The sequence below is a fragment of the Pocillopora verrucosa genome, chromosome 14 (genome assembly GCF_036669915.1).
Source record: "Pocillopora verrucosa isolate sample1 chromosome 14, ASM3666991v2, whole genome shotgun sequence".
NCBI classification, from domain to species: domain Eukaryota; kingdom Metazoa; phylum Cnidaria; class Anthozoa; order Scleractinia; family Pocilloporidae; genus Pocillopora; species Pocillopora verrucosa.
Window position 1 is genome coordinate 160,465 of NC_089325.1, and position 72,089 is coordinate 232,553.

At 37.5% G+C, this 72,089-nt stretch overlaps 1 protein-coding gene and 1 pseudogene across 1 annotated transcript; one reads left to right on the forward strand and one right to left on the reverse strand.

The window, feature by feature from the left end:
* The first annotated feature begins 17,510 nt into the window (after positions 1-17,510).
* Positions 17,511-59,702, forward strand: LOC131785705 (von Willebrand factor D and EGF domain-containing protein). Its single transcript, XM_066161014.1, has 31 exons — positions 17,511-18,025; positions 18,506-18,556; positions 21,900-22,186; positions 26,476-26,568; positions 28,010-28,360; positions 37,642-37,727; positions 37,800-37,863; positions 38,425-38,649; positions 39,104-39,258; positions 39,664-40,060; positions 41,096-41,370; positions 41,620-41,734; positions 42,755-43,018; positions 43,401-43,515; positions 44,462-44,866; positions 47,825-47,935; positions 48,178-48,288; positions 48,758-48,868; positions 48,972-49,082; positions 49,628-49,822; positions 51,505-51,618; positions 51,902-52,015; positions 53,090-53,203; positions 53,459-53,572; positions 53,835-53,948; positions 54,357-54,470; positions 55,928-56,284; positions 56,501-56,601; positions 58,019-58,077; positions 58,204-58,358; positions 58,770-59,702. Exons 1-31 carry the CDS (start codon positions 17,536-17,538, stop codon positions 59,153-59,155), a joined length of 5,754 nt encoding a protein of 1,917 aa, XP_066017111.1. The 5' UTR covers positions 17,511-17,535; the 3' UTR covers positions 59,156-59,702.
* On the reverse strand, positions 32,771-37,321 carry LOC136277956 (uncharacterized; annotated as a pseudogene).
* Positions 59,703-72,089: the final 12,387 nt, after the last annotated feature.

Sequence of the window (72,089 nt, forward strand, 5' to 3'; positions counted from 1 at the left end):
CACAACAGAGATTGTTGATCCTATGTAGTGTACTTGTATCAGTTGTAATGCGTCTTCATATTAACGCGACATAAGTCTGCGAGCGTCTAAAGAGCCCTCAATTCAACCTAAAACTCGAATTGAGTGACTCAAGACACCGCAATTGTCTTGTTCATTTGCAACTTACTGTAGAACCAAATGTCATTTTTCTCGCGCTGTCCAGAACGCCAATGGCTCATACCTCGAAATTCATGGGTGAATAGCATAAAAGAACATTTAGGAGACGAGACGTCAATGTATCCCAAAAATTCGTTTCGTCCGAGAAGAAGCTTATTCTAGCTCGTATTGGCTTATTTAAAAACAACAAAAGCCGTGATTTTACGATGTGCCTCAAATATCGCGCGCAACTTGGATCAGACTCAGACCTTCTGGTCCGTAGATGCCAGTATCCTCCTCATAAAAATCGGAGACATAAAGTTGAGAGAGAGGTAAATCTGAAGATGGCAGAGGAAATCAAAGCTGATGGGGAGTCTTCCTGGTGGCAAGGTGACTGTAAACCTAATAGAACGCGTGCTGTAACTGTTGTCCGCTTAGCCTGAGTAGATGAATAAGGACGAAGTGCAAGAGTTAGAGCACCTCAAGGCCTCACTAGGGTCATCACATTACAAACCTTCAGCAAAACAATCGTAGAAGCGGGTGTTTATCAGCAACGTGCGCAGATCTTTGAACCTAGACCATCGCAAGAACTACCCAATACGTCACAGACAGAACAAGAAATCGAGATATTATTTTCAACAGCAAGGATGTATCAAGATGTTGCAGATATTCGCTGCCTTCCAAAGGCACCTTAACATATGCAAACACAAAGTGAAGCTGATAAAAGAATCCACCTTTGATGAGAACAAGAGGAAATGGACGGAGCCTTACCAATCTGTAGGGTGGTGGCTACGTACAAGGTCGGACCTTAGGCAAAAATTTTGACAAAGAATCCCTTATTAGCCAGGTGGACTTCGGATGGGCCCTTTAGAAAACACAAAAAGCAGTTGCTTTTTCTCAGAAAGCAAAGAGGCATCTCTAAGATGTGTCTTGAACAGGGGAGAAAACTAGTAAGAAGTCAACCGCATCTGATGTGGCTTTTCAAATAGAGAGTTTAAGAGACGACACCGACCAGAAATGCTGTTTAAGACAGACTGGTTGATAGAGCAGCAGATCTCTAAATACTTTAGTCGACTATCTACCCCAACAAAAATTGATTTATTGAAGAGTTCCCCCTCTGGGGGTATGAATGAGGACGAAGAGAACGACGCCGATGATTTAGTTTCAGAAGTCGAAACTGACTGAACAAGGAAGGAGACAAGAAGAGACCCTGAAATATTTAGAGGAAGACTGCTGGGGAAGGTACATCTGCCATAAGCTACGAAAAATACAGACCTTCGCATCTCACTTTTCTTTCAAATTTATAATCATCACCGACCAAAAAGGTCTCATGGATTTTTTCGTCAAGAGAAATTTGTGTAAGTACGTCATGTATGGGGAATTATTACCCTATGTATGTACAGTACAGGAATACTATAATTCGAGAACATAATAATACATAATAATTCCTCGTACATGACGTATCTTCTGAAGTTTGCAGTCACGCAATTCAACGCCGGCAACACTCGATCGAGAGAGATGTAGATTTACATGTCCATATAGAATGCTTAAAAAAATGCACATATTTTACGATCGAAGCAAGAAAATACACATAGAGATCTGGATAATATTCGGAAAGTGTTATTTAACATACAGCATGAACAACGTGCTTGAATAATTCCCACGAAATGTCTTCGAGTCACGCAGCAGGTGTTAGTTTTGCGTGTTCTTCATGGAAATATTTGATGGCGGTAATTGACAGCACAACACCATTTTATTTTTATTTTCGGAATAGTAGTACAGTTTTTTAAATGAGCTATTGATATTTCCTCACAAGCGAATTTCGGCAGAAATTCGCTTCTGTAAAAGCCGAAGTTGTCGTACACGTCACGGGAGCAACACGCAGCATGTGACTTAAAAGTAATCTTAGTGAGCGATAATGATAAGCAACAATCAAATCATAGATTAATAACCGTTTTTTACCGTAAAAAAAGCCACATTTGCTGATATTAGCAAATCTACAAAGTAATAAACGACATATGAAAGAAACACTACGATTTTCCATCAACATTTCGCCTACATGCATCTATCTTAACATTAGATTTTTCCATTCCCACAAGAAATCTCGAAAGTTGTTCACATTTCTTAGCTTCCTCAACCATCATGTATAAGGAGTTATAAATTATAGGTTTATTTTCTCAAGTGACAACTTAGAGCCAAAATTGAGTGAAAGGTGTAGTTAATAGTAGCTTATCAGTCGCAGATTTTAAAAGGCATCCCAGACAAAAATACGGCTGTGCCCAAATATTTTTTTGATGGCTTTCGGAGAAGAAATGATTGAATAGAAAGGGAAATTAACATTTGTACTTTAACTTTCTGGTAAGGAGAGATATTTGACTTGAAAGTTATCAAATATTTTGATGAATCGAACACATTCATTTATTTGCCTCTGTTGATTGAGAAGCCGTCAATCCAATTGACTGATACTTGCGTCGTACATTCATTAAGATTGTAACAATATGTATGCAAACTCTCAGAGTAATCGGTTGAATACCATTGCAGTGAGAGCTCCATAGTCATTTTACCTATTTTGAAGCAATTTCCTTGGTGAAAACCAATAAAAAGCAGGGGTGGTCTCTCTCCCCACCTCCCAAAATAACCAAAACAGAAACCAATTTGTCTGTTCGCGATTTGGGGTAGACTCTTTAAAGTTCCATTGAAATCAGTGATATGGCATGTAGCACAACTGACTGGTGTTCTCATGGATGCACTCCTCAGGAAGTATGGGAGGGGGCATTTGGGGTTTATCAGAAACTACAAAGCTGTAGAAAAAATACTCCAAAACTCCAAAACCAAAGAAAAAATATGTCCACAATGCGTACATGTGTGGCTTACGAAATTGAGCTGCTTTTTATTGTCTGGTGTCTTATTAAGTTTCTATTAGAAGAGCTAATATCTGATTACGGTTTTGACATTAAAGGTTGCACGTGTAACATGAGGATTAAAGGAACTAAAACAGACGTCAGCATCATCTCCCATAGTGGCCTGATAGATTCAGTAATAATTTTGTTTACGTAACGAAGCTGAATTGATTTCTGAGGTTTGTAGGTTGATTGTCTTTTCCAAGGCAAGTGATGTGAACTTAACGCTAGGGAAGCATTTCATATGAATATTTTTGGCATTTTGTATACCAGTACACAAGGACAAAACTTTGCAGAAGGGCCGGGACATTCAGGAGATGATGTAATCTACACTAGAAGCCATTAGCCATGTTTTGCTAATGTTCGACAATACATACATGTGAAGTAACACAATGCTAGCATAGGTTTCTAATGTCCATTAGGGCACAAAGTTCTATTTTCAGTTGGTTGAGAACAAAAAGTTTACTATAATTATTGTATGTAGGACTGTATTTTCAAGATAAAGGAGACAGAAAAATTTAGTTGAGGTAGGTGGATATGGGGTTGCGAATGGAAGAATCTAAGGAAAAAAAGACAGGCCGGTGGATAACAAGATCAGAACACAAGCAATATTTTAATGAATCATATGTTGAGTAATACTCTGAAGTAACATTACATTAACGTTGCTTATAATTTTTAACCCAGTAAGATTTACAATTTGACCTGGAGGTTTTATATAACAGAGAGTTCAATGAAGATAGAGTGTCACCATAATAGATTTCAGGAACAGTAATCAGAGACAGAACTTAAACACAGCAGGGTTCAATGTAAGGCAGGTGCAAGATGGTATCATATGATTTAAAGTACCAGAATCTTTCAAATTTTCTTATTATTCAAATTGTAATTTCACGCCAGTGTGTTTACCAAATTCAAGCTATGTGGAGACATTAAATGAAGGGTTATCTAATCCACATCGAGTAGCTCTAACTATAAACGTGACAAATGCCAGTTCCATTGAACTGTCTTCATATGAACTCAATAAAGTCTAAGCTAACTTAAGTTAAGTGTTCTTTGGTATTCTAAATATTGACTAAATATTGACTAAATGATGTGTATGCTATCAAAATTTGTCCCTCAGCTGAATTCTTACTCAGGAATGCAATTTTGTCAGTGTTTATCGATTTACGTAAAAATATCCAAGTTTTTGTTTGAGCATTAGTTGGAAAACATAATATCGAGTACATTTCAGTTGCAAAATTAAACTACTAGGCTCCTATTCGTATTTTAAGCAAAAGCGAAACCACTTTGTTACTGATTTTCAATGCATTACTTCCCCAGAGTTTGCGATCAATCGAAATTGCAATTAAGCACCAAGGTTTTCATGTTAACGACAAACCGTAGTTTCAGGTTAGGCAAACCAAATCTCTACTTCATTCCACAGTTCGTGTTGTCCAACAACTTGTTTCCATGTTGCCAATCAAAAGACATTCATCTAAAACATCTTTAGCATTATATTCCAAAAACGATACGCAGCAAAGCATCTTTTCTTCAAAGAAAATTGTCATGAGAGCCAATTTTTGATCGGTGATTTTCAACAGAGATTCCCATATTACGTACTTCAGACGAAATCGTGGGCTAGCAGACTCTTGTCAACTGCGTATGAATGGTTCGTCTAATTTACTTCAACAGCAACAACAGCAAGGAAAACACAAGCACTGCAGGAGAATCTCTTTTGCTTTCAAATAATTTCAGAGGCTTTTAAATACTTGCCGGTAGTTGGTCTAGTACAGGTCTGCTGAATAGATCCAAGACGTTAAATGTCGGTTTGCGAGAGTCAATAATGACTCCTAAGTTTCGATGTGATGCAACCTGCATCGAAGGTCCAGACCGTGATGTGTTGGCTTGCGAGAGCACAACTCCTCGCTGTAATCCGCACTTAGAAGACAAGCCGACTGTAGGAAAGCCGGCGTATTAAATCAGAGCAACAAAGATGAACGAATAACTAGATAAAAAACGATCTTCGACAACGTGTCAGACGACATTTCGTATTTATGGCGCCTTAAATACGAAATGGCCGCTTTCTGAAACTTTAAAGCTTACGTAACTTAGCCGAACGTAGACTGGAACCTATCCTCGACGATAGTAAACCACGTGACAAGCGCTCTTTTCACCGTGGCAGCCAGGAATAAATATCTTGGATCATGACATTACGTGGTTTACACTTCGTGAAAGCCACACAAGAAACCAAAGGAAAAAAGAAAACTCAAATCGATAAATTTTCACATCCCAGTCATCTAAACTCTGATCGATGTGGAGCCGCGCAAGCAAATAGTTTACAACCCGCGTTTTGAGCGGGAAATCAAACTGATGAGATTGTTGTTGAACACTAATTCTCAATATTTTGCAATTGTTAGTCAACTCGCAAAGCAAAAATACCGGCAGAGCCAAAGCTTTGTCAACCGGAGGAAATTGTTATAATTCAAGTTCGTGGAGAATGGGTTTTGAGTGTAAATGGGCTGGAAAGAAAGAGACAGAGCGACCAAAGAAAGCAAGTACAACTCTATGTGTGTCAGCCAATTATTAAGATCACAGCGAATAGATATGCCATAGTTTAGCATTTTTTATAAAATTCCATCTTTTAAGTTTTTGGCATGTGCTATTTTAAAATCTTTAAATGGCATTGCTTTTGCAACCTTGTAAAGAGGTGTTACATATTTCTATAACTAAATCTGAATCATGAAATCAACTTTTCTTCAATGAGTTTGAAATTCAGTCTACACAAGAACACTTTAGTGGAGTATACTGTTATTTTTATTTGCTTCAAACGTAAAAAAATATGTGACGAAAATCTGAGGCCTACTCTGGGACCTTACGTCGCCGTAACTTTAGGTGACTTAAGGCGACTTTAGCAAAATTGGCACAAAAAATATTGCGACTTTAGGCGATTTAAGGCGACTTAAGGCGACTTAAGGCGACTTAAGGTCTCAGAGTAGGCCTTTACATTTTCTAATCGCAATGACATTTTCAGCGATGTTTTACCACGAGGAAAATGCCTACCATCCATAATGTGAACTTTATATTGGCATTCTGTAATGGTTTAATTGTAGGGACTAATCTTTCTCCTTTATCTCATATGCACAGCCAGTGGTTATTCAGTTCTTCGCAATCAACCTTAGCACCTCGCGTTTGAATAACAAATCGATATGAACGATATCCTAAACTCGAAGAAGCTTATTGGCAACTCCGCAGAGAACATGTTCCTAAGTTAGTGCAAACATTAATAGAACCTCTCTTTAAACAACTAGTCTATTTGAATACAGAAGTGACTTCATAAAACTACTTCCTATCCAGTCTTTCCAACTACTTTTCCAGCTGCAGAAAACTATGATTGAAGTGGAGTGGATAAGGTCAATTGGGAAGGGTCATTGCGTGACCGATAGCAACCTAAGGAAACTTAAAGCGACTTAAGGTGACTTTAGGCGACTTAAGGCGACTTAAGGCGACTTAAGGTCTCAGAGTAGGCCTAATCTGATCCTATGAAACACTTACACGTACAATGGAAAAACCTGTTGCTGGTTAGCCATCTTATGTGCTTAATGTTTAAATTTTCATGGGAAATACCTTTCTTTGAAAGGGGAGATACAGAGTTTCCAAAGCTGTCAGAAATAAGCCGTTTGCTAGTAATGAAAAGCAAATTGACTGTCATTCTTCAATGCTTGAAATTTTTCACTCATACATGTCAGTAGCGCATACCATTGTTGGGGTGTTTTTAAAACGATTGTTTGGTATTACTTTTGTTCTTTGCTGATCTTTGTAGCCGAAAAAAAGTACTAAAGGTACTGAACTTTTGTAAACAAGGCACCCTCCAAGGTGGAAGAACAGAAGACCATAGAATGATGTTTCCTAGGCACTTGCACTTACTGTAATGTTATATTCAAGCAATACTCTACCCTTATAATACTGATTAAATGACGTCTTTAATCACATTACACCTTTTATATGCCCCCACATTTGTTGCCAACAATAGTTAAGCTCGTTAGGAAAGAAAACAAACAAATCAACTGAAGACAGTGAAATGAGGGAAACTGTAAACTTTTTCATATGATAGAAAAGAGACCACAGAATACTTAAGAAGGGAAAGTTGAATTGTGCTAGCTAGATTCTTCCATTGCCTTTCATGATTTGATCAACTTTATTCAGTGGTAGGTTTTACCTACATTGCGTCAAATTACCAGTGTGGAATTGATTCTTCCTAGATGTCAGCTGGTAATCGATAGATACTAAAAATAGATGACCATAAGAGAAGGTACACATCCTCGAAAAAAGCACAGAAGTGGTGGCGTGATTGATGTGTGATATTTAAATGATAGAAGCAGGAATAAACACTTTGAAGTTTTTCCTATTCACCTGAAAGTTAATTACATTTAGGATTCTACATTCAAACTAAGTGAGATTAGATTGATTCATTACATGCTTCATTATGGTTGTTTACATGGAAAGGTAATTATTACTATAACTTCACAGACGTTTTCGTTGCTTTTGCAATTAACGTTTCGTAACGAAGTTTCATTTAACATAGAATGTTTCAAGAACGTTCTACTTTTTCTTCAAAATCATTTACTATTTCTGGAGCACAATTAAAGGAAGCAGATTATTAAAAATATAATTATAACTTTTGATTCAGGCAATTATTTGAATACGTGAATATGTAACAGGATGGTCAAGCTGAAGAAGCCTCAAAAAGGAGTGAACTTGACTGTAACAATTTGGAAACTTGAGCACTCGGTAAATACACTTTGGCTTGCAGTTCTGACGATTATAGTTTGCTAAGGTAATTGAGATGTCAGTCCCCATGCAGGAACCTTTCACATGACCTGTACAGTTATATACTGGGAGATAACTGAAAAAAAGTGCACTGTTTTGGAAGACGGAACTACTTAGTGTTGCAAGTACTGACAGTACCACCTAGTGACAAAAATCAATGTAGATTTCCTGTAAGCATGAATGTTTAAGAGAAATTTTGGTGTTATTTTTGCTGGAATGCATTGGGTTTTATGATTGTAACATATATCTGTAAGCATTCAAACTTTCAACTTTGTATTGCAATTGTTTTCCATACCAATTTGTCTCTACCTAGAGCCCCTAAAAGTTGAGGCAGATGAGTATAAAATGTGATATCTTTTGTTTGGAATTGTGTGATTATATAATTTTGCTGTGTAAGCTACCACATTGTAACATGTAATATTATTTGGATTGCATTAAATATTCTTGTTCAAACTTTCAATAGTGCAAGTTGTTTCTTGCCAATGATCATATCCAAACTAAACATTGATGATATGTGAGTCGTAAGATATGTGAGTTTTAAAGGGTGGGAATCTGGAAAAGGAAGGATCCCCTTTAATGTTTACGGCACGTAGATGAAGAGAAAATTTTTTTTTGTATTTTGAAGGGTGAAAGTTAAATTAATTGCCGTCCATGCAATGCGCAAGGGCAATAATGTAATGCCTTAGCTTTATTGGTTAAAAAATTAGAATAAGAGAGTTGTGCAGACTATATCCTACTTTTTATCCTTCTCAGGATATCATCTTACTCAAATAACAGTCATTCTTTGTCTAATTCACCCTCACTGTCCACTGAGCTTGTGGAAAGATGATAACCTATGTTTATTTATTTATTTAATTAATTAGGAAAGGATAGCCTGCCCTCCTACCACAAATTGTTCTTTTGTGCATGAGAAAATTGATATTTGAAATTGAAAATTGAAAATTGATTTCAAAGCACTCTCAGATACCTAGGGCTGTGGTTTGCTACCAATTCTTGATCATTATTTTCTTTTAAAACAGTGATTTTCCCATTATTAGTATAAACCTGGTCTATTGTGTACATGAGGGTTATTGTTCCAGGTAAGCTATTACATTATAAATTAGTTGTGAAAATTTCTCAATCCTGTTGCTGTACGAAAGTTTGACTTAATTTTACCTGAGCAACCTAAAGTGAATAAATAGAAACTTGAAATTTATTTGTTCTCTTGCTGTTGAGGTGTGCATCAAAATTTTGAATTCATAGCAGGGTTGAACTACAAGTTTATAGGAAATCTGCATGTGCATGGGTTTTCAACTTTAAAACCGGGATTGTGACTACTTCGAATGACTTTACTATGTGCCCTACAGGTACAGGCAGGTGTTGTAAAAAAGTTTGCTTACCTTTTTCATCAATACACATTTCTTTTTCTAAGAATCTTGTTTATACAGCCTACACTGTATTCTGAATTCTAATTTTTCAACCGAATTTTATATTCTTTTCAACACTCTTAGATCTTCTATAATCAGTTCATATCCCTGTAATTAAAATAATCATATGAAATCTATCAATTGTATGGCAAATTAATTTTCCTTTGACCCTACTAACATTTTAGTATATGTAAGGATTGGTATTGGCTGTAAAAGGATGGTCAAATTAAAGTTCCGTGCACAGCCTGTGCATCAAAGTTATGAAATGGAATATTGTATCCTTCGTAAAACTAGTTTATCGGAATAAAAATTAGTTACCAGGCACATGTAAAGCTTCTTATGGTGATATTTTTCAGGTTTACAAAAAGTCGCTCTGCCCGCTGAAATCCTTAGTTCCTTTGCTTTGGCAGCCCAACCTCATCAAAACATTGGCAACAGGAACAATTAGCAAATAAATGATACAAGTAAGAGAGCCTATTCCCACGTCTAATATTGATTATTTCCTCATTGATTATTTCATAATGTTGTTAGTAAGTTGTGAAAAATGGTTGGGTTGAAGTATAATACAAAGACTTGCCAGTGGAAAGTCAAATGAAAACTTTTTGCATATCAACAAAATTTATTGTTGTGTTTCCTGTTAACATGTTGCAACAACTCCACCTTCCTGCAGTAAATTCAGTTATTTGTCAACATGAGAGAAACCATTGAAACTTCTCGGCCTCTTTAATATGACCGGTAGTAACACCAATTCAACTTTAATACTAAAGAGAAAACTTGATTGATATTTGGAATTGATTTCTGTGATGTACAAATGAGATCCAGGTTTTATCTCAAGTTTTCTACAAACGTCTTTATGGTCGAATCTGAAGACTTTCTTCGTCATCAAGTTTTTATTATGATATTCTAGTTCTAGCTTGTCTTCCTTAACTCAAACTTTCGCAGCGCAAGAAACATGGTAGACAAATTTCGTATTTCAGTACCTAGAGTTGCCAAGATCATGGACAGTTGGCTTAAGGACACCTACATTATGCATTACAGCAGAGATTTCCGAATTAAATAACAGTTTTGCATAATAATTGTTTTCTTTTGTCACATTATCACAGGTTGCAAGGAACTGCACCTCACAATAGAACACGTAAACTACACGTACAGAGCTGTGAATTCAGAGGGTACATAAACGTATACATGTATACTGCGACGTAAAAAGAATATCGATAACCTCGTTCAGCCCTGAATCTCCCTACTGTGAAGAAGTTCGATTTCTAATTAAATAAAAAGGAAAAATTCTGACTAATTTGCAGAGTAAACGAACCAAAATGCAGATTGAATCAATCGCACTATGGCTTGCATCATTAACAACGGAAGTTTTACGTACACGTATTAACGGAAAATGGCTCGCCACAGTACTGTCCGAAAGTAACGAGCTCAAACATCGTCGAATATTACAGCAACAAAACACGATTAGTAACCCCGTGTTTAACTGAATGGAAATCAGGAACAGAGAAATGAAAAACTGAATTTCCCAAAGGGTTCAGGTAGTCATTTACTAATTTTTTTCCAAAATGCTATATTTTGAAGTCGAAAAATATCGATTTAAGCAGCTTCGATGAAGACAACATCTATAGACCGTGCTTAACAACACAGCTTTTATTAACAAATAGAGAAGAGTTGACTGTGCTCTTTTCTGTTATAAAGCAAGCAGGAAGCGGCTACAGCACGAAAGAAGTGTAGGGAGGAACACGAGTGCTTGAGTGCTTTAGCCGCTTCCTAAGTGCTTTACAACAGAACAGAGCACAGTCAAGGCTTCTCTATTTGTTTAATAATAAAGAATCCGTTAAATTACCCACGCTTTACTTTCAATTTCAAAACAGACTTTATTTGCAAAGGAAACAACAGTGTCGTCAGCATACTCTATACTTTCATAAAGCACACTACGATAAGCCAATCAGAATCCCTGTTAGAATAGTTAAAATATTCTAATTGGCTGTACAAGACTAAAACTGTCAAAAATGTCAAGCCATCAAAGTTCACATTCTGCTATAGTTTACAAACTTGAATGGTTCGGACGGTCAAATTTGACACTTTTGCCGGAAGGTTTTTAGTCTCAGATACAGAATCTGAAAGTGAAATGTTCAGTGAACTTCAGCCGAAGTGTGGCTGATAAAACATGCAAGTTTTTTCACATGACAAGTCGAAAACAAACTTTTTCAACCGAATTCACCGGAAACATGAAGATCGCTCGGGATGACAGCGCCCTAAAACTCGGCTGCAATGACTGGTGTGGCCTTCCTCTCAACTCATCGGAAAGGATATCAGAGCAAGCTCATATTTTTTCACTCGAAGGGCGGCCGATGTAGTTTCTGCGGCTTGCTTCACTGCGATGGCGGAGATCGCCATGATAAGCTAGCCGCGACGGACCTCAGCATGATCGCAGTCGCTCTGATACCGTCGTGATTAGTATGACTTTTGACAGCTAGGCCAGTTTGGTTATATCTTTTATCATTCCTATTTTGTTCTCTTTTGTTTTTGAACACAAAACTTTATATACTGTTCGAGTGTGGGCTGTGTTTGATTTTTTGTTACCGTACAACCACACCGATTTATACCTAAAACATTTTAAAAGGCCAAAATTTTGACAAATCTTATTATCTCGTGACGAAAGACGTCAACAACAACGTATCGAATATCATAATTTGATTAGCGCTCACAAACCCCTTTTTAAAAATTTGGCTTCTGTTATTTCATATTTGAGTTCTGACAGCTTACGCTATTGAAACCTGTATGAACATTTCAAAACCGAACTACAGGATTCTATTTAGTATAACCGGCGATAACAGCACACACTGAAATACACCGTGACCAGTGACACTGTCATGTAATTCCATCGTGTAATTGTCCTGAATACTTCTCACGTCTAAATAAAGCAGCGATTGCTCGGATTTCTAGCTGAAAGGGAAAAAATTATATTTGGTCGTCACACCTGTCTGCATAACAGTCTCTGTTCATAAGTTTGAAGAGTTCTTGTGAAAAAGGATATCGCATTCGTATAACGGGTGGAAGTCATAACTACATTGCATAACAATTGCATTCAGAAATCATTTCCTCCATTTTTGCAAGAGGTGCTGCATTTGTATCTTGCATTCTGAATGCGAGCTCAAAATGTTTGCACATGTCTCTTAGCATCTTGACTTTGAGACTAGGAAACCTTGCTTCTCTTGCCAACGAGCACACATCATAGATATCAAACATGATTGGATTTTTCAATCCTATCTCACCATTACTGTGTTCCTTGCCTCTCTCAAACACCCTTCGTCTACATCAAACGCGGATGCTTCTATCAAGTGGTCGTCTGCGTCGGTGGCATCATCCGATTCTTGTTGTATTTTAGATCGCTGTTTAAGGCACAATCTCGAGAAGAAACCCTGAATCTGTATGTTGGATAACCACTCTGTTCTATCGAACATTCTCTCTCCATCTATTGTGCCAGCAGTTCGCATACCCTATGCTACTTTCTCTGGGTTTGGTTTCTACCAGTGGCTCATCCGATATTAAATTTCTGTGTCAAGTACTGCCTGACGTTTTGCGAAAGCCATTCACTTGCACCTCTCTTATGAAGAGCCCATCCCATGGGAAGCTTTGATGTATTTGTCAAGGGTTCTGTGGCCACTGCAACCAGTTCAGTCGAACTTTCACCCTCTAATGACAATGACTGAAAGTGATGAACCCACTACCTCTTCACTTTTTCATAAAGACTCCAAGTCATGCTCGCAGGCACAAGACGTACATGATGAACAAGCTAGTTCATATGGAAGTCAAGGTCGGCCTGGGTCTTAAAATCTTCATCGCAACCAGGTTCAGGGCATTGATAGGAACTACCGTCGTTGCCATCATTGCTTTCTCCTGCTGATGCAGTTCGTCGAGCAGTAGTGGGGAAAAATGGAATCTCCTCCACCAGGTCCGTCTTTTTTCTGTGGAAAAATTGCAATTTTAATTTTACCGAATAAACTTTCCAGGCCCAACATTAAACGCTCTCCAAAAGCGCAGGCCCTCTTGTGTAAGTTGCTGAAAGTGGCAATCTTGATATCCGAGCCCTCTTAGAGATGATACCAGCTTACTGTTGTGATAGCAACCTGCTTCATCCGATCTTAGAAAGGCCTTTTTTTATTCCTGAATTTCGTAACTTTATGGTGACAAAGAGATTTTCTAGAACTGACAGCACTGAAAACCAGTCTTGTTTACAGCTGTTAAGAAGGTGTACGTATCAGGTTACTTCCAGGCTTTCCTCCTGTCTTACAACAACGCTACTCAATTGTCAATTGGTTTCTCTCTTGCGAAACCATTCTGCTTGCTTTTCCCGGAACTTCATCGCTATGAACTTCATTGTCCAGTCAACTATTATAAATGCTTCATCTCCCTTCAAAGTATCGACAATTTGCCGCTCGTACTGATCCTGGTTTCTGCTCTCAGGATATGCCCTCTCCATTCAAAGATCTTAGCGGCAGCATTTTTTGCTTCATACAGATAGTCTTCCGCTTGAAACCTACCCAATTGCATTATGTACTCAGAAATAGCGCCTTTTACTTCTTCAAGAACACTCTTCAGCTTCTCACAATCCTCACACTTCACTTGGTGACTGTGACTGCATACTTTCTGAACGTCAGTGTCACCAGCATGGCTCAGTGCAAAGACCCAACAGTGATCGGCACATTTGCTATCGTCCTATTCGCAGCGATTACGGTATGTAGTCTTCAAATACAACTTGCTCCCCTGAAGCCTCTTCCGAACTTCTTTACACTAGTCCTTTTCTGCTCCCACGCTTTCCAATTCGTCTATAATTTGGAGAAAATCCTTGAAACCATCCGCTCCCTCAGCTGCAGTATTGTCTTAACCTCTATAGAACGCCATACATCATAGAGATGGCCTTTGACATTTGCAAATTGACAGAATACCGGCTCTTTACCCCTTTGGAATCGCTACCAGGGTGTGTCGGGTACTGGCACGCTGAACTTTGGCGCCAGAACTTCCCATAAGTGTGCCTATGCTTTGCGCAGACCCATATTTTGCTATAACTGAGTCTTCTACATCGAACAGGCCAGCCCTTGCAAAGATAAGCTCTCCTTCTGTGAAACTCCCTTTGACAAATGGATTAAGCAGAGATGACCCTTTATTGGGTCAGTACTCTGAGGCAAGTTAAACAAACCGGAAACTCCTTTTGAGTCTCCGAACGAAGTTTTTGAGGAACGCGACTGAAAACAGGACTTCATATGGCGAATACCGCTTCAAGTGTTAGTGTTATTAGTCCTAAGCAAACCAGTACCGAAAGAGACAAATGAATTACAGCTAATAACATTACGCACTTTACAATATTGATATAGCTAATTGTTGGAAAAATGAGGTGACACGTAACGTAATAATTCATTTCCTCAAAACTCGCGGGGTCCTTTTCCCCAAGAACTCCCTGGAGTTCTGAATAGAAACTTCCATAAAGACAGGTGTGCAAACAAAATTTTTTCTTATTCCTGCCGACCAGAATTCTGACCCAAAAGGCGATGTTATCGCTGCTTTGTTACGAAGGGAGAAGCAATTCAGGATAATTACACAATTGAATTATGTGACAGTGGTCACGGTGTATTTCTGTGTGTGCGGTTATCGCTGGTTACACTAAATAGAATCCTGTAGTTTGGTTTTGAAATGTTTATACAGGTTTGAATAGCGTAAGCTGTCAGAACTCAAATATGAAATAACAGAAGCCAAATTTTTAAAAAGGGGTTTGTGAGCGCTAATCAAATTATGATATTCGATACGTTGTTGTTGACGTCTTTCGTCACGAGATAATAAAATTTGACAAAATTTTGGCCTTTTAAAATGTTTAAGGTATTAATCGGTGTGGTCTTAAAGATCTGTCCACTATGTTTTCTACTATATTTTTTACTTAAAATGGTTAAAATCTAAGATTTATTGAGCTACTCGCATAAAACGGTCGGAGTTTGCTCAATGAACTAATTGGCAAAATCGGCCGTCACGCTAGCAATATCGCTAAAAGTTCGAAGCCACCTCGGCGAAGAAAATCAATAAGTGCAAGATGTTTTTATATTTTTCTGCAGCCAAACATCTTATTAGTGAAATCAAGCGGAGTTTTTAATGGTCTGGTCTGGACTTGAGCAATATCAACCAAGAAAGAAAGAGTACTTTTAACCAATTTCAGAAAGCTGTCCAACGAGTGTTTTTAATTAAATTATGACTAGCCTCTAAACAAACGAATATCAAAATTTAAATGCATTTTATACACCTTATATATCACACACTTTAAGAAAACAAAATATTTTTTGCTGCATGCGGTGTGATACGAGGACCAGGCTATTCAACTTTTGAAATTTTCGATGTCGCAAGAGGTCAAAAAAGGGCCTTTTGCAGCTTTGACTTTTGAGAGCTCTAAAAATTTTATTTTAACGTGTTTCCAGAAACTAATGTAGTTTTATTCACTTGTTACTAAAGATAGTTTATTAGGCAAAGTTTGAGGGAAAAATGTTTTTCTCTTTAAGGATTATCGTCTCTGCTCACGTTTTCATAACGTAAATTACAGCGCCTAGGATGTTTACAAGCCTTTGTTTGGTTCTTCTGTTGCTACTTGCCGGCTCGCTTGTTCCAAAATTTCACTTTCAATTATCGAAAAAAAGCTAGAGAGAAGTACCGGAAAATGTCGGAATATTACAATTAGGCTAATGGCGTGACAGCTTTAGCTCACTCTATGCTCTATGCTCTATGCTCTATACTCTCATAGAGCACGCTCTTTCAACCAATGACAGCGCGCGTTGTATCCAAACTTTATTATAAGACTTGTTAAGCGTTGATGTGTGTTCTGTTAGAATGAGACTCAAAACAGATCTTTCGATGGTGTCCCACAAATAATTTAAATTTGATTATATATTTCACTCGATCTGCATTGTAATGAAAACGTTACATTAGACTTAATGAGTCGGAAAACAGCGCTTAAGCGATCTGAGAGCTTCCATTTTTAAAACTAATAGCTACCAGTGCATGAGAAATATAGTGAAAGCCACGTAGTTAATCATTTCAGTTCTCTGTGCGAAAAGGTGCGACTAAAAGTCACAGAGCAGTATATCCATTAACACTAATAGCAAACAAACTTACTTCTTGAATTATAAACAGATTAACCTACACAAAACGGTGATTATTCCGAAATCTCAAGAAACCTATCAACGTTTCAGTGAAACCGATTACATTAGGCAAGGTAATTATCAGGTATCAGACAAAGCCATGAACAGAGTCTCCACTTTGAACTATGTCCAAGTTGGATTTTGGTGAAAAGTGATCTGAAGTACTGCCTTAGTAACGCACTACTAAGCAAGGTTTTTGTTTCTAAGGAATACGCCGTTGAATAGCATTCCTATTGGGATATCGTTTACTTGACGCGTTTAAACGGAAATGGGTTTCGTGTCATAGCTGTAATTAATACTAGCTAGAAAATGCTAGTTTAGCGTTATGTTTACGGTACTGCTGGAGACAACTGATACGAGTTGAAAGGTGACAAACACAATTGGCACCGTACCCATATTCCTTTTTGCGGTTTCTATAACGGAACATCCCGGAAGAAATGAGTTTAAAATCAGTAACTGTTCAGTATTGACACATAGCTCGTCTGAGTGATCCAAGTGAAAGAGTGCTATGCTTTACAACCAGGACATACTCTATTTTGCACAAGGATAGATCTTTGTGTAAGATAGAGTAAAGAACGCTTGATTAATTCGTTGAGCATGGCCAAGTAAGGCCAAGCGGTGATGAAGTGAAGGGTTCGCTTTACTTCCCTGTCTTTAGCAAAGCAATTTACTTTTCTTTAAAGGTAAACGCGATCAATCTCCTCTATCGCTTCGATGGATCTGTCATTTCATCCGGAAACAAAGCAAATTCTCAGACGAACAACCAAGTCGCCTTTGACCCTATTACAGCTTCACTTCGTTTTTAAAATAGGTAGAAGTAACGGATTCCAAACAAATAGATACCACGAGAAAGGATATTTAAAACATAGTAAATGGATACAACTGTGAAATGTTGTTATTCACGCATGAATTTCAAGAGAATTTTCCCTTTCCCCCCAAAAAAGAGTTAGAATTGGTGGGTTATGTTGAGCGAGAGCGGTTGCGTGAGTTTCAGTGCACGTTTGGCACATTCCTTGATCATGTGAAATGCATAGGATTACGAATTCCAAAAAAAAAAAATCAAACAGACAAGATCCAACATATAGATATCAGATGAGTGTTTAGAAAGTGAAAATGAGTTTGAATACCTCGTTGGTTTTCTTGTTGATCCTCACCGCGAGTATTTTCCTTTCCCTCGACAAGACTGCTGCTCAGCACGACAAGTGTAGTAACAACAAATGTTGTTCAAAAGGAGGTGGAGGGGGATACAAGGAAATTAACGACGCTCGTCGCAGTGTCAAGAATCATTTCAAAGCAGGTCAAAACGCTATCTGCGACATTGCGCTCCCTTGGGGATGGTATCGATTCACAAGTTATGTTGGAGGCAAAATGCCCATACAAATGGTACCGCGAATGAGATGTGGAACAGTACATCCAGTGTGGATGAATGGTTCCCTTCCTACAAGAACTGATGGAGTTGTCGACCACAAGGCATGCATCAATTTCTTCGGCATAGGCTGCTTTGTCAGTTTACGAATAAAGGTTAAATTCTGCGTAGGAAGCCCCGATTTCTTTGTGTACTATCTCGGACCAACGTATTCTTGCTCATTAGCGTACTGTGCCGGTAAGTGAGTGATGGCTTCGGTCTATACCTCTTAAAAACAATTTTTTTTAAAGAGGAACTAGATTGTAGGATCTCGCGCCTACGATTTTGTGCGAGCCCGTAATACCCAAAAACATTAGCATAAAACTCGGAAATAAGCCATAGACACATTAAGTCTAATTTCTAAAGATTGAGTCTCTTTCGAGTGCATACGAATCACTAGATCACTTTCAGGCTTGAGTGGTAAGAAAATCTGAAAATGTTTGTTGTCTCCGCGCGTTAACTGACGGTTATTTGTAGTTAAATTCTAGTCTTAAGGTTTCCAGCCGGGTCCTGAAATTTCCTTTAAGAGGCAACATCACTCCCATACGAAACTGAAACCATGACACTATCGGCCGATTAAGTCCAATCTATCGTAACAAGGTACTGTATGCCTATTATGTCTACCTCTTACTACATAGTCGATTGCTGCATCTGACATTTCATTGCTATTCCTGTCAGGCTTCAGGAAACCGTGTCCGCCTGGTCAAACTGGCAATCCATGCAAACCTGGTGAGTTTTTAAGATACACGTACGTCCAATTTTGGTTATGTCTGTTATCTTTTGCTTCACTTTTCCATATCCTTTCGATGTCCTAAGTCCATTTTAATTTTTTTTTCTCCTGAGAGAAAAGTAGCATGAGGCAGTGCAATATTACATCAAACGCGTTTAAATTCCCGAATCGTAACTCCCTTCGATGATGCATGATAATTGCAACTTGATTTGATATCAAATTTACCTATATCTCTTCGGAATGTGTTGCCCTCTGAGGTTTCCTCATTTCTAAGGCCGATTCGAAGTCATCTTCATGAATTTTAGGTGCTGTAAATGCCAATTACTTGTAGAGTACTATGCATTTGAATCATCTATAACCAGCAAGTTTAGGAATACGTAGTTGCTATTAAGCTCAAAACCACGTGAAATATTTTAAAATTAGGTTAAGTTTTTCCTGTGAGGGCATAGCATCGCTAATTTTCTATTCAGGCTACATATAAAAGATTAATATATACTTAGATTTTACTTAGATCTATAAAAGCGGAGCTCTTGTTGGTTTTATTTTCAGCCTTTTCACTGTCGAAAAGTTTTCCTAAGGGGATATAGGGACCAGTCCGGGGGCTGGGTGGAGGGAACTGACGGGCCTGGAATAAAGAGATGATGTCAACTTGCAAGGCGATCAAAACCAACACCAACGCTAACACGCCTGCTAGTAAGCGGTATTTTCAAGCTGCTGAGTACCTTCGTTGGTGTTCTTGCAATTGATGATTAAACACATTTTCGAAGATAGGAAATTTTTTCTTCTTCAAATGTAGTATACGATGTCAGTATCGGTTGAAACTGTATTCCATTGAGCGTCACTGATAATTTCCGTTTGGGAAAATGACCCAAAATTGAAAGAAACGCCGGTAAACAACTTCGAGTTAAGACATCACCGATCGACTGAAGAGTATGCAAGTGAAAACAGTGAGTTACTAACACAGTATGCCAAAATCGTATGGGTTTCTCTTAAATCTTCTCTTGAAATTGCTTTGTATAGTTTCTTGCTCCACCGTTTTATCCCTAACGTCTCAACCTCCTCTGATAAGCGTAGAAAATTAAAAAGAAAAGTAATTTAACTCGTGTTTGAACTTGTCGTTTTGTTTACTTTTTTCTCTTTTGGTTATTGTTCATTTATGATTGTCCTCTAGATAGAAATACACGGCGTCCTTTTGTTTTTTTTTTTTCGGTTGTTTAATTCGGTAACCTCTGCTGAAACTGCATATAATGTAAATGCCTTTTAGGCAACTGTCCATGATCTTAGCAGCTCTAGCTACTGCAATACGAGATTTGTCTAACGTGTTTCTTAAGCTGCGAAAGTTTGATTTAAAGGAAGACAAGCTAGAAATTATTAAAGTATATCATTATTAAACTTGATGACAAAGAGAGACATAGGGTTCAACCATAAAGATATTGATAGAAGTCTAAGAAAAATACCAGGATTTTATTTGTACATTACAGAAATCAATTCCAAACATCAATCAAGTTTGCTCCTAAGTTTAAAATTTGAGTTGATCTTGCTATTGCCTATATTAAAGAGGTTGAAAAGTTTTAGATGGTACTTTCTCATGTTTGCAAATAAATTTATTTACTAGAAGGTGGAGTTGTTGTCACATATTAAAGTGAAACACAACAATAAAATTTGTTCATGTGTAAAAAGGTTTTCATTTGACCACCTACTGACAAGTCTTTGTGGTATATTTCAACTCAACCATTTTCCACAACCTACCGGAAAACGCGTGTACGTAAATTAATTTGAGAGCTTAAATTAAACGAGAAGAGAATGTCGACACGGAAAAAGTTCCCTATTGCTTTTTTTAATTATTTCTCCTCAATAGCATGACAAACGAAGGCAGATGTTTTTTGTTTATTAATATAGATTTTTCAATACATGCTGTGCGATAGTTTTCCTACTAGCCAATCAAATCGTGCATCTCACGACACCTATAACCATTTAAGAATTGCATCAGCACTTTGTGAATCAAACGATTTTAGCTTTGACTACTCTTAAATCTGTATTCATATCTACTTTTATAGTATTGCGAAAGCTTTGAGTTTGAGATGTTTTCAAATTTTGCCGTAAAATACAAAACCTATGACATACTCTCATAAACTGACCAATTAACTAATGATTTTATAGCACGCGTTCGTAATGAAAATTTCAAAAATAGACAGTCAAACACTGAATGTGGCTACTGATATAGCACAATAGTTAAAGCATTAAAAATAACTATAGGCTGTATAGAAACGCCAGAAGGGAGTGTTGCGGAATATTTTTCTCGCATGCTGCTAACATATTTATGAGTACCCAATTACACAAGAGAAAGATAATTCAAGAATATATGGTCTAATTGACATTCAACCAATATATAAATGGTAACAAATAACAAATTTAACAATAATAATAATAATAATAATAATAATAACAATAGTAGTATAAAAATAATTTCACCTATCCCCTATCCTCTAGGCTCCAAAAACGATTACCCTGCTTCTTTTAATTTCGCTTGTTAATCATACATAATTTTCTTGTTTTATTGCAAATCCAATTTCTAAGAGCAAGGTGTGCATGGTTATCATGGAGAATTGTAACATGGACTGCAAACTCAAAGATCATAGACTGCTGCTTCTTTTTTCAAAATGCAAAAACTTGACATCAATAAGGTCTCACGTAACGTAAAGCTATTTATGCTGAGAAAATGTCACTCGGAAATTTGCTGAACGAAAGACAAAAAAAACAATAACAAAAAAACAAAAAAATTTGAATTTTGATTTATTCACATGTACATAATCAAGTGACTGTATTTTTTGAATTGGTTCTGTTTCCTGTTTTAATTTAGTAGTTTTATATTTATACAGCATACTAGTTTGCTTCAATAATTTTTTTGCTGTTATTGGTTTGTTTGTTTGTTTGTATTTTTCTCTTGTTTGTCCTTTCAGTTCTTTTACTGTACTGAGCCAAGGGAAAATAGTGGATTACTTCCTCATGATTCTATTTTGTGTTTGTGTTTTTTTTGTTTTGTTTTGTTTTGTTTTTTCGTTCTTGTTGCTGATATTGTTAGTGTTTCTTTCCTTTTAATGCAATTTTTTCATCATTTAACGGGTGACGGCCAACTCTAATGGGATAAATTATTAATCATATCATCACTATATTGCACTATTTAATCTTTCCAGCATTTGATCGTTTCGCATTCCGATCGATCAATATCTGAGGTTTCTTCAGCAATATAGAACCATTCTTTTGTTGTTTGTATTATCATAGGGTTTCATCTTTTTATGAATTTTAAAAACAGTTTTGTTTGTTCATCTTTATTTTGTTTAGTTAAAATAACTCCACCGAGAATATTCGACAGTAACAACCTAGGAACGCCATCAATTCAAGTCATATCTGGAGAACAAGCGGTTGCGGTCTCGCTCCTTTGCAAAGTTGATCTCCTTCAAGGCATTGAACAGCGAGATGACGTTGAATATAAGATTGAATGGACTTCAGAGGGTAAAACCTTACGTATTAAGTCCAGATGCGATCAGAAGGACAGGATACCATGTCCTAACACAAACTCCATCGTATCCACACTGATTGGATTTACTGACTACCTCGCGGGAATATGGGTAATGTACTTTGTGTCTCTGTTTTTTTTATTTGGTCCAGAGAATAGAAAATTATATTTTGGGGGTGTTAATGGTTTCAAGAGAATTCGGGTAGTGAGATTAGAACAAGAATGCAATCGTGTTACAATCTGACGATAGGTAAAGGACTGTCGAAGAAATAGACTAGGGATGTTAAGTGGCGAATAGCGGTCCAGGGCATTTCGCATCGGATCAAAGTTTTCTCTCATACTTTGCCCAGTAATCTATCCTGGTAGCAAGTAAATAAAACCATATTGGTTTCTGGAAATACGTTAAAATAAAATTTTTAGAGCTCTCAATAGTTAAAGCTGCAAAAGGCCCTTTTTTGACCACATGCGACATCGAAAATTTCAAAAGTTAAAAAGCCCGGTCCTCGTATCACACCGTATGCAGCAAAAGATGCTTTGTATTCTTAAACTGTGTGATATGTAAGGTTTATAAAAAGCATTTCAATTTTGACATTCGCTCATTCAGAGGTTCGTCATAATTTATTCAAAACACTCATTAGCTTTCTGAAGTTGTTTAAAAGTACTTTTTCTTTCTTGGTTGATATTGCTCAAGTCCAGACCAGAACATTGAAAGCTCCACTTGATTTCTTCTAATAAGATGTTTGGCAGCAGAAAATATTAAAACATCTTGCACTTAATAATTTTCTTCGCCGTGGTGACTCCAAACTTTTAGCGATTTTGCTAGCGTGACAGCCGATTATGCAAATTAGTTCACTGAGTATACTCCGACAGTTTTTGTATAAGTAGCTCAATAAATCTTAGATTTTAACCATTTTAAGTTGAAAATAGAGTAGGACAGAGCTTTTATACCACACTGATTGATACTCTTAACCTTTTTAAAAGGCCAAAATTAAACAAATTTTTACTATCTCGTGACGAAAGACGTCAACAACAACGTATCGAATATCATAATTTGATTAGCGTTCAGTCAACCTTTTAATAGTAATCTCTTTTTTAAAAATTGGCTTCTATTATTTCATATTTGAGTTCTGGCAGCTTATGCTATTCAACCTCTATGAACATTCCAGAACCAAACTACAGGATTTATTTAGTGTAACAGGCGATAACAGCGCACACTAATATACACCGTGACCAGTGACTCTGTCACGTAATTCCATCGTGTAATTATCCTATTGCTACTTTATTTAAACGTGAGAAGTAATTCAGGATGATTACACAGAGTCACTGGTCACGGTGTATTTTAGTGTGCGCTGTTATCGCCGGTTACACAAAATAAAATCCTGTAGTTTGGTTCTAGAGTGTTCATACAGGTTAAATAGCATAGGCTGTATATATAGCAATAACATCGGCTCAGAATTCTACTAAGAGACATGTGCAAACATTTTGATCCCTCATTCAAAATGCGAGATACAAAAGAAGCACTTCTAGCAAAAATGGAGGAAATGATTTCGGAGTGCAGTTGTTATGCAATCTTGTTATGACGTCCTCTCGTTAGGCGAATGTGATATCCTTTTTCACAAGAACACTCCAAAGTTATGAACTGGGACTGTTATGCGCACAGCTGTGCCGACCAAATATCATTTGATCCTGTCAGCTAGAAATCCGAGCAATCGCTGCTTTATTTAAGGTGATAAGTAATTCAGGATGATTACACGATGGAATTACGTGACAGTGTCACTGGTCACGGTGTATTTTAGTGTATAAGAAGAAAATTAATAACTCCCAATTACTGACTGAAATTGTTTCTACACCTGTTTACGATGTAAACAAGCTCTTAAGACCAATTTCACTTACACCTACCCTTTCCAAGTTGGCTGAGGACTTCGTGGCTGATCGTTTTGTCAAACCTGCTGTGCTTGCTAAGGTCGACCCGAGACAATTTGGCACCGTTCACGGTTCCAATACCACCGAAGTCCTAGTTAGTATGATTTATACTTAGTATAGTGTCACTGACGGTAATGGGGTCACTGTGAAGGTGATTCTTTTCGACTTCGAAAAAGCTTTTGACCTCATCGATCATTGAATATTGGCCAAGAAGCTAAGTGTATACGACCTCTGTTGGGCATAATAAAATTACAGTCACAGCCCTTTCCTTCCGCAGTGCATCGGTTGTTGTCTGGCCGCTTACTATGTTGAAGCGCGGCCATTTTAGCGAGCTATCCATTTCCTTCCATACTCCTTCTTTTAGGAGTAGGATCATCAGTTTTTCTGTACTTGTATTCGTCCGATCGCGGAGTATATGTGTCCCGTCGTCCATCACGGTCTCTCGACGTAATTTTTCGATCCCCTCTTTATAAAAATAATAATAATAGGCTTTATTTTGAGAGGGTAAAAACACTTAACAGTAGCCCAATGACACTGATGACTTTGTGTCCCTCGAAACAATGACAAAATATAGATGCTACAACTAATTACTAAAAAATATACCATATTAAAAAAATAAAATATAATAAATAATTCATATATACAAAATTACAAAATCTTTCCTTTCAATCAGAAAAGACCGAAGCTAACGTTCACGGAAAATATGGAAATAATAGCCGTAACAGGTTCAACGATTTAATTGTTTGGCTAGCACGTCACCCAATATGAAATCGTGCAAAGATGGAATGAGGGGTCTGAGTTTCTCGGGGGGCCTGAGGCTGGATTTCTCAAGGTCTGAGATTCATCAGCCAGAAATTACTATTTATTTGTTTACAAGTGGTGTTTTTTTTTCGTTAAAAAGAAGTTAACTCGAAGTCAAGGTCAAACTCGAATCCAAACTCGATGGCTCGCGCTTCCCAAGCCGTTGAAGTCGATGAAATATCCCGTAACCCGTCGAGAAGACATATTTCTCCTCGGGAGAGATGATTCTCATAACGATGCAAAAGTATTCAACTCTAATGGTGTCACAACATAACTCAATTTTTTTTCCGATTCCTTATACAAAGCGTCTATGCGTATACAGAAGGGCAGAAGTGTGCTTCATACCACTACAAACGCGTAGGCCTATCGGTGAATGAATAGATGGGTGAGTGCGTCAGCAGATGCAAAATGAAACTGTCGTTTGACATGTTTTTTGCTTGTTTCAGAAAAAAAGGTGTTCGCCTTTTAATACACAACTTTAATAATCTCCAACGTTTCGTTCAAAACGGGGACATCCCAAATCTCGGTCTGGCCTAGCTATACCCTCTATATATATGGTGAAGGCTCACTTCAAGAGTTTCACACAATGTTCTCTTGATGGTAAACTTTATCAAGTGAGTTGATAGTGTAAATTGGTCACCGTGAAGAGCTTCCAAAGCTGATGTTTCGAGCGTTACCCCATCCAAAAATGGTCAATTGCTCTGGCTCAACTTCTCACCTTAAGTATTAAACAATAGTCCTTTTGTTCTTTGTAGCAATGAGGGACTCTGGCCGAAGCGACGCGAAAAAGTTCGTGACTAATCGGAACAAAAATTTTCGGTGTATTTTTAACCTCTCTCTGCGTACGTTATATTTTTATCAGACAGTTTGTTATCATGCTCGTGATAAACAAATAGGACTTCCGCTACGTGGTCGATCGATATTGTTATCACGCGTATGATTACGGACCGAATTGGGCTCCACTCAGTCCTTTAACCATTACTTATTATGCACGCAAAGAATTAAGTCTGACTTGCGTAGCGCGCGCGAGATTTGAACTGCTCTCATACTATGAAAGATAAATCTGAGAGCGGTGAAGTCGTGATTCGATAGTCCGTTGAGCGAAAAAGCGAAGTTTCCCCCTCCAACTATCTCGCTGCTATTTTCTCCCCCTAAATGTTCTTTTCGCTGTCTTTCCTTCAGTCTTTCCGAGCGTTTAAATTTTCCGCTCGTATGCTAATCGGAGACTTCGACAAATCCTTCATGTGTTCTGAAGCTGTTGCGCCATTGTTCAAAAATGGCCATATAGGGTCATTTTTCGCTTGCATAACAAAGCCTATTGTCATCAGTGTTGAGCCACTTTTCTCTCCTCAGTCTATTTAGCCGTTATTTTCTCTCGTCTCGTTCCGACTATTGTAATAGAGTTATTCATTCAGTTGGATAAACATAAATCATGATTAAATTGTGTTTCATGTTGGTGCGATACTGTTGTTTCCAGGGAACCTGGTCATTAACACATACTTGCTTGGTGGTAAGTTTGCCTTTCGGAAGCGTTCAGCAAATTAAATTTCTGCCGTTATCCGTGTTGCAATTTAAATGATTAACATGCCAGTGGCTCAGCGCGCCGGTAAAATATTATTATTTTAATGTGAGCCCTGTGTGGTTATTTATCATCGCTTTTTTTTTGTCTGTGAACAGGTTTCTTGCAGAGTTTCCGCAAAGTATAAAGACCCCGGCAGTAAATGGTCCACTCCAAAAGACGTTAAGAAACCTTTTTTCGCCGGGATTGAGGTAATTTGCCTTTTCAATGACCTGAGAAAGATTGTTGTCGGTGGTAGTGACTGACGTTTGGACAACCTGAGTGGAAGTCATCATTAGAGTCAATTGAATAGTTGTTGTCAGTTATTGGCTGAAAAATTCAAGTGACGTACGTCGATCGTGATTGGTCAGTTTCGATCGGTCGGTAAAGTAGGTCGTTCTTTTCGTTTCGTTTGAGAAGTTAAAGTCGTAAATAAGTCGATTGTATGGTGCCCGCAGTAGTTGACACCTGCTGAGGGGGTCTGTTCTAATTTGGTAGTTGACACCTGTTGAAGGAAGTCTGTTCTAAGTAGGTAAACCCGCTTTACACAGTCATTCGTTGAAAATTATTAGAACTGTAGGTAAGACACTACCAAAAAATCCCAGTCAATAATGTGGTTCGTAAGTCATTGATGTTCAGCGATGTGATTGTCGGTATCACCTTTTCTCGTTGCTTACTTTCGTTCCGTCAGTCTTCCGTGAGGTTTCTGCCAGTCTCTCCGATGTAGGAGGCTTGGAAGTCGGAGCACTTGATCATAGAAACTGCTCCCTGCCTGTTATCTGTCGCGTTGTATACTATTTGCGTTCGTCATGTTAAAGTCTCGATAGTCGTGCCTCCTTGTGATATCGCGTTGTAGAATGACTCTCATCGTATTCTTTTGCTATGTGTCATTTTCCTGTAAACTGTTGTCTGTAATGAGTTTTTCTCCGAATTCTTTTGCACATTTTTCTTCGAATTCTCTTGTAAACTGCGTGTTGATGTTTGTCCTTTAGGGTCGTACCGAGGTAAACGTATCGTTAACTGAGAAGTAGATATAGTGCCCAATTTCGTTATCAAAGAATGGCTTAGAAATAGTAACCTAAAATAAAGTATCGCAAAGCTTTTGCAAATGTCTCACAACACTGATGAATGCACATTAAAATGGAGCGATCCAATTGGTTGTAAAGGAGAAAATTTCCACGTACGAAGAACTTGTTACTCTGAAGGAATTCCTAATCGGTGGTCAAAAAGAAATTCTTTCGGTTTATTTCGCTATGCTCTTCACCGTCCTTTTGTCATTGCACAAAAATATTGGAAATCAAATTATCCCTCTCCCTTTAATACTGTCCAATGAACCTAGAAAGGGATGAGATATTTTAAAAAAGGTTGCTCGCTCTCTTGTTATTAATAAACTTTGCTTCGAATCTTCATTTCTCTTCCCACCGTTCTCATTTAGGTGATCGATTACTTGTAGCTACTTGTCCTTGAACAGCATGTGGGAGACGAAGTAAGAACAGTAAAATAGTAATCGGAACACCTCTTTTAGGCTTGGTTAAATCTATATTTTATAAAGTTAGTGGATGCGAGTGATTAAAATAGCGCTTTCGTTGCAAAAAAAAAAAAAGATAATTGTGTAGTGACCCATGTTCCTTCGACTCTTTTTTTTTACTGCAGGTCTCTCCAACCACTCTAAGAATTGATCTGAACGCCTGCAGTAAGCAAAAAGGCAACAAGATTACAATACGTCCAACCATTCCTGCGAGGCTAGACCCAGTTACGAACAGCTACTCCAGGGCAAGATTTATACTACCAGAAAAAGGATTAAAGCTTCGGATTAAAGATCGGAGCACTAACCAAAATTGCTTAAGTACTGAATTTAAGCTCCAAGGAACAGATCCAGTTCATGTGGAAGTCGTACCAGATTGCACTGCCCTGGAAAAAGATACTAAATCAACTAAGGTGATCGTTGTTAAGATGATGCCCAATAATAAGTTTTGGCAGAAAACTTTCGTACGCACTATATGGGTAAGTTATTTCGCTATAAAAGCTTCTACGTTTATTAAAGTTTAGTTAATAATCGCTTGACTTGAAACGCAGTTATACCCATGTTAGCCAGTAGTAAACCTTATTCTACGTCAGAAAATGGACAATAGGCGATCTATATCGCTAAATATATGTAGTTCTATAGGTAAACAAATAGGTAAATGAGTTTTAATTGAAAGAAACCAAAGTTCATATATCACTAGTCGATTGGTCGACGGGTCCGTGTGAGAACAGTGAGCGAGTCAATGAAACAATACGCCAGAATCATTTGGGCGTCTCCTCTACCTTCTCTTGATGTCGCCGGCTACGACTGTTTTCTCCGCCAATTTTTCTGTATCGTGTCAAATCCCTGGTGAGCGTAGAAAATTGAACAGAGAAATCACTTGTACCTCATGTTTAAACCTTTATCATCTATACTTATAACTTATTTGATACTAACACTTGTTTATACTTCCTCTCTTTCGACTATTCGCGTTTCCTGATTGTCCCTGGCTGGAAATTACGGCATCTTTTGAGATATTTCTGTTATTTAATACGATAACCACTGCTGCAACTGTCCATGATCTTGGCAACGCTATTCACTGAAATACGAAATTTGTCTATTCTGTATCTTGCATTGCGGAAGTTTGATTTATACAAAGACGAGCTAGAATTAGAAAATCTTTTTTGAAACTTGTTAATAAAGAGAAATTTAGGATTCAACAATAAAGATATTTTAAGAAACCTATCAAAATACCAGGACTTCATTGTACATAACAAATTAATTTCAAACATCAATCAAGTTTTCCCTTTCGTTTTGAAGTTCAGTTGTTTGAGTGCAATAACTCTATTTATACAGTTTTTTCTTCTATCTTTCCACTAATGCAGTAACAAGCTGGCACATCTTGCAACATACTTCATATACTTAAATGGAAAATTTGTGGCATATGCGCCATGTCTAACGTGCCGTGTTCAGCATAAGCTAACAGGATTGTGGAGGGTGTATGCGGGAACAGACTCGATTTTTACTGACTAGTTGATGAGGTTGGACTTTCAGGTCATGGGACTGAGGTTTTAGCAGGCAAATAGAAATTTAAGGGAAGTGTTAATGAGAGAATTTTCTTTTTGAGTTATCACTATGAAAAGCCATACTTGTACTCTAGATGACCCCTTATTCTTATAAACTAGTATCAGGAATAATGCACAGAGAATAATACATGGGCGCGCGAAAATATGGAATTTCTCTTCTCGTTTTTGACGATACTAACGAGACATTTTTACGACTGGTCAAAAATTTATAAATGTTCGCCCACCTGGACCGATAACCTTCACGAACACATTATAAATTCGATTTAAAAATCAAACTTGGTTTAAAAATCGAAGTTTTTCCATAATGGAAAAATTGCCTTTATTTACAAGAAAACAACCAATGAAAACTCGTAACCAACCATTGCCATATAGTTCTCCGCCGCGCCCAACTACATTTTTTAGTTATTTCAAAGTATATGACTGTACAAGTCATATGATACCATCATTCTAAATATCACAAGCCAATCACCAAACCAAATCTTTCAAAATTACATTATCAATAGCAACCTCAGTGAGATTTTCTTGACGTTACGTCTATAAGGCAATAAAATTTCAGAAGCTACATTTTACCAGCTGACATCTGAGATGAATCAAGTCCGCTCTGGTCATTGGACACATGCAGGTAAACCCAACGAATGATTAAATTTTATTTGATCAAAAACATGAAAGGCAATGGAGGAAGTTAACCTGCAAAATATGCATTCTTTTGACAGTAAAAATTAACGGTAAAATACGACGTTTCGACCCAACTTCGGTCATTTTCAAGTGAGTGGTAAGAATGTAACGTTGAATATATATAGGCGTGTAAGAAGTGTAAAAAATTTTTGAAAGTGTAAACGGACAAGAACATACAAAAAAGAAGAAATAATTATAAGCTAATTAAAAAAAATAAAAGTTAAAAAATAAAAACAATTAAAACCTAATTAAAAACCTTTGCACGAATTGAGTCCGACTGCACATTGAGAGCAGGTCTCAGTTCTTGACTAAAAAAACATTTCATAAAGTAAGCAGTCAAATTTGTTAGTGCACAATATGAGGTCTGTTGTCCTACCGTTTAAAGATCAGGCCTCAGCCGATATTGTACGAGTTCAACTCAAAGATTTCAGTCAAAAGATCTATACGACCGAACAGCCGGTATATGTCAGCCAGAAGATCGAACAAGATCTCAAGTTACGAGAAGCAAAGCTATCGGTTGTGAAGCAACAGTGCCTTGTTTATAAATCTCAGTGTGACCTGTGCGATGCAGGCTATGTTGGTTTTACACGTCGCCATCTGCACCAACTTGTTCAAGAACACAGACGCTCGACTTTATCCATTATTGGCAAGCATTTTACGTGACAAGCACTTTTTGCCCCCAGGGGATCGAACAAATTTGACTTCCTACTTTATGAAATGCTTTTTGAAAGAATACGTAAAATGTGATCATTACGATGTAAATAAATTACCGTCTTTAAGACTGGTATAGTCATATATGTGAGAAAGACACAAAAGAAATATAATTGCAGTAAACTCAATTCATGTGTTGTAGAGGAAAGTTTCAAACTCATTGAAATTAAGTTGACTTCATAATTCCGGTTTTGGACATGTGGACATGTGTAGTACCTCATTACAACGTTGAAAAAGCATTGCCATTTATGAATTTTCAAAGAGTAAATGCCAAAAAGTTAAAGACGGAATTTAAAAAATAAAACTGCTTAAATGCGGTTTATCTTTTCACTGAATATTAACCCTTTGGCTGGCAAACTCAAAGATATTAGTAAAACAGGCTCTGCGAGGAAAAGAAAAAAAACCAAAACCAAAACAGAGCAATAGGATTACAGATTCGGGAGAAATATGTAACATTAAGTAATAGGCCGCCTCGGAGTTCTCGTAGTTCAGTGATCTGACGACGAAATTACGGCCTGAGGACGAGGCTAAATGCGAAGACGCTTTCAACGATATAAAGAGTAAGGTGCTACGGTAGAGAAAACGAGCCAAAATTTTCTCGAATTTCAAAGTGAGAGAGAGGCATTGAAGGAAGTGGTGGCGGCAAAGGGAGAAAAAAATGGAGAACTGTTTGATTTATGCAAGAAAACTGCAGCAATGAAGCAGATCAAAATTGCCTCTTATGCCAAAGACCGAAAAAAACTGTTAGAGGAGAAATTTTCATGCTTGGACGTACCACTTTTCTCCTCTTCTCGCCAGATGTACCTCTTTTAGAGGTTAGCATGGTAGACTTTCAGCTTGTCTTTTATTTTCACTTTGTAATTATTGGTACCACCTACAGAATTAACTTCGTAGGGACCTTTCATTGCATCAGCAACTTATTTCGATCACTCGGCAGCAACACAAGAACCTTGTGTCCTAGCTGGAAGGTTCTTACTTTGGTCTTACGATCATAATAGTGTTTTCCCTTCTACTGGGCTTTCTGTAACACTTCATGGGCAATTTTCAAGGTGTCATCTAGCTTTTCTCGTAACTCAAAGACATACTGGTGGCTATTCTTCACCTTCGGGGCCTCGACTTCTTTTGTACACAGCTCTTTGAGAATGAACATGGGACCTCTTACAGCTCTTCCATAAAGAAGCTCAAATGGAAAGAATCCGGTAGATTCCTAAGCTACTTCACGGTAGGCAAACAGGAGCGGATTGATGTAGCGATGCTACTGTCTCGGCTACTCGCTGCACAATCTCTTCGGTGTGATCTTCAGAGTTCCATTGAACTTCTCTGTCGGTCCATTACACATAGGATGGTAGGGGGTGGTGGTTAGCTGCTTAATACTCAAAAGGCGTGCAACTTCCTTCATGGAATCAGACACAAACTGTGTGCCTAAATCCCTTAGAATCTCTTCTGGAATTCCCAGGCGGCTTAAGATATCAACCAAGACCTCAGCTACCGTTTCAGTGCCAATGTTCTTTAGTGGGACGGCTTCAGAACAACGCGTAACATACTCCACGAGTATAAGGATATATTGGTGGCCTTCCTCACCAGGTGGACTTATTAGACCAAAGAGATCAATGGCTACCCTTTTGAAGGGCATGTCAATCAATGGCATCTTCTCTGGCGGCATCTTAAGTACCGACCCTTTGTTCACCGTCTTCTGGCAAATACCACACAATTTGCAGTATCTGGAAATATCATCTTGAATACCTGACCAGCTTTCTGAATCTTTTCAGCGGTTTTCTTTTCTTTTCTTACCTCCCGTAACAGATTCGTGAGCTACTTCCATAAGTTGACGTCGCAAAGGCGTTGATATCATCAATTGTCTTACCGGCTTACCGCCGTTACATGAGGATGCTTGTAGCTTCAGTACAACACACCGCCCGTTTCTTCAAAACTCACCCCCTACCAGTACTTCTCCAAGCTTTTATCTTCGCGCTGCAATCTCACAAGCTCTTTTCTACACACAGTTGCACTTTTTGGACTGCTTGCAACTTTAAGCGGCTGGTGTTTTCCTTCCTTCTTAGCTTGACTCCTGTTAGTGACCGCACATGCCTCTTGCCAGCCGGGGTCTGGATCGTCTGCCGATCGGGCGCCTGCCACATTGCCGATTACCAGATCATAGATCCCGTCAGGAAAGTACTGGACGTCAACTTCCCCAGAGAGGTAGGGTAATCTACTGTGATTCGAACAGTTGGTACCTTCCTCAAAGTATTGTCAAACAACAACATACAGTTAAAGTCACCTGTGTACTGTTCCTCTGAAACAAGCTCTTTTTTCACTACGATACCACTACATCCAGTATCTCTTAACAAATTGATAGTCTTGTCGCCTATCTTCCCTTTGACAACTGATATCTTGCCCCTCGCTCCGTATTAAGGTTGAACACAGGCACTACTCAGTAAAGAGATTTTCTTACCACAGGCTAATAGGAGTTGGTCGCCCTCGATGCATGACTTAATATCTTCTGCCGTAGCTTGTGGTGGAGATGACTGTACTAAACATCCGGCACTAACCTGGTTTCGTGGCATAGGGATTCCGTACTTGTGTTGCCCTCCTGACTTTGGCACACCGGATTTACAGTTTCTTGCTTCATGGCCATGCCTTCCACGCAAATAGCATTTCCTGGTAGGACAATTAACAGACCTATACCCTCGGCCATTCCATCTGTAACATTACCGTAGTGTTATATCAGTTGGTGGCTTCTTGTTGTCATCCCTCTCCGGTGGTGTAGGCGGCTTGTTCTGCCCGGGACTAAATACGTGCTTCCCATGCACCTCTAAGTAATGGTCAGCAATTTTCACCATCTCTTCTAGGGCTTCAGGTGTATATTCACGCAAGTGAACAGCAAGTTCCTTTGGACATGAATTTATGAACTGCTCTTTAACAATCAAGTTCTTTAGTCCGTCAAAGCTCCTCTCCGTTTTTGATAGCTCAAAACAGGTGAGTAGACAATCGAACAATAAACTGGTCTGGACTCTCGTCAATCTCAGGCTTTGAGGCCCTAAATTTACGTTTATAACCATCTTCTGTAGGGTCATACCTTCTCATAAGGGCTATGTTCAATTTGTCGTAATTAGAGGCCGCTTCTTCCGACAGGCGGGAGTAGACCTCTAGAGCTCGGCCTGAGAGTAAAGCACTCAACTTGGTAGCCCATCCAGCCTTCTCCCATTTTGCAGTAAATGCAAATCTCTCAAATCGCTGGAGATGAGCATCAAAATTATCTTTTCCGTCCTCAAAGGAGGGTAGTTCTCTCCTCTTTATTATGTGCCTGAGCCCCAGGCCCCTGATTGGTTTCTTCCAACTCTAAACGCTTCATTTCTAGCTCATGTCTTCTCCGAGCTTCTTCAGCTTCCACCTTTTGTCTCTGAAGCTCAGTCTCCGCCTGAAGTTTTCTTATTTCGCGCTCTTGTCGTCGAGCTTCCCTCTCCTCATATTGCCTTCTACGTCTCTCTTCCTACTCTTCTTCTTCTCTTCTCAATCTCTCTTCTTTTTCTTCGTCTTCTTTTCTTCGTTACTCCTCGCGTTCTTCCTCTCTACGTTTCTCCACAAATGAAAGCAACTCAGCTCCTTCCAGGCCAAATATTTTGCCTAACTCGATAAACTTCACCAAATTATATGACACACAGTCAACAGATGTTCACACAGGATGACAATAAAACCTTCTTTTACGCGATTCGGTTCACACAGAACAGTAAGGCCACTCGGCCAAGTTTGTCCTGTACCTCTCCTGGTTACGATAGTCCAGCAAACAAGTTTCTGCGCTCCCGAACAGGTCCCCAATGTTGCGAGTGTCGATAAGAGCAGGGTTGTTCCTAGACAAAACTTAGGATCGTTGGTAACAGCAGCAAACTGATTTATTTCCTCGTAGCTGACTTCTCGACTTTACAGCACCAAGCTTCTTCACACTTCTCTCTTTTTTGATGAAACTATCGCTCTTATAAACAAAAATTCCAAGGATCGAGAAACTTCTCTAAAGAATTAAATTAAGAAGATTAACACGGTTTCTAAATCTGAGTAATTACAAAATAAATAGAACGTTCCAGAATGTTGTTATACAAGAAGGTCACGGCTGGATGACTTCGGGTTCTAGACCGTTCTGTAGAATGTTCTAGGACTTAACTTAGAAAAATTTTCGTAACGATTGGTCACAAGATATGAGTTTTAAAGGTTAGAAATCTGGAAAAGCTCGGAGCTCCCTTTAGTTAGGACCGAAATTAACGGGAGCCCTCCTATTTCAATTCATGTTTTTCCTTTGACCTGCCCCTACCCCTTAATGGTTAGGGCACATAGATGAATGGATAATTTTTTTGTATTTTGACGTATGAAGATGGAATTAATTGGTGTCACGTAATGCACAAAGCAAGAATATTTATGCCTTAGGTTTAATGGATAAGAAACTAAAATAAGAGAGTTGTACAGACCATATCCTACTTTTTGTCCTCCTTTGGATATTTAATCAAATAAAATGGCCATTATCAGTTTCATTCACTCTCACTATCTTACCATGGATAGTTTTTTTGTGCATAAGCAAATTGATATTTTTAAAGCACTCTCTTTATGGCTGACCCAGGGCTGTGGTTTGGTACCGATTCTCGATTATTATTTTCCTCTAAAAAGGAGATTTTCCCTGTTATCGGTACAAACTTGGTCTAAAGTGCACATGAAGGTTATTATCCCAGGTAAGCTACCTTTATCACTTAGAAGTAAAAATGTCTTGATCCTGTCGTCATATGAAAGTTTTTCTTAATCTTAGCTGACTAGCCTAAACTGAATAAATAGGAACTTGGAATTTATTTGTTCTCCTGTTGAGGCATGCAACAAAGTCTCTAAGTCATTATAGACTTGAAATACAGGGTTATAGGAAACCTGCATGGGTATGGGTGTTTTAAACATTAAAATCCAGTGCAGCTTCCTTGAATGGCTACTACGTGTCATACAGGTACAGGTACAGGTACAGGCAGGGGAATGTGATAAAATTTTTCAGCTTTTTCATTAATACACATTTCTTTTCCAAGGAATCTTGTTTATCCGGCCCATGCTGAATTCTAATTTTTCGACCAAGTGTTATATTCTTTTGAATATTCTTAGATCTCCTAGCATCAGTTAATATTCATGTAATACATAAATGTGCACAGCCTATGGATCAAAATTTTGTTGTAAAACACTGTGCTCTTCTTTAAACTAATTTATCAGAGTAAGAAATAGTTACCTAGCACAAGTATGACTTTTCACAATAATAGTTTCAGGGCTTAAAAGAAGTCAATTTTCCTTTGAATAATTCCCCTAAATCTGCTTGCCTGCTTTAATCCTTAGTTCCTTTGCCCTGACAGCCCAACCTCGTCAAAACATTGGCAACGGGAGCGATAAGCAAAAAAAAAAAACAAACGAGACTATTCCTTCATACTCCCTCCTCAATCCTATTAGCTTATTCTGGACATGGCTTGACAAATGACATGGATTTTCATGACTAATTATTTCATGATGGTGTGTACAAGTTGTGGAAAATCATTAGGTTGAAATATAGTACAAATAGTTGCATTTGATATTCAAATGAAAACTTTTTACATATCAATAAAACTTATTGTTGTTTTTCATGTTTACATGTTGACACGACTCCTCCCTCCAGTAAATTCATTTATCTGAAAACATGAGAGAAACCATCCAAATTTTTTCAATCTCTTTAGTATGCCCTTAACAATATTAACTGAGCTTTGATACTAACACGCAAACTTGATTGATGTTTGGAATTGATTTCTATGATGTATAAATGAAATCCAGATATTATTCAAAGGTTTCTACAGATATCTTTATGGTGGAATCTTAAGTTCCTCTCCATCATCAATTTCAATTATGATATCCAAGTTATAGCTTTCTTCCTTTAAATCAAACATTCGTGGCGCAAGAGGACCGGTGATGTCCTTACTGAAGTCGTTTGTCGTCGTTTTCAATTTTGACTTATTTTCGCAAAACCGAAATTATCAGTCACGCTCAATAGAATATTCAACCGATGCTGACATCATACACTTCATCTGAAGAAGAAATCATTCCCTGTCGTCGAAATTCGGTCAAAACACCTGGTATATCAACTAGAGTCCTAAGCTGCTTGTAATACCACTGACTAGCAGACGTGTTGATCGCTTTGCAAGTTGTGAGAACATCGACCTTCGGTTGCCATTACCAAAACCACTAAATATGCAACTCTCATTTTTTTTTTTCGTATCTTGGTTTTCTTCCCCTTCAAGAAAAGTTTAAACGTCACTGTCTGTAAGCGATACGGATTTTTCAGTGTTTTAGCAGCCGTATTCCGAGAAAATTCCCACATAACGACCTTGGATTGAGAATAGTGAAAGGCTTTGCCGTTCATTGATGAACTGTACCGAGTGGCACAAAAGGCGCTTGACGTGCCAGCAGCTGACTGGCAATACCAAACACAAGTGAAAAAATATCGTACATTTTAGCGTGTGTTGTAATGGCTTCGCTCGGGGCTGGAAATTCTTGTATAACACCGTAGTTTATAAGACAAAGTGTTTAAGTTCAGTGAAGGGCTGGAAAATGTGTTGTAATGGCTCCGCTCTTAGGCTTGGCTAACTTTGTATATTAGTATCAAAAAACAAAGCTGCGGTCCATTTTTCTCAACTGAAATTTTCAAGAGAAACAATGATGCTGCATTTGTTAATTTTTGTCTGTTTTGTTTGTTTGTTTGTCAGTTATACAGAACAGGACAGCAATTTATAGCTAAAATGCTGTCTTATGTGCCCATTTTTCTGTTCTAGGTTTCCGTTATAATGACCCACGTAGAGCAGTGTAAGACCTATACGGATCCACACTACCACGCCATGGAAAAGTTAGGGACTACCAGGTATAGCGCTAACTGACCGCATTTTGGTTAATAAGTAAAAAGGTCTTGAGATTCTGATTCATTTCCTTCCAGGAGATTTGATTTCATGGGCCATGGAGATTTTGTCTTATACAGAAATCAAGAAAAAAACTTTGAGGTAAGTAAACCCAAAATGTATTAATTTCAACCCCATAGGTTTGCCTTAATTAAATTCGACAAGATTGATTCAAAAAGTCAACCAAAGTCAAGATCATATGCCCAGTTTGGGATATGACACAATGATTCTCTTCTTCAGTTGGTTGTTCAATGTAGTTAGCTAGGTGCTTTTGGCTGATATGTACTTTCTTATTCGGATTCTTTCAAATAAATACGTCAGCGTACAGACGACAACGTTAAAACAATTCAGTTTTGATAAAACCCTTTGTAGTCTATTTATTGATTTAAAATTCATTCGTTTACTTAGACTTAGATTTGGAGCCTAAACCTCTGCACTACGCTTATCATTCGAAAACAATAGCTCTAACATAGAATTAAAACAGTTTACGTAGGGCGTTGGTAAAAGACACCCGGCTCCCCTTTTCGTTACATGTGCAACCCCACACGGTTTGGATTTATGATGTTATATAAAAGTGAATAACATTGGACAAGTAGTTGTAAACAGAAATTGCAGTCGTCGCATCGCTGTTTGAACTTGAAAATTAAACTTTTCTTATGATAGGTCCACACAAGACAGTGGGCGTGTAACCGTCGTGGAGTGACATGCAACTGTGGGGCAGTTCTTAGAGATCACAATGATGTCATTGAATTTAACTGTTGCAACAAGGACCTGATGTTTCAAAATACACACCCTACACCCTTGCAAGTCAAATTACGAAGCAAAAAGTGCCTGAGGCCGGGAATTCACTTAGCGAAAAAATTCAACGGTGGAAATAATGACTACACGGTAATTCTTCGAGAACTTAATTTCTTAATAGAAGGTTTATCCGTATTCAAATTTAAACACACATTAATTCAGAAATGGAGGGGTTTTTTTATCCACTTGACCATGGGAATTCCTTTTGAAGCTTATTCCAATGCAATGCATAATTTATCAATCACATCATAAAAGTTTTTTCTTCTCTCATTTCACGTAACTTTGGTCGTGTCATTTTGTTGAAACTTCCTTTTACTTCTCCACTTACCTTTTCATTCCGTTGTGATATGTCTTTAACTAAGGCTTGAAAACAGTTTGGGAAAAGAAAGGATAAGAGATAACAGTGGAGTTTTGGTGAGCCATCAAGAACAGGCCACCCAATTTCTCACTCTTGTTTCATTAAATTGCGTCTATTGTTAGTGTTTATTCTTTATATCATTTTACGATATTTTGTTGCACAAATTTTTGGTCCAACTGATTCTAGGTGATTTTTCCAACGGGAGCGCAAGTGGATATCGTGCGAAATTATTGGGGAATCGATGTCACCATTATAACTCAACGAGCAAAATCACGCAATGACGAGTCTGGTATCTGCCTGTACGAAAAAGGGAGTATCCAAAGTTATGGTGAACAGCAAAGGTACTGGCTTCAATCCATACAATATGTTCTTTTGTGTTCAAGTTCCAACTTCGGAAGTTATTATATTAAACCTTTTTGCCGCAGTTCCAAACGCGACACTTGTTTCTCGGGCACACATCTTGTTTGCTTATTATATCTATTTACTGAATTCAGGAACAAAATTTTTAATTTTTCGGCTCGATGTGGTGGAACTCCCTGCGTAAGCCATCATTATGCATACGGACCAGTTGTGCTCCTTTGTTTCGCATGATGTCTCCGTATCTAATATTTAGATGGTTTGGACAATTGATTACTTGTTGGTTCTTCTTTAGACGACGAAATGCTTTTGCTGATAGATTATTTCAAAGAGGCTATTATATTCGTTATTTTCAATCTGTATATCTTCATTTCCTTTCTCTTTGTTAGACTGCAGCCCGGTACAAGCTATTTTGATACACTTCCCCCAAATATAGATGATACTACGGCGGACTATGCACCGTTATGTAGTGGACAGGCTTCATTTCATGTTCCAACTTTCATAAAACGTAGAAAAACAACGTTCACTCTGTGCGACCTTATAAAAAAGAGAGAAGTATATTACTCTGATGAGTTGACCGCTGAAGATTATGAATTATTTAAAAAGCTTCCTCCGTCTGAGAACCGTCATCGCTTCGGGAGAGCATTACCTGCCACTGTGATCCCCCTCAAAAATGCAACTAATTACTGTGTTGAGAGGATAGCGAATAGCAAAGTTGGGAAAATTTGTGCAAATCAGGGCGTTGATGTGCAATCATTTGTGGACAGCTGTTCTCTTGATATCTCGGTAGGTACAAAATGACTCAGTAGAATAGTAACTTGAAGGTGTCTATGTAAATGGCCTTTAAAAGCGTCTTAGAGCTCTTTCGCGTGGGGTGTTGTATTACAAAGATGTGATTCACATGGTTTGGTATTAAAACTCGTCAACTTTCTTTTTAAGGCGTGAAATCGTTTGGTTCTTTATCGATCTTTACTATTAGGTAGCGCTTCTGAGCTCGCCGTCGCCGACTGTATAGGTCATAAGAACCGGGTGTGTTCAACACAGAATACAAAAGGGCAACATGTTAGAGAAAATTACATTTCATATGATAGAATGGAAAAATTCTTTGATTTCCATAGCATACCTTTCCAGAGGGCATCCACAACACTTTCGTTCGTTTCGGTACATAGTTTAGTGCAGCATGCTATTTATCTGTAGCTATTCAGTGAGGCATATGAAAGGAAAGCATTACCTTATGAATCATTGGGAAACGAATTAACGTTTTCCTTGACCATTTAATGGTCCCACAGCTAAAATATATTAAAGTTCACATGGCAACCAGGTGGACAATCAGACATGATGGTTTGATGCTACTCTGGTTTAAAGATTTAATGAATGTAACCCCGAGAAGTTACAATTCATAGACCCAACGTTTCGCCAATCCTGTCTAGTGCCTTCATCAGAGGTGATCTAAACGCTGCAACAAGAGGTCCTTTCATAGGTTCACTAATAAGCTGGCCTTTTTTTCTGACGAGGTGTAAATAGACGTCAGGGAGTAAGCCGCCATCATCACCGGATTTAAAGGAGAGTCGGCAGAGTTGATATGCCGGGCTTCCAAACAAAGGCGTTGGTGGTAACACCAATAAGTGGTGATAATTTTAGACTTAGACTTAGAATCCCATTCAACTGTATGGTTAGTTAGGCATGTGTGCCCCAATAAAGCTGAATTTATTATTTTTTTATGAAAGGACTTCTCTTTGCAGCGTAGAGTAGCATCAAACCATGTCTGGTCTCACACCTGTTACAGGTAATTTATGTTTCTTTATCATGTCTATCTTGCAGTTAACAGGTGATCATTCGTTTGCTATAGGCATTGTTTCTATGTTAACAAATGAATGTGGATATGTAACCGCAATTAATGCGTCGTCAGCCAATTCAAATGAAAGCAGCGATGGAAGAGAAAGAGTGGGCTCCTTACAGAAGGAGATTTCGGAACTCCTTTGTCCGAATGATTGTGCTTTCAATGGCGATTGTGTCAATGGTTCTTGCGTTTGCTACAAGGACTACACTGCAGAGGACTGTTCCATTTCTCTCTACCAAAAGCCAAGCATCTCAAAGTAAGAATAAGTGCTACTCGATTATTACGGGCAATTTTTCCCACCACCATAGCTTCCCTCAATCATATCAACTGATGGAACTGTTATGCATTTCTTTATTTATTTGGGTATCGTGACGTTAAACCAATAACGGATCCTTTTTCATGACGGTAAGGATTTTTATTAAAGTTGATAAAACATTTCAGAGAAGAAAAGCAGCAAGAGTGCTTTGGGCTCATTAAAAAAGACTATCTGTGGTTTCTTAATCAGATTGCAAAGAGATGGTTTGTGTGATCGACGAATTCGCCCCTGTAAGAAAGTCACAGTGATGGGAACTGGATGGCTTAACTCTACAAATTTAACTTGTCATTTAATAGAGTTTAAGGTAAGAAAAGAAACTGATACATTAATTTAACAACAAATGAACTAGTCCTATTATCGTTGTTTACCCTCCAAGAAAAGTTTAATTGAGTAGGAAGGGATCAAAAATTATCTCCGTCAATGCAACTGCAAATAAGAACGTATCCTGATTTACGTCTTAAGATAAAAGATTAAGAAACCTCCTAACTTGGCACGATAGAAAACTTTTAAGTTTAACCTCATTCACATGATCAAAGGTACAACTGTATCATTCTGTTTCATCAATATTGCCGATATTGCAATCATTACAATAGGTACAATTTTCGTGATTGTCATTAATAGCGATATATTTGTCATCACCATCATCTTCATCATTGTCATTACCATTTCCATCACTGTTATCATCTTTTTATTTTTATTATGATTATAATCATTATCAATATAATTATTCTCCTAATCATAAACATTACACTTTTTTCGATTTTGATTGGTTTAAACAGTTCCTATTTTCCACTTATTCACTTGCCAATTTATGTTATCCGAAATTTTGTTATTGGACAGTTCAATAAGCCAATCACTTTAAAATTGTAGTTTACATCAACCAATCCCAACTTTGGTCTCAGTCATCATAGAAACAGTGTATCGACTCCTCAATTGGGGCTTTCTTCTAAATGGGAAAGTTTTTTCGTATAACAATAACAATATTTTAGACGACAGTGATGATTTGATTTACACTATAGTAGAAATGTTTATGCTAACAATCCAAACGAGTTCCTTCGCTATTCTTCTTTTGAGGGGAAATTCTTCGTATCATCCAATTCGGTCAGTTAATCATACGCGTGAACAACAAATCGGACTCCCGCTTCGCGGTCGTCCAATTTTGTTATCACACGTATGATTACAGATCGAATTGGACTCCACTCAATCCTATTACTACCATTAGTTATCGTTTTAATTACTTTTATTGAATTCATTGTTAACCTTTTTCTATGTTTTCTTTTTATTTTGTGTGCTAAACACTATGACCCTTTTTTTCGACTTAAAGGTTGTAAACAGTTCGTGGAATCCAAAAACAAGGGAGCTTAGGTTTCCTGGGATCATGGTCGACTTGCTTCTCGTAGATTGCTTCCTACCAGACTCACCAGTAAAGCAAGGCTTTTTCGACGAAAATATCGGCGGAACTCCTGCTGCGGGACTAAAAGTATCTGTGTCTAACGACGGTGTTCACAAAAGCAATCAAAATTTGACCTTTATTTCCTACGACTCAGCTTGTATGGCGTGCAATGTATCAAACGGATGCTATCTTAAGGTAAAAGACGCTAAGTGGTATCTATGTTACTTGTGCGGCTTATGTGCAAATGCTGCGAGAAGAATCAAAAGAGAGGTTGGGTATTTTATTTCGTAAACCATAAAAGACTCTGAATGAATCAGGCAACCGAACCTCTCAAGATTAAATGTCTGCCTGATGGTGCGAGCCACTTCCATTTTTTGTAAGAATCTGCGAAAAAATATCTTGGGTGAGTGTGCTAACCCTATCAGCATAACCTCAGTGAGTACTGCGGTATTGAAGCACTCTTTCTTGTATTTGAAATCCTATTTTTTTTTTGTAATACTAAGTTCCACTTATGTGCATTTAGTTTATTTTTTATCAATTTATTATATTGATTATCTTAATTTTTTCTTTGGTTTAGGATAATTCGTGCTTCATTAACAATTATTGTTTCGCTCCGAACGAAGTACATCCTGGTGACTGGTGTTTTCAGTGTCTTCCCGATGTTGATAAAAACACTTGGACGAAACGGCAAGGTGACCTTCTTGCATTTCTGTTCCTTTGTTCTTCTACAAATGAAAGTAGCATATACGTAGTAGGTAGTGAAAGGGTAAAATGTAATACGCCCAAAAACGAATACTATAAATATGATGAAAGAAAGTCGATTTGCATTTTAAGATCTATTTAATACACAATCTGTGCCAATGAAAAGCCACAAACAAATAGAAAGGCAGTTAAACCTCAAATGGGGCTATTTGGTCCTCCACTTATCTTATCAATTCTTACCAGTTATTTGATTAATTAAGATAATTTTACTGATGCGCATTATTTTTTATAGCTCCTTTTCGTCTAAACAGCTAGCAATGGTTTTATAGTAAAAACAATGTCAGCTATAATCAAACCAGCACCTGAAAAATTGTTTTCAGGTATTTTCAGTTACTCGAAAGTTTTGATTTGGTCTTGAAATATAAATCTATGAGCCTTAAAGCTCAGCTTAGGTCAATGACATTTCGGCTTAATCAAAGCATGCTCAAAGGCTTTATATAGTTGTTGTTTCGAATTTAGTACGTTTATTGACCTCCTTTAAGACTTTCCAACTTACCGTAACTATTACCGGTGCATGTTTAGAATTTTTGTTGGTTTAATGGATCTCCATAGAAAATGTAAAGTGGCCAAATTTATTTTAGTATTGTTTTGTGTTTCTGTAAGCTCAAACATTTCTGTTCTCGTCTACTTCGTAACGTCTTTCCGAATACGTACAATGAATAACTTCCCCGTCAAGAAATTCAACTGCACTCGGAGAATTCCATCTGCATGCGTAAGAAACCCTATATCCTGTTAACACTGTATATGCTGAGGAAAGAAAAATAGTGGAACGTATTGTGTTTAAAATTTTGTTCTAAAGTTTCAAACTGAGACTGTTTCCTCAGCCCAGTGTGTGACGACAACGACCTACTTGTATATCCACTCGATATTTTGCAGTCAACCATCCACCTAATATTACGTCTCGCAAGGATTACTACGCGTTATATGGCGAAAACCTCGAATTGGTGTTTGATGTAGTTGATCCCGAAGGCATGCCTGTCATTATTTCACTGTTGGGTGGAGGCCCCAATGATGCAATGCTAAGAGACAACATTCTTCACTGGAACGTCACCTCAGACAGAATCACCATATTTCACTTACTAGCAACAGACATCTGCAGCGCCTCGACCACTTTTAACATTACTATTTCCTTAGTTAACTGCCAATGTCAAAATAACGGAAGTTGTTCGCCAGTTGCACCAAGAGGATCAGGTTTTTACTTGTGCGAATGCCCACCTGGATTCACAGGGGCGAAATGCGAGACAAATATTGATGAGTGCCAGACTTATCCATGTGTCCAAGGTATTTTTCTTTCAATTTTTTTGCTAACCACTCTGGTTATTATTATCCTCACTATCCTCATTGTAATTGTTGTTGCAATTATTTTTAGAAGTAGGGCACCGGTTTGCGATTTTTAGCTTCGTGTAGTCTCTGTAGATATTTGCCAAATATAGGTTTGATCTGGTAATCTGATCTTCTTGGTGAGCTAAGATCTGCAAAGGACTACTCTTGGGAGCAATGACTGACCTCTCGACGAGCTAAGATGAAATCGTCATCGGATTCGAGAGTTTTCGGCCAGTATAAGGTTATAAATTTGATTCTTGTAAACTGACTGATGAATTGTTACGTTCTTTAATTGACTCAGGTAGCGAAAGTTAGTTGTTAGTTGTGATTGTTGTTTGGTTGTTTTGCTTTAAAGTTCTTTTGTATGGTTCTGGTAGTTGTACATCCGTTGATGAGAGTCTATTCTAAGCTAGTTAACCAGCTTTCTGGAATCAGTCGTTGAAAGTAGTTTGCGCAGTAGGTTAGTCATCGTGAACATTCCCAATGTAACTCGTAAGTCTATAATATACGGCAAGGAGGTTTCTCTTCTTCTTTGACCACTACGGTAAACTGTGCCCGCCTTTAATTCGTTGAGGTGTGTCGATTATTCCGACTGGTGTTCGGCAATAAATGCATCGTAAAGGTTGTTTGGTCTGTTACCAAGTCGAAGTATTCCGTTCCTGCAGGATGTTCTGTACAAACTTTTTGCGATAATAGCTGTTTCGTGCTACTGATTGTCAAGTTTTCTCTTGTACTAAAAGTAATAAAGGTTAGGTAAAGGTTGAGTAAGTCTACAATGCCCCCTTGACGATTTTTATTCGATACCTAACGACTACAAACTAATATGAATTGTGCTGAGACTGCAATTCGACAATCCAGTGACTCAGAACCAATAAGGATAACAATCCCTATCTCGTATGTAAGTCGTCTCAGTTTTTTTTGCTCGTCTTCAATTCAGTAAAGTTGATACAACGTGGAGAAATTCTGTCTCTAATATATCCTCAAACGGTTCTGTTAACTCTCATTGCGAGACAGAGAGGCTCAAAACTAGAAACAAGAGCCTCGATCTGTAAACGTCTCGCGTTATTGAGTCTTTAAAAGATATTTAAGGTTGCCAGAAGTTCAAAATATCCTTTAACATGTAATTTCATGTCTCGCAATTTTCTTCAGGTTCTAGTCATTCCAAGGAGAGTGGTTTTTTGTCCCCTGAAGTAAATGTCTACATCAATTCGCTCAAGATTGTTTTCATCCCCTTTAAAAGTCTCAACACCCCCGATATCACTGGAACTTTCTTTTTAGTTGATTCGCATTTTAACAATCTCTCTATTTCAGCCTGATATTTGTCAACTCCTCCTCTTTGTGTCGTCAAAGACTGCGATTTCAATCACCCAACACGTGACATCTGCTTATGTTTCTTAGAATTACGAGCTCAGATTTTCTCGCTTTGACCGTATTTTCATGCCAACTCACGGTTTATTACCCTTGTCACTTTGTTGTGCCTCCTACTATAAACCAACAAAGCCAAAACCATTTACGATATGGCTTACTGCTCCATTTTCCTAGTGACACATACTTTAGTCGGCGTTTTCTTGGTAACCACGAGGGGTGTCAGTTTCTTTTGTTCAAAGCTCTGAGTCTCTTTAATATTTTTTCTTGTTCTAGTATCAAGGACTTGAAATTAATTCCTTGTTTAACTCTTAGTCCCTTCGGGAAGACCCATCAGTGCTACACTCGGATACAGTTTTCTTTAATCTAATTCCCACCATTCATATTGGGTACAGCAACCTTTCTGACACACATCAGATACCCTAGTTGATCCAATTTTTTATCTGATCATGCAGCTTTGCGTTTCCCTCCATCGCTCCTATGTTTTTTGCAGCTGTCACCTACTCTCAAAAAGTTTATTTCATTTCGCTGAGAAGTTGAATAACAGCGAGGTCAACGCTTTGTCTCTTGCCAGGATCAGTACTTTATAGTTCTTGAATCTGATTTGCATTCCCATATTTTGACTAAAGACTACTATAGCTCAGAGTATTAAGCTCAATTTCATCCTTTCCACACAACCGAAGTCATCCATGAAGATTAGATGGTATCCAGTTCGCCTTGTCGGCAAATATGTAACCTGTCGTTGCCTTTATCGGGATTAATATTTACGTTATTATCAAAGCTATTATGAAGAAATTTTGAGATAAGTGATCTTCTCCAAAATTTCCTCCTTACCAGTTTTGCCGCACCCAGCATACTTTAGTAATCCAGAATTTGTGGATAAAGAGCCATATCAAATACCTCATGATCTATGTAACCCACGTCAGGTACCTCTTTGTCTTATAATTTATTTTGAAGGAGAAGAAGGGTCCAGGAAAGCACTTTTTTTTCTATTCATTAACAAAATGTTTAACAGAGATAGAATACCCCCCAAAGTTTCGCCGCCATCTTGATTGACGTCATTGAGTACAACCCTTCCATGAAAAAATCACGGCTGCAGTAGAACCGTATCATTTCGAGCCTGAACGTGTTCCCGAGGTGAGCAAGGCGTCTAATGACGATATTGATGCGTCTGAAAGACTTGGCAGTTTGTACTGGTCGATTGTGTTCGTAGTGAACTCAGAGAAACTGCAAGAGAGTGCATCTGATTTTTTGAACAGCTCGAATTGGAAAACTGGTTTACGGAATTTATTTCATGATTTTTGTTCTTTTCTGCCATTTAAATATGCATGCAACCGGGCATTATCTTCGAATTTATGTCATTAAGACTATTTCTGAAGACCCTCGTTGGCAATCGAGCCTTGCATGTCTTTCCTTGTCAGAATCTGAATGTGCTATAATTCTCTCATGTCATACCTGACCATAATAAAGGCTCGATTTCTTCCTACTTAATTTTTGTATAACACTATTGTTGTTTGTTTGTTCATTTGTTTTTTCTTATTGTGCTGTTAGGCCTTTGCACCGATGGTATCAACAATTACAGTTGCCGATGTGACCCAGGTTATGTGGGAAGACACTGCGATCAAAATCAGGATGAGTGTGCTTCGTCGCCTTGTGTAAACGGTATGAACACTTACTTACATATCTGTTTCCGTGTCTGTCTTCTTTTTTAAAACCGCTCTATTACTGCTGTTGCTGTCGTTATTGCTGCTGCCGCTTTTGTTGCAATTATTAATGCTTGGAATCCAAAACGTTTCGAACAGGTTCTATTATGTTCTTCGAAAAAATTTTCATGGTTTTAATTCTAATTTTGCTTTGTAGGTAGGTTTGTTCACTTTCTTTTCTTTTTTCTTTCCCTTAACCAGGCAGTTGCACTGACCTGGTCAATGGATATATCTGCAATTGTCACCCGGGATACGTTGGTACTCACTGTGATGAGAATGTCGATGAGTGCCTGTCATATCCTTGCTTTTACGGTATTAAAATAATTCATTTCGTTGTATTATTACTCTCCAAAATAAAACAGCGAAAGCACAGGCATTAGCACAAGCCCAGACACTGCTAAGAACATTAGCTCTGGCATCGACTGAATAAGCTAAGCCTGCAACTGTGGTTGCGGTTGAAGCAGTAGCTTTAGCTATAACTTTAGTAGTAGCTCGCAAAAAAATTAAAATTGAAAATTAGCTAGCTTTAGCAGTAGCTCGAGTGGTAGCTTCAGCAGTAGCCCTAACAGTAGCTTAAAAGGTAGCTTTATTGAGGCTCTTGCATTACTTTGAACAACGGCTTTAGAAATAACTTTAGAAGTGACCAGGATTATTTTTAACGCTAGCAGTTATTCTAACACTAATTTTTGTAATCATTGGCATTTGCAGTGATATTTGTAAAAGTTTGATTTACGTCAGTATAGTTGTTTTCATAGCTTTGGTATGTGTATACTTTTTTCAGGGACGTGTTTTGATCAAATTAATGATTATAAATGTCTATGTAAAGCTGGCTACACTGGAAAAGACTGTGACGTAAATATTGATGAGTGTCAGTCATCTCCATGTATTAACGGTACTGCATGATTTTGTTTTGCCCTTTTCTTTTCATTTAATTATTGCCGCCAGTCATATTCAAAAATGGAAGAAAAATAACTCTTTTAAATTATTTCATTAAGGAAATTGCACTGATCAGGTGAATGGCTTTAATTGTCGCTGCCAAACAGGATTCAGTGGTGCACGGTGCGAGTATAACATTGATGATTGTCTCCCGGTATCTTGTGGAAATGGTAACTCATAAGTCGCTCCTTTTTTTTTAATCTTTTACATAGCAAATTATGTTTTTCCATAGTAGCATATGCTTACTTTTACATGATAAACTGAATCCTAAAGGAATTTTGATTCTTGCATAATTTATGATATATCGGAGTTCAGACGCATTGATGACGTCACCATTACAATCGACAACGTTTGGCTTTTTCATCATTTAATACAAGTGCATTCAATTTTGCCGAGATTTTCGCAGTAATAGATCACAGAAACGTCAAAAGGTGGCACGGACATCAATGACACACTCGGCTTGCCCTATTCTGACGTCTTCGATTTATTACTGTGCGGCAACACGGACTCTATTTGTTAATCAAATCATAATTTAACCAGTCATTTCACAAAGTAAAGAAATAAACACTCGTTTAAGTAAAATAACTTAAATCTACTCCCCACACTACTGGTTTAGGACAAAACAGTCACATGATTGTGTCTATGTCTATATTTTTGCCTTTGTCTACGTCTTTGTCTGAGAGTATGTCGCAGATTTGTTTGTGTTTTCCAACAGGAACGTGTATTGATCTCCTGAACAATTACAGCTGTATATGTAAAGTTGGGTACACCGGGGAACACTGCGAAATCCCTATCACGCGTTGTAACAGAGACTCTTGTTATCCTGGTGTGCAATGTACAGAAATATCACATTCGATTTCTTGTGGCCCTTGCCCCACTGGTTTTACTGGGGATGGAAAAAATTGCAGAGGTAGCTAATTCTTTTTTGAGGTTATGGCTCTTTGAAATAAAGCAAGACGTTTTTATTAAGTACCGCTAATTGTCTTCAAGGGAAGAAGCTTGAAGGAGACCTGTCAACTTGAAGTAGAAATGACACGATCCGGATCAGAAGTGGCCAGTGTAATCACCACGATTAGGGACTACAGTAAATTTTTACATCTTGATTTAAGTTCTGTCGCGGCACAAAGAGAATCATAAAATGACTTTGTATAAGTTGTATTGCTGAGGAATATTGCTTCATTGTTCCGGTTCCGGTTGCATTGGTGAGATGACTATCTCATTAACTCCTAATTCTCCTCCAAATTTTCCGAATTTAAATTTTTTTTCGGCCCACTCTGTCATCTTATCAATCTCAAAGTATTCGTTTCACGTAGCTGTACGCATTAATTTGTTTCCCTTTGTTTTCGCCATCACCTGTTCATTTGGTTCTTTTTATGCTTTTTGTTTTGTTTTGTTTTGGTTTTGTTTTTTGTTGTCTGTTTGATATTCAAAAGAAAATATAAGTATCTATAACTACTCTTACTACAGATCGGTCGTCGATATTAAAATTTGTAGTCTTTCACTTTGAACGAATGGTTGCTAGTTTGGTTACAAAAAAGTACTATTTCAAAGGTAATCATAGATGAGTTATTTGATGTCGTCTCTTGCAGACATCGATGATTGTGTCAATCATACCTGTGTTGATACTGATAACTCTTTCTTGTGCAAATGTGTGGTGGGATTCGGCGGGAACCATCGTCAAAAGAAAGAGTTGTTTGGTCTTTTACTCTCACCTTTTTGATCAATCTATTCATCTATTTAATTTCCTTTCTCACTTTTTTATTATTTCGTTTGTTTGTTTCTTTGTTTGTCTCTCTGTCTCATTTTTGTAGCAGAAAGGGTTATTAATTAAGACAATGATAGTTGAAATTTTAATAACTAATATATTTTTTATTTAGCAACCAATTCCTTCTTGCTAACGTTGTTGTTTATTGCTAATACTGTTATTTGGGTTATTTTTCACCCATTAAGACTTCGTCCACACTGTTCCGGTTAAATTCGAATGCGGTGTTTTTAAATTTATTATTCGCATTAAAAGATCTGGTAGATAACTTTTTATACCAAACTGCTAACGGAAGTCCTTTATGTTATTCCTCAGGAGCTTTTAATAATACTTGTTTAAAAATACTTGTTCAGAAAAAGAATGAAAATTCAGTTTAGCTCTCACTCGGAGCAAAATAAGTTTTGGAGTTAACGATATTTCATTCCCAAACGCGATGCGAATAACGGCTGGATAACAAAACTGAGCTTTTTTACTCTGACTAAGGCTTTGCGATGTAAGGACTCTTCTTTAGAACATTAAATATATTTTTTTAACTGTTATGCCCCACAAGTGCTTGACAATAGCACATTTAGTTTTAAAATAGTACAATTTTTAAAATTTTCAGCGCAAAGTTTCGATTTTTTTTTGGTCGTAAATTCTAGTGAACAACTCGAGCACAGTAAATCTACCACAAGGGTCTCAAAAATGCAAGAAATTTGTACAATACATGCTGCATCTACAATGCGATCTCGTATATGCAAGAAATTCGTTCTCTTTTTACTATTGAGCAGATAATTTACGGCTGATTTTTGATGGTTTTTGTTCGTTTGTCTGTGACTTTCTTTCGATAGATATCGATGATTGTCATAATCATACCTGTCAAAACGGTGCATCCTGCGTTGATGGTGTCAATGATTACTCGTGTACTTGTGTGATAGGCTTCACTGGATCTAGTTGTAAAATTGGTAAGTGGTAATAACAAAAATTCCTGTGTAGAATATAGAGTTTTCTATGTTCAATCGTAAGGTTTAGTCCTGTCTTTATGAAACAATATTCAGGCGCCCTATGGAATGGTAATGAAACTCTTTTTTACGGACATACAGAAAAAAAAGATTGATGGTAAACCAAACATTTAGGACATTTAGAGGCAATAGCATTGTCAATTAAGCTTCTGTTTTATCTAGAAATGAAGAAATTACAAATTTTTAGTCTTAAATGATTTTTTTAATTTGATTTCGTCTCCTGCAGACATCAATGACTGTGTCAATCATACATGTGCTAATGGTGGAACATGTGAAGATGGTACTAACTCTTACTTGTGTAAATGTGTGGCGGGATTCAGCGGAAACCATTGTCAAAATAGTGAGTTGTTATTTTATTTGTATTCGTTTTATCTTTTTATTGATATTTGTGGTCACTTATTTGCTTTGCTACTGAGATTATTACAGCATCTCCTCGAATAAGCGCCCAAATAAAAGCCTCAAACCCCTGTTTCGCCACAATGTCATAAAAGATGGAATTTTTGGCGTTAAAGTGTCAACGAATAAGTCGGAAATTAAATATTTCGCTGGCACGAGAACAACAGGGCCTAGGAATGGACCTTTTCTGAGGGTGCATTGTGGGTATAGAGATGTGAGTATTTAACCCTGTGTTTCCAAGTGGGTAATCATTCTAGGCCGACACCGATTTGCCGCATTTCATAGTTTATTTATGTAGACAGCCTAGTAGGATGGCTTTATGAGCTTGGGCCCGGTTCCTACCAAGATTTTCTGTCTGCTTTCCCCATATGGGTTTTTTTTTTCTGATCACCTTTCTAACCACAATGTCTGTCAGTGGTTGCTCAGTTCTCGGTTCAAAAAAAGCGATAATTGTCAGTTTGATTATTCTAAACATGGATTATATATTTGTCCTTTCTGGCTACCTGTACGCTAGTGTATGTCCAAACCGTGCAAAATAAAGTTAATGGTTCAATATTTGATCTGTCTATTATGCAGTGAAGCTAAAACTGCTTCCTCGATTAACCGCTCTTATAACTCCTTCCACGCTTAAATAGTATGGATACAAGTAAAATCGGTTTTCATTGCCACTTTTCCATTTGTCAAGCTTAAGCTACGGCAGAATCAATAAAGGAGGATAGGTTCTTCTCCGCTTCTGTTTTTTTTTTTATTATTATTTTTCCATTTGCTTTTTTATCGCCATGTGCTTCAAGAGTTTTTTTTTTCCCATGAGTATTGTTTGTTTTTCATTTTTTTTTTTTAATTCTTGCTCTATTGCTGAGCTAAGTGCCCCTCGATGAAGTGCTTTCCCTCCGATTAGCGCCCCGTCCCCCCCCCCCCCCCTTCCATCTTCCTTTTAGCCTAAACATTAAATAAGCGGCCGGGCGCCCAGAGGAGGAACTACGGTATTTGGATGATTTCTCCCTGCTGGTTTTTACAGACATTGATGATTGCCATAATCATACCTGCCAAAACGGTGCATCCTGTGTTGATGGTTTTAATGATTACTCGTGTGCATGCGCACAAGGCTTTACTGGACAAAGTTGTGAAACAAGTAAGTTATCGTTTCAAGAATCTCTTTACTAATGGATAACAGATAAAATCCAGCAAGTTACGATAAAAGCAACTTGCGAATCTCAAATGGTCGTTCTTTTAACATAATATGTATCCTTTTTTCATTTTCTTCTTCTTTTAAGTTTTTATCTTTTGTTCTCTCCATCCTTTAGGTGAAAGGTTTGCCTGTGTCTAATTTATAAATTCCTATAATAGATAACTTTTTGTTCGTTTGTCTGTCACTCACTTTTGATAGATATTGATGATTGTCGTAATCATACCTGCCAAAACGGTGCATCCTGTGTGGACGGAGTTAATGGTTACTCGTGTACTTGTGTGGTAGGCTTCTCTGGATCTCGATGTAAAATTGGTAGGTTGTCATAAAAAATGTCCTAAGTAGAATTTAGAATTTTCTATATTAAAACGTAAAGTTTCTTGGTTCATCTTTATTGAACAAAATTTGAAGCACACTTAAGATTGCTGGTGACATGCCTCCTATGGACTTTTGGAAACAAACGTATTGCAGTGAGAAGATAACTTTCTATTTAGTCAAGTTGCTAGTTCGTCTATAAATAAGGAAATTGACTCAAACTCAAAATAGATTATTTTTTGCTTGAAATTGCCTCCTGCAGACATCGATAATTGTGTCAATCATAAATGTGGTAATGGTGGAACATGTGTGGATGGTATTAATTCTTACTCGTGTAGATGTGTGGCGGGATTCACTGGAAACCATTGTCAAAATAGTGAGTTGTCTTTTTACATTAATTGTTTTGATCTATCTTTCGATATATTTGTAACCAATTTGTCTACTTATTCATTATTTTAAGAGTTTATTTATCCAAGACTTTCTTTATCTGCAGGACCCAGACTACTCACACTAATTATGACTGAAATGATGATCTCCTAAGTTTAAAGTTGCCTCTCTTTTAACTCGTATTTACCTTTAGATTTTTTTCATTTTGTTTGTTTCTTTGTTTTTATCAAAGATGGATGTCTATCAAAATGGCGATAGTTGAAATTCTCGTTAATTTATTCATTTTCTTAGTGTCAATTCCTTTTTATCTGTGTTACAGATTACTAATCTTGTGATTTGGATTAATTTTCACCCATTAAAATGTCATCTTATTTTCGCCTCCTGTTGCTATTGACAGACATCGATGATTGTCATAATCATACCTGCCAAAACGGTGCTTCCTGTGTTGATGGTGTTAATGATTTCTCGTGTGCTTGCATGGCAGGCTTTACTGGATCTAGATGTGAAACTGGTGGGTCGTCATTTTTCTAAAATTTCCAAGTAGAGTATAATTTGCTTGATTCAAACTCAATATTCAAACAAAGTATGAAGTAGTCATACTATGAGTCTAGGTATGGACCTTAAATAACTCACTCAAGTAACAACAGAAGAAGCAAACAAAGGTTTTTAAACACGCCAAGCACTGTAATGGACGAAATTAAAAGGTGAGCAGAGACGAAAATCACCAAGGAAAAAATTAAGTGGACAGTTCGAGTTTTGAACGTTTTCACGCTCAGTTAGATCGTTATTTCAGTACGTACAGTATTAAAACTCATACACAGCAAACACTCGTGTCGTATATGTAGTTTCGTGTACAAAAAACAGAACAGTGCAAGTCGGAAATGATGAAAAATGTAACCGAACTCGCATAGCTGAAGAAAATTTATACAAATTATAGTGTCAGAGAAACTACGATCCTCGCTCATCATGGCGATTCCTGTTCCTCGCAGTGTAGCAATCTGCGATGCGTTGAGTTGAAGGCCAAATCCGTCACAGCGGCCGATTTTTACGGACGCTTTCACCCCGAAGAATATTTTTGTTCCTATGAAGTCGGCTGTTGTTCATTCATAAAATTCACGCCTGAAGCAGTTGTTTTCTAATTTCAAGTTTTAAAAACTTGTTTCCATCAGCTGCAGTTCGGCCGGATTTCAATGAATATCATTTTTAGATTCCGTATTTAGACTAAAAAACTACATGATAGTGTTGAATTCGATCAGCCGAACTGTTTCAGTTTGTGCATGTGCACTATTGCAGATTGTGAATGTTGATGAATTGTCAACTTAGGTGGTTTCATGGTTTTGAGAGCTTTCGTTTTATTCAACCAATCAGATTATTAGCACCATTTTAAAAGAAGATTTTGATTGGCTTATCTTAGCGTGTCTTAGGAGACAATCAAACATACTAACGACATTTACGTTCGCTTCGAAAGTTGAAATTGTTTTGAAAATAGAAAATTATGAGTAAGGAATCTCAAGGATTATATTATATAACATTTAAAGAGGCATTGACTGTGCTCTGTTCTGTTTAAAAGCACACAGGAAGCGGCTAGAGCACTTAAGAGGTGCCTACTCTTCTTCCCTCACTAGGCTACACTTCCTATTTATGGAAGCCTGAACCAGCGTGCATAAAATTTTTGTTGGAAAGACTCTCGACGTAAATTCAAACGACGACGGATTGTGTTTTAAGAATACAATTCTTTTAATAACATTTCATGAACAATTCTTACCGCGAAAAATCTTACCTTGGCAGAGCTTAATTATTTCAGCGGAGAACACTTGATCTATGTCGTTGTGACATTTTGTCTTACTTCGCTCTACATGTAATTAAATTATCCTCCTTCGCACTCCTTAGAGATCGGTTCCCTATATTTGTATCGCCTGGAAGTGTTTATTTGTGTTGGGCCAAAACTAACTCTCTTTCCTATTAAAGCAATATCCAGCGTAAATGAACAGTCATCCCGAAAGACTTCTCCAGGTCCATCAGAGTCAAAAGCGACATCTTCCAAAACCAGTGCACCAGTCATTGCTACGACCACGCGCGGGTTTGAAACAAGTTTCATTAGTGTGAGAATATCGCAGACAATAAATCCTTCGTCACCTTCAAGAGAGGTGCGCATTACTTCATCAATCAGGCTTCCAAATGCCTTGTCAAGCCAAACAGCCTTTACAACACCAAAAGCTGACGCACCACGCACAGATAAACCAGCTACAGAGAAAATAACAACAGGTGCATTCGAGACTGAAGAACCAGAGACAGAAGAAGCAGCCATCGAGGAAAGCAGGACAGGTCGTTGTTTAGTATTGTTTTATGCTCGTCTCCGTTATCACTGACTTTTTTTTATTGCTAATATCACTGTTACATTCGTGTTTCCTTTGTCTGCTTTTTCTTGAAATGGTCTACTTGCATGAAACATTTTCAAGTTTGCCTCTAATGAAGGTTATAAGATGCATACGATGTTTATGTGTGTGTGTGTGTGCATTAAGGTCCATCACTTTATAACAGAGCTCATCATGGAATTACATGTGGACATGACCTGGAATGATGAATTGAATGACAAAAGCAGTGCAGCTTTCAAAGACCTGTCTCGAGAATTTGAAAAAGAGGTGAGCATCACATGAAGTAGTTTAGAAGGATTCAAAAGACAGCGAGATTCGTGAACTAAGCCTGCATACGTGTAAAGTTAGAAATGCCGTTTGAGTGTTTTGACAAATCAGTAACCAAATCAAAAATATCGCTAGTTGGTGTTTTGGTTCTCAGATTTTATTTTTGCTATTTTTTGGTGTTATTGGATTTATTGCTATTCAATTTACACCCGTGATTCTCTTCACAAAAGGAATTGCTTAAGTGAAGAAAAAATAACTACATCCTTATTCTGTCGAGTATTTCTTTCTTTTCATCATACCATATTCTCCAGTTTCACTACCAGCTTTTCAGCAGGAAAAAGCAAATAGACAAAAAGTAAACCAACAAACATAAACGCGGAATACAAACGATAACGCTCTGGCAAGGATAAAGCCCTAGACGGTTGATAGATCGACATTATCTGATATTTTCGTACCGCGAGCATTTCACTAGCAGTTAACCTTAAGCGAATACATCTTCTGGAAGTAGTACATCTACGAGCCTCCATTTCCTACCTGGCCCCTGTATACGCTTCTAGCAATGAATTTTTAATTTCGATAAGGTTCCCAGTCACAGAGTGTAGAAAACAATTCCGAATATCTTCACAGTAATTTGCATGTTACACCTTTATTCTCCCCTGAAGCAAACAAGTGAGATGAAATAGAATAATTAAACTGCAATTGTGAAGAAGTATTTTGAGTTTTACTGGCGACCTTTGCGCCACAAAAATCGAAGATCCAGTTTCAAGGAGCTGAAGCTGTTTCGACGAATGAAAAGATTCCTGCAAGGGCAATAACGCCAGTTAGTCGGCTTTTTTCTTGATCCTCGCATGGATGGCGGGGCGACTCTCAACCAAAATTAATAACATAAGTCGCTAAGGATAATGCAAACGAGATGATAAAAGGAAACATACTTGTTCCATGTGGCACTCTGCTTGAGGCCGCCGGACGGAAAGCTGAGGTTTGTGTTCCCTACCACGATCTCCATCCGCCTCTTTTGCAGGAAACTGGGTTTGAGTTTGACCTCACATCCTATTCCGCCTTGCGACTGGGGTTAGCGTGTCCCAGGCCACAACGAATCACCACACCTCGTTAATAACAATAAATAGGGAGGAATATTATACTATGCCCAACATTGATCGGCAACAACAGAGGAAGATCTAGAAAACACTGAAGAGTTCACCACTACACATTACATTTTCCAGAGGAGAGCTTCAGTAAGATAAACAGTCTAAATCATGTCGTTTCCAAGGCTTTACCAAGCTTTAAAAGTATCGAATTTTAGGTTCTTATTTATAACGTTGATTTGGTTTCCCGTGACTGTTCATTTATATTAGTCTAATAATAATTTTACTGGTTAATTATCCTTTCACACATTCTTTATTTATCTTTATTTCAGATTCAGCAGCAATATTCCAAAGATGATAACTTTGTTGCTTTAAGAATTCTATCATTCAGGTACTTGAAACTAAGTAAATGGCGATAATGGTCTCCTGCATCTGTCTTTCACTACAATACGAGAGCACTATGCTATAAATACAGTCAGGTAATGAATTAACTGATTGTCTTTGTGTTTATGACCAGAAAAGGAAGTGTTGTGGTGGAATTCAAGTTAAAATTTAAGGGGAAGCTAAAAACTGAAGAAGCGTTAGCACCACTTAAAGAGGGAATAAAAGATGGCAGAATGGGCTCCTTGAGAGTTGATCCTGAGTCCTTAAGAGTTAAAAATGGCAGAGAAGGTAAATAGAGAGGGTATATGATTTTAAGCAACCAATCTGTGATCATAAGCCTTGGAGTCTTGTCCACTGCTATCCTAGGTCATAAATAATTTCCTACAATTTGTTATTTTTCAAAGTTTCGATTGCCGTTCAAAAAATATTTACTTTTTGTTTGTTTTATTTTGTTGTTGTTGTTGTTTTTATATCGCACGGACTAAAAAAAAAACAAAGAATGAAATGAAATAGAACCCCCGCTAATGCTGCCTAATGCATGTTGATATATCTAAGTGCTATTAAGATACAAAATTCATGTCTGGTTTGAACGGCCTTCTTTTCTCATTCACCTTTTTTGTTGAATTTTGCTTTGACTTTCCTCAGTGATTTTCCCCTTCCATGCTTATATTTTTGATTTTTTACTCTTATTATACTTAGAAACTACAAAGCCAAAGATTTCCTTGGCAATGGGAATTGGCATTACATGTGGAGGAGTTTTTTTTCTTGCTCTCATTTTAATTTACCTTGTTCGTTACTGCAAGCGACGCAATGGTAAAATCCAAAGGCGTAGTTCAGATGGTATGCCCACAGAAGTTTCCCTCCCAAATCTTGCAACTTACGCTTTAAGGGATGAGAAGGAAGGCAATGCTCGTTATGAAGAAATACCAGTCTCCAACGTTGGATACAACCAGTACGAGACACTGGGCATCTCGAATGAAGCCGTGCAAAACGAGAAGCCGGACGCCCCGAGTTCAAGTACTAATCCTCCTAAAGATTTGGGTATTCTAAATAAAGCCGTTTCCTACGACGAAATAAATATCTAGATTAACGCATGAAATGTCCTCCTCTATCAGACAGAGGAGATACTCACTCTTCCCCCAAAAAAACGAACGGATAAGTCAAAGATATCGGATTTTCAACTTTTTGCTTGCGTTTTAGTTGTTTTTCAAAAAGGCAGAGAGGAATTTTGTGTCATTTCTTTCGCATATAGCTTGAAATATACCAGAAGTGCTTTTTTGTATCTATTATATAGTTAGATAATTATGAGCCAGTAGGGAATTGTATGCCCGATCTTCGTTTATGTTCTTCAAATTCCCTTTAATGTACCACCAAGATTTCGTGATATTGATTATTGGTATACTTTCTTTTAATTACTTCACTGTAAAGGTTTACTGCTCTATCGCTGATTAAACCAACTTGTGTGTATGTCTATGGAGTAAAGAAAAAAATTGCAGTTTTAAAGAATATTATACGGCGGATTTTTACGGAATTACTAGTTAGAAAATTGTGATCGGTTGCTTTTTTCGATACTTTACAGTACTTTTTGCTAATAGATTGGACTCCGCTTTTTGCAGATTGCTTTTTGCTCAATAAAACGATGAAAGTTTATATCTTAAGTGTACTTTTATTTAGCGTGGTTTTTTTGTGCACTTCGCCAATTTTACGGCACCAACAAACCGGCATTTTTAAAATAAATAACCGCTAGTTAGCCGGCGCAAAACGATGTTTTCCGAGCTAAGCCGACTATTATTTACAGTACGCTGATCTTGGCATCTTACGAGCTAAGAGACGTGTTATAAAATTGGCACGGTCACCGTGTTACATCGTGCAAAGTTGCGAGCAAGATCTTAACACGTTCATTTATTTCTACGGTGCGAAGCAAGACAATGGCTGCGAAGTTAATGAGGCAAGTAACTTACACGCAGCTAACGTGTCAAAAGCTCGTTCTATTGTTATAGCGAGCTAGTCAGCGTGCGTTCACCTTATTCCCTGAAATCCCGTGGAGGGTCACAATTAGCCAATGATGAGGCTCTGTGATCTTTTGAAAAAAGAAAGTTTTTCTGATCTCTGAAGTCTTTGTCGTACGTCTCCCCCTGGACTGGAAGCATTCTACCTCCAGCGTCAAGTACTGTGTGGGCATTACTGCGTATCAGATTTAACGAAGATCTGTTTCAGCGGATTGTACTCTACAGTTAAGACTTCACTTTACCAAACCCAGAAAAATAAATTTTCAGACACATCATTGGGAGGAAAATTTCTCACTGGTAATGAATACGTACCTTAAACTCAGTTAAGCTTATGCTTTGTTGCATCCAATATCAAGCAATACCGATGCGATGAAGTTCGTCATGGCATGACCCTATCGAAGATTTCTTTTTTTCAAATAGATATGGCTAAGCAATTCAGCAGACTCTAAATCGAACAATTATGGAAGTATTCGCTAGCACATATACAATGAAGTCTGAGATTTCTATGATATTTGAATAAAAGCCTCCGTGGCATTTTGACGAAAATTTTAAGCGTTGAGTAGAATCACACTGTAGAATGTAAACTTAAAGAAATAAGGTCCCTGTCAGGCAGCCCTAGCTACAATAGAGAGATGACTGGTTTTAGTTAAAATAATAAAATCCAAAATTGATTATTACAGTGATCCAATCTGGAGGTTTAAAATAAAGGTTAAGCATAATTTAGAGAGGAAATATCCTTTCTCTAAAAAGTTAAGCTCCACCTTACGACCCTATAACTTAAATTCATCATTGTAAGTGCTGTGATTAAAAAGGAGTCTAAAACTGCCTTTAAACCCTCTGACAGAAAAAAAAGGCAGGGCAAAGAGGAAAGAAAAGAATTAGAAGGCATTAACTGAAACACCTTTTAGCTGTGTCATACCATGTTCTATCTAGCTTTCCATTTCCTAACTAGTTTAGTACACTCACGTTGGGGCTAGATAGATGTGTTAGTGTCTACACAGGGCTCACTCGCAAACGCCAAATACCTGAATGAAAATCAATTTTAAACTAAGAATTATGAATTTGCGTGCAAAATTGTTGATATATTAGTCACCTTTACAAGACTGGCCTTGTTTGAAAATTCTGGAGTGGTCAAAAAAGTTGTGTTATTGTTATGGTCTAGCCCAAATGTTTAAGTTAAAAATTTTCATCGAGCAGACCTCATGCCTAATACCCTTTATTGTAATCAGATGCGCAGGATTTGAAAAGGTTCAAATACTTCATGTCATATTATTCATACTGCGTACTTTGTATACTAATTATCTTATTCTTATATTCGGCGAAGTGAACAAAGTCCAACACTGAGTTAATAAAATCTTGAATTTTTACAGGGTTACTTGGCTACTTTGTTCGCACAAGTGACCACTCTACATTAACGACCATCGAGAGTCTTAACGTTAACAACAAGAAAAGAACCAAAACAGTAGCGAAACGGAATACGCATGCGTTAATTCATCATTATTTTATATTTTGTTTGATGGCGGTATCCATCACGAATCTTCTTCACAAGTCGTTATGACTGACAAGTAAACTGAGACTGCGTATAAATTTTCGAGGTAGGATTCGATATGGCTGATCCAAAGTTCTTCTTTGAATTTTTCCTCATTGCGATTCACGCAACTGGCGTGGTGGCATGGACTAGCGACGAAAGCTGTTTAAACGGCGAGGAAAATTTATCTATAGTTGATAGAATTTTGTGGAACACGCGGTGCTTTTCAGGTTATTTTTGGATTCGAGTATTGCTTCCCAATTTAATTTGAAGCCTATATTTGCGAAATTCTGACAATGAGTCAGGGTCCGCAATGAATCAGTGATTACAAACTCTCCTAGTGCAGCCAAGATATTTCAATATTAAGAATACAGTAAACATTGAACATTTGAAATATTATTGCGACTTTACTCCTTTTGTAAATATAAATCAATTAAGTATTTTATTTTTTTGAAAATCTCTCAACTTTTGCTCTTAAAAACGAGGGGGAATGTTCTTCGAATAACTTATTGGCCCAAATGTTATTCCCGGTCTACACGAACTAATCACTTCTATTAATCTACGGTTAGCGAAATTTACTATTTATAAGAAGGCAAGAGAATACCAAATTGCGTCAGTATTAAAATGACTGAGCTTTAAAGAAAAACATGATTCATAAAGTATTTTCATTTTTTTTTACTTCCGCACGAAACTTCTACCGTTTGTTTACACTTAAAGATATTCGTTAATTTGTTTTAGTATTTAACAAGAAAAATACTGCTCTACGGCATAATCATTATGTTTCTGCTTTATTTTGACTCAAAGCATTAATACTGAATATTTTGGTATTATTTTTAGTATAAGAAAAGTGAGATTAAAACTTTGTTTGGACGCATATAAATGAAAGTTCTGCGTAACCTTTTTATACTTAAATGGAGTTATTTTCATGCTAAAGAAGTATCTGTCGAGTATGATACTCAGTTATAGATTTTCAACAAATTGAAAGAAAAAACAGATTTATAGTTAAGAACAAAAGAAAAATCTCAAAAAGGAATCAAAACCTTTCAGTTTGTAACAAAAGAAGAACTTCATAGTTAACAGCTAATTCTAAATGCTGATACTGACACTATCGACGTATTTACAGATCCCCTTCATCCTCTGTGTCTCTCATTGGTTGTGTAAACTTCTTTGTCTTTTAGGGCTTTCTGTGGTAAAAGTTATAAGATGCAAGAGTTTTCAGTCCAATGCCTTGTTTCGCCGTTTGTTAGAGAATTCCACTGAAATTTGTCATTCGCGCTTTAAAAACAAGGTGCTATAGCTCCATAAAGACATTAAAGCCCCGTCACACCAAAAAAAAACAATAAAGACAACAACAAAACAAAAAACAAAAAAAACAAAAACAAAAAAAACAAAACAGCAACTGTTAACAATCTCGCGATATGACAACCATTTTTGCTCCAAGTCCGCAAATCCTTTAGGCCGAAGTTTTCGACATAACGAACCCTCGATATAGCGAACCAATTTCCTAAATTACGAAACTACAACTATTCGCAAAACTAGGCGACGAGATAGTTTTACGAGGAAGACCCGTTTCGATTGCTTATATTATCTATGAGATGCATCTGAGCAAATTTATTAGCTACAACTGGTGACATTTTGGTCCCACGAAATTTTAAGAGGCAGTCCAGCGGAAACGCGCAAGCGCATGCTCAGATGTATCCAAAATGGCGAAACGTTGTGTCAAGCGTTCGCGGGACATAACCGATAATGCCCAATTAAATAGATTTTCTTTAGCCGATATTAAATATAGACATTTCTTGGTTTTTCTGTTTTCCATATGCAGCATTCAGCATACTTACTTGTCATATTTGGAGCGAAAAGTCGTTACAAATACGTTTTTACTTCCCAACAAATTATAATAAAATTTATTAATTGTTTTACCGCTTCTTCCCCACCATCCTTGGGTTTATTTTATGCACCGATTGCGAAATGGCGAACAGATTTCCTTCTTTTGGGGGTTCTTTCAGATTTCCTTAGGATTTAAAGCTCAATATTTGGCTCCCCTGCTCATACTTAAAAGAGGAAAAGGAAGCAGTTTTAAGTGAAAAATTCCCTGCTCCAAACTATGAGAAATTGATCCAAAACAGGCCATTACCAGAGGACAACCTTCGAAGGAGAGAATGCGAATACCACTTTTTGGACTCGTTTCTTACCCAAGGAGAGATGGAAGGATTTGTAGTGGCACTTGATGGCAATTTACAGAGAACATATAGGAGATTATTGTAGTTATTAGGAATCATATTTCTTCGCATGAAACCTCGAAAGACGTGTTACATTTTGGTAATGGTAATTAAGTGTATCGAGGTTCGATTATCATTCCTGCCAAACACCACTTTTTTCACAAAGTTATCATGAACGCTGCTTCCCAGCTTAAAAGTTATGGCCTAACACAAGCCTTACTAAGCAGCCATTTTAAAAGGGCCCTGAAAGCTTGCATAATGAGGGATATCTGCCATTTTGTCTTGGATTGTTAGTAATGACTAAAAAGAAAACTTAAAATAAGGGAATTCCTGAATAATAACATTTCTTAAGACAGAACTTGCAACAATACCTTGTCATAAAGGAAAGCGAAATTAAATTCAGGGATGGCAGAGGAACAAATATCAGAAAGATTCCAACTCAGGATAATCTAGTTAAAGAGGGGAACTTCAAAAGAGAGAGTCTCCAAGTTAAAGAATCTACAAAAACGGTAGCAGGTAATTAATGGGATGTCTGAATTACGGATACTACTCAAACAGTTATATATAGATAAAACCCCTCAAGCAATGAAACAACCAATGGGAATATCTTGATATTTTACAGTAACTTTTCTTGCATTTTAACTCCTTCCAGACACCAAAGTTTTGTCGGACCAAGAAGAAACAGGCAACACTTTTTTTTTCGTAATTAAAATGGTTGTAGACCTGAAAACATGAACTATCTCCACAGATGCCTCTGTTAACGAACTTGGACACTTTTTCAAACTCTTTCTTCAGTACTAGACTTAGATGGCCATCCACTTAGTATAAGACTTAATATGATCAAAATTCTTCCAAGAATGGGAAGGACTACTATTTGAATGTGACTTGTGGTTTGCGTTCTGTGTCTTTAAAAAAACTTAATTTCCTATAATGGATGGGAATTGCACAACATAATTATCAACTTTTTCATTTTGCCATGGCTGTTCGCTTTGCTCTCCTGTAAAGCCTTGTTATATCCAAATGCTGACTTTTTAAAAGTACAATGGGTGGCAAGTGTTGGTACAGTGAGTCTGTAAAATTCAAGAAGAGAAGTTATGTCAGTGCTTTACATCTACTTTGGTACAAAGAGGAATAGTTTTGTATTTTAACTATCACGTGCTATCTAACATATTCATTATGATTAAAAGGATTTTAGTACATAGGTAAAACAAATGGTTCTGCATATGAAATCTTTGAGTTACTCAGAAGCCAAGTCATAACGCAAGTTGTGGCAATAAGAGCTTTTGCAACTTGTAAGTAGTGGTTTCCAAGACTCTGCAGTCATTACTCCAATAAAGCATGTTTTAACCTTTTTAAAAGCGGACTGATTTTACATTAGGTATCCAAAAAATTAATCCAAAATTGAAAAGAAAAAAAAGGTCAATTGAATGCAAATATTGTTTGGTTCACATACTGTGTACATCGTGTGACTCAACATTGTTCTCCCATCAACAAAGACAAAACCTAAACGAGTTCCACAATCTAAAAATCAACTTAAGACTAATTGAACATTACCTAACACCTCCTGCTTCAGTTCAGAGTACTCACTTTAAATTAACCACATTTTTGGGAACTCTTAACTCGTGAGTAGAAGTTTTGAAATATATCGTTTCCCTTTGCTTTCTGAGAGCTTTGCTAAAAAATTCTATGAAAGTAGTTGTCAAGTTTTTCCTTTCTTCACCTTTTCCTCTGGTCTGCATTGTCCAGTATAAACAGAACAGTATGTTTCTCTCTTTCCAACTCTTCAACCTTCTCAAGAATTCTGGTGACAACATAATTTTGATCAACACGAGCAACTGGAACTAGTAGTTCGAGAGAAAGCAACATGTTGTAATAGATCGCTCACATATGATATTTCCTCACTCCGTCCTTACAATTCCTTCTCTGTATCAGCCTTTACCGGACGGGAAGCCTTAAAACGATCTATATCTTTCTTAATGAGAACGTTGTTGTTCGATTTCGGGGCAATGACATCTTCGATTAGTATAAGATGGTTTTCTGATAAATACCCATGCCTCTTAGGAAGATGTAAACATTCCAACAGATCACTATTATCCAGCAAATCGAATTTCCCTCTGTAATTATTTTTTAAGATTTTCACAATATTTTCTGATTATACAACTAAATTTCGGAGAAATATCTGTGAAAATTTGTTGTAAACTTTGCGCAGTTTCGCTATTTACTACCGCCATTTTCGATCACACTACAATCCGCTGTTATTCCGCTGTGTCCATAACAATGGCTGTTATTACATGAAAATGTACTGAAACGAGGCTATCGGGCGAACAGTTCGATGGGAATTTCTTGGGTTGAATGCCATATTTTACTTGGTTTCTTTTACTTAGTTGCTTAGCCTTCTTTATTACGACGAGACACTGCATAGCTTATGGTTGTGTCAACAGTAGCTATAAATCGGAGAGTGCCGAATTATCTTAGCATTCTCTGCCTCTGAAGAACAAAACATTACTTCGAACCTGGCGGATAAAAATCAAGCGAGAGAAAGTTTCCGTAAATTTATTGGTGGCAACAGAGTTTACTTAAAACCGGGATCTATCCTTACGATATTCAGTTTTAACCAAGAAAAACCTTAGAGGAAGTTACCTCTTCATAAACCACAGTCTACAAGTAAACAAACTTCTAGCAGCCATGCAGACCTTAAGTTGAGTGACACAGAAACACGTGATGATATTGAACGTGATATTCATTCATCAACACTGGAAAATGCAAACGAAAACAATTCTTTTGAGGAACTAGTTGGCGAAGAATCACAGCCACTGGAACACGAACAGTCTGCACTGATAACACAGCTCAAAGAGTCGCTCCAAGAAATAGAGAACAAGCTAGCATGGACAAAAGATTTACTTGAGCGCCGTATCAGTGAACTTGAAAGGGAGCTAAAAGAGGAAAGAGAATTCAGAATGAATTTGGAACAAAATCTTTCGGAAAGCATTTTTAACATCGATAATATCAAGAAGAGTGACAAACTTTTCAAGTTTTATACAGGCTTTCAGAATTATGAAGTTTTCAGCAAGGTGCTCAACTTTCTTGGAAGAGAAGCAGCCTCTAAATTAGACTATGGTAACAAAGAAAGACAAGGATTGGATTTAAAAGAGAAACCCGGACCTCAAAGGGCTCTTTCAGTTGAAGATGAGTTTTTCTCCTTTTGTGTCGTTGTAAAGTTGGCGTACTCGAGGAAGATCTGGCTGGTAGATTTAAAATATCCCAGGGCCTTGTAAGCAAAATTCTTACTACTTGGATCGGGTTTGTTTTCTTCGGATTCAAAGAATTGGAGATATTCCCAGATAGAGATATCATAGAACTCCACAAACCCCAGTGCCCAAAAAAAAAAAACAAAACCAAAACCAAAACCAAAACCAAAACCAAAACCAAAACCAAAACCAAAACCAAAACCAAAACAAAACAAAATAAAACAAAACAAAACAAAACAAAAACAAAAACAAAGCAAAACAAAACAAAACAGCAACTGTTAAAATGTCTATGACAAGATTCTTTTTTTTCGTATTTTCTGGTTGTCAGCTGTATTCAAAATTAGAGACAATCGACGTTAGGGCCTAGCGGGTTCTCCTTGAACATTTTTGGTGAGGAGATTTTACCCTTTAATTTCGTCGGCCTTATGCTCCGTAGCGGCTTTGAAGACGACTGTTAGGAACACATACCTCTGTTCAAATTAAACTCTTTGGAAAGGACCAACTTTCAGTGAAACCGCCCGATGACTTCTCGGCGAAAAATCATCGTCCCTCTTAATACAGCTGATTCTTTCGCCGAAAGTTAGCTTTCGGTTTGCTAAGGGAATTACTCTACGCACAGCAACGAAACTCTTGAGCACTGACCAAGCGGAACCTTCGCCGCTCTTAGTGAGAAGGAATAAAATGTTACTGTAACAAAAACGAACACAGCTACCATTCTTAACACGGATTTCGCCATAGAATACAAAACACAAACGCAACAAACTAAACACTCAGTAGCGGGAGTTTTTTGTTCTAATCTTGAGCTAGACACCGCAGGCGAGAGGCCGTGTTTGTCAGTCTTCGTCGAAATCTTCGTTTGATGCACGCGCTTCTCCTTCGTAGGGCTTAAACCGTACTCGCAACTTCCATTTCTTCTTTACTACTTGAGTACCATGTGTCACAACTTCTCGGTAGAGCTTGCCGAAGGTAAGTATACGTATACATTGCTTTCGAACATTATTTCGAGAGTATTTCAAAACTGACAGTTACAAAATTACAAGAGAAATGAGAGATTTATAAGGGTCAACTGAGTTTCACAGTTTCCTACGTCATCACTCGCTAATTCGTTACCAGTCTACGAGACACTTTTAAGACAAAATAAGAGCACTTTAAAGCCCGAAAAATTCAGTTTTAAGTTTTTTTAAAATTTCTCTTCTATCGGAATTGGTTTTTACATATGATAAGCTAAATACTAATGCAGAAAAAAAAATTAAATTTTTTTAACAAAGATTCGTGTGAAAGGCTCTTTGACTATCCCTTTCTCTTCACTATGTTAAATCGAGGTTCCACTGTATTGCTTATTTTGTGCTTTTTTACTCACTCTTTTGAAGTATATTTCCTGAGTACAGCTCACTTCTCGTGGCAATTGAAACTTAATTCAATACCGTCCTGGGAGCCTCTGATTTTCAGATCATTTTAAAGAACAAACGGAGACTGACCTAAACATACCCACGCCTAGTTAAGATAAATCTGGAAAAAGTTTAGAAGATGAGGACACTAGCGGTGATTGTTCTGAATTCTAAGGACATCCGATGGCGTCCAATATGAAGGGAGATGAGCCCGACAAAAAATTCAACGAGGAGTGTTCATCATCTGCGGAATGTTCCCCACAGCGCAGCCATCACTCTGAATCCACAGAAACGTTAACTGCTCCAAAGAGTAGGAGAAGCTCGAGCCATGGGAATTGTTCCCCTTTCGTGACTACCGAGGGTTCTGACGGTAGAACTGGGGTATTAAGAGAGTCTCAATTATCTCATTATTATGACCTGATTGAAAAAGCGCTCGATAGCTCAAATTATGACCAGGAATCACTGGTAGGAACCGAAGAAGGAAATGTTTCTCTGGAACCTGAAGTTTCCTATTACTACAAGCTCTTAGAAGGTGCAACAAGAGACCAAGACAACCAAAACGGTCACGAGACAAAAGCTCTTGAAAAATTTGATTTTAGTTATTATCAAATCTGCAGTAACAGTTTTGAAGGTCATTCTACTCAAGATTGTGGGAAGGATACCGTTACTAACGTAGAGCTAAAACTCACTGATCTTCAAGGATTTTTCGTTAGTATGGCGTTGATCGTGACTTACTGGATGACCAAGTATATGAACAGCTTCTTGTGGAATACTTCACTTCTCTTGATGAAGTTTGGTTTGAACCAAAGCATGAAACTTTTGATGAACAATTTTTGAAACGCTTTGATAAAAAGGTAAAGAGGATGTAAACACGGCAGATGCTCACTGTAACGTGAAAACATACCGGCGCCTGTATGGCATATGCACCGCCTGAACCTTAACTAGCGATGCAATTGCCACAAAACACACACTGAAAAACCTTCAAAGAGAAATCAACTTTAAAAAACATTCCAGAACCCGGTAACTATGTTCATAAGTATGCCATAACAATGATGAAGCGTAGTTTTTTTCTTTCGGGGCAGGTCCAAGACCGAAGTCAATGGCGATATAACTCTTTTAAAATATTGATGAAAGTAAAGCTTGTCTAAGCTCGTCACAGAATTATGTAAATTCGAGTAACGCCATGCTCTAGCAGAATTTGGTAGGTGACAATTCACATAAGCTATGGATATCAAAAAATAGCATATATTCAAATGACAGTACTTTTATTGCCTAATCTCTCTCTTTGAGTTGTGCTTAACATTAATTTTAACGACAGATCATATTTACAGATCAATGTCTGGGCTGATAATCTGACATTCTTTACATGCAGTATTTTAGAATTAAATTTCCCATAAAAGAAAAAATATTTCCCTGTCGCCTAGTTCATCTAACACGCTCGGTTACTCATTACCCTTACCATTTTTTTAATGGTCGTTATTTTATGAACTTCACCATTTTTTCGAGAAGTTATACCTACAGAGAGACTACTGCGTGATGAAAATTCACCATAAATCTGAAACGGGGTTGAAAGGAAACATTGACTACAGCAAGCTATCGTTAAGAGGTTTTATAGAAATACGATCAGTCATTGTTTAAAATAAAATGGAATTACAATGATTTTCACAGAAATGCAACCAAGCAAATCTGCTTCTTAAATACAGTTTATAGTAGTATGGCTGAAAAAAATTACAATAGGCGGCTTCACCATTTGAAAATATGAAGTCAAGTCAGCATAAATTTTTATCTTGTTATGGTGCACACCTGACGAATTAAATCCTTACGATACTCTTAAATAATTTAAGAAGGCTTTTATTTCTGTTGTTTATGATACCAATATATTTTCACAGGAATTATAGGTTGCGCCAAGCCTTAGAGCATAATATTAACCGATAAGGCAAAAGTGGCCAATGAAATTCGGGTTCGAGGAGGACGGATGCCCAATCACTTTAAGTTCATCGCGATCCATCCATAATATAAAGAGGATTAATAAAACTATTAACAAATCAGTCATTGGAGCCTGATCATAATTTCTATTCTATCTTACTGTCAAAAGTGTCCACTGCAACAATATCTCGAGAATAAACATTTTTGAAGATGAAGATTTAGATATATGAAAATTCACATATTTGCACTGCGGTGGAAAGATGAAATTAGAAGATCCTCGCAGCTAAGAACACTACTGAAACTAGTAGTTGTAAGTAGGACCTGAAAAAAATTTTTTTCAGGCCCGTACGGGATTTGAACCCATGACCTCTGCGATACCGGTGCAGCGCTCTACCAATTGAGCTAACAAGCCAACTGGGAGTTAGTCAATGAATTGGGTATAAATAAACATCCGAGTGAATGAAGATGTAGATATATGAAAATTCACATATTTGCACTGCGGTGGAAAGATGAAATTAGAAGATCCTCGCAGCTAAGAACACTACTGAAACTAGAAGTTGTAAGTAGGACCTGAAAAAAATTTCAGGCCCGTACGGGATTTGAACCCATGACCTCTGCGATACCGGTGCAGCGCTCTACCAATTGAGCTAACAATATGAAAATTCACATATTTGCACTGCGGTGCGAAGATCCTCGCAGCTAAGAACACTACTGAAACTAGTATCGAGGAGGATCTTCTAATTTCATCTTTCCACCGCAGTGCAAATATGTGAATTTTCATATATCCAATGACAGCGTAGTCAATAGATACATGTAATTATACTAAATGCAGACAGTTTAAAATGGGGCTTTATTTGAAGCTCGTTGCAGCATTGTGAAGGGAGGCAGGCCACAAGGGAAATATTTAGATTTAGTATTCGGAAAAAGACGTTTTTTTATAAAACAAATAATTTTATTAAAGTATTGTTCACTACGCCTTAGGATGAAATTTGTAAATCGAGATCAGTTTAGTTTGAGCGCTTCCTTTTTTTATTTTTTCGCAAATGCTGGCAGCGTTTTTCGATGCTAACTTTGCATGTATCCCACATGTGATTCGTTTCCTCAGTGCTGCGGCACTGGTAAGAATGGGCTTTGATCACCTCAGCTTAAAAAAAAGAAAAGAAAAACAGAAAAAAACCTCAGAAAAACAAAGCATTAATTGTCAAATAATATAAGCAAAACAAAAAAACAACATAAAAATAATTTGGTTGGAGAACATTATACGTTTCATTGAAGTAAAATAACAAACTTTATTAGCATACCTTTTATAGCTGAAATCTTCGCTTGATCGAGGCCAGACAATTCTTTCTTTCCATGAAGAGTTGAGCGAAGTAGCACCTCTTTAGAAAAGAGCTTTTCTAAAAGCCTCAATGTTATTGCTGAAGGCTTTGATGCCGCAACTACATAGTTGTAATCTTCACGAGACAACCGCACGCCCTCAAATCCACCAACTGTGACGGTTTCTAAAAAGTAAAAGGTGTGGTATTTAGCCTATAAACACCTCAATTCTTACATTGCTACTAACCATCAAAGTTGTTGATGATGACTGATACTTCGGATTCCCACACGCAATGTTTATATCAACATAGACTATTTACATGAAAATCTCCTCTCATCAAGTACAATTACAAACTGTGATAGGGAAGAAAACCATGTACATGA

Bases quoted from the DNA above. Each gene is read 5' to 3' on its own strand.
- LOC131785705 (XM_066161014.1), top strand. From the start codon at position 17,536: ATGAGTTTGAATACCTCGTTGGTTTTCTTGTTGATCCTCACCGCGAGT. The intron at 18,557-21,899 runs GTGAGTTTTTAA...TATTTTGTTTAG, and splicing joins TGGCAATCCATGCAAACCTG to TTAAAATAACTCCACCGAGA. The intron at 48,869-48,971 runs GTACTGCATGAT...TATTTCATTAAG, and splicing joins GTCATCTCCATGTATTAACG to GAAATTGCACTGATCAGGTG.